The sequence below is a fragment of the Perognathus longimembris genome, chromosome 18, assembly GCF_023159225.1.
Source record: "Perognathus longimembris pacificus isolate PPM17 chromosome 18, ASM2315922v1, whole genome shotgun sequence".
NCBI classification, from domain to species: Eukaryota; Metazoa; Chordata; class Mammalia; order Rodentia; family Heteromyidae; genus Perognathus; species Perognathus longimembris.
The window spans coordinates 8,114,959-8,187,047 of record NC_063178.1 but is presented as its reverse complement, the minus strand read 5'-3'; positions in this window follow the sequence as shown (position 1 = coordinate 8,187,047).

Genomic DNA, 72,089 nt, shown 5'->3' with positions numbered 1-72,089 from the left:
AAGGTATGGTATAGACCTAGAATAAATCATCACTCAGCCCGACAGATTGCATCATCGTCAGTGCATGCCACACAGATGATACTCAGAAGCACTACATTGAGTAAGCAAAGCCAGCCAGAACAATAAAACATGGGTTCACAAAACTCCAGAAACCAACCTAGAGTTACAGCAAACAACGGCCTGGTTACCTGGCAACGGATGGAATGAGAGATGAGGGGCTGAGCTTGGCAGCCCTACCAATGGGTATCAGGAGACTTGGAAGAGGGGGGGGTGGATGTGTTCATAGCTTGATTGTGCCAATGAAATCATTTCCAGAACATCCAAGTGCACATTTAAACATGTGCAATGTATCACAGGACACCTGTGTCTTGACTCCTCTTTTTTTTTGAAGATGTGATACCTTGCCTTTTCTTAAACTTAAGAGACAAAGTCACTAGGTAGCTTCTGAATGGTTTCTAGCTACTAAATCAGGTCTGTCTCATTCTCTACGCTTCATGTCCACCCCCAAACCCAGATGAATACCAGAAGAACAAATGCCCTGTGCATTTGAGTTCCTGAGTGAGGTACAGTTTCCTACCACAGCTTCATGCTGACAAAGATGCAAAGACAGAGGAGACAAAGGCACTAGAAAAGGCCAAGCTACAGAGGCACGCCACAGAAATCAGCCTGCCCAAGGCATTTCCCTCGAATGCATTCATTGGGCCCTCTGAGTGAGTTTAATCTAGAATGATGACTTGTCAGAGAAGACAGTAGCGAGAGGAGGTCGAGATACCTGGGCCCACACACGGCCCCCAGGTTCCATCCTGGAGAGACGCTTCCCTTTCTGACCTCCCAGGAGAGCCCCCAGCTTCTCCAAGCTATCTCTTACCCACAGAGAGGCTCTCAACAAAACTCCACTCTGTGCTGGGCAGTCGGTTAGCTACAAGCTTTTCCATCCCTATACCAAATCTCAGAGTTTGCCAGCCCAGGTATCCTCACGTGGTCTGCGTGAACTCTCCCATCTGAAACCCAGAGTACTTCCCACTTGCTGTCGTTACAGAAGTAACCTCCACCCTGCCCAGCCTCCCTTCCAGGCCAATCCCATCAGGCCTCTGTGGCTCTTTTCTGAATCTCTTCTATCCTTTTCATCCAGATCTTATCCCAGGTAAAGGAGGCAGGCTGACCATCCAGAATATTCTACCTTTCATGGGACACAAGCTTCTGAAACCAGCCTGAATGGGGATGGAGGAGATCCATGGCCCAAGGACAAAGATTTCATGATATCTCTCCTAGACACAGAGGCAAATGGCATCGTTGAAGATTCTGCCACAAGAGATAGGATGGAATGTCTTGTTTGAAACTTTCTCTTCACCTGTCTTGTGTGAGCTTGAATCTCTCACTGAGGGAAAGCGAGCTATCCGAACAGCAAGGTTCTCGTCTTCTCAGGAAAGATCTGATCTTCAGGAAATAAATATGAAATGTTAGGAATTTTGTATGTGTCACAGTCAGAACCATTTTTTAGTCTCCCTGACCCCTGCATACTCCCACCTCCAGGACATGTCATATTGTCTAGGGACATTTTTGCTTGTTACCCCTAGGGATAGGAAACTACTCTTGGTATCAAGAGGATCAAGACCAGAGTTTCTGTGAAACATCTTCCCATGTAGAGAAACACCCTAGGAAAGAGTCCATCATGTAAGAGAGGGACACCCGGCTGCCCAGTAACAAGGTGTAGTGTTCCAGAGATCTCCCCAAGTTACCAGAAAGTGAATGACTTTCCATTTTCAATGTATAATTTTAGGCAAGTCATTTCATTTTTCTTCCTTGATTTCCCTTGTCTGCAAAATGGGACTCACTCTGTGTCACTCTTGCCTCTTTTCCCTCTTCTTCCCGAGAGCCACTAATGAATGTTTGCTGAGCACTTTGAAGACTCTAATTACTGTTATCCCCTGGATATCAGTTGAAGATTGTAAGGCACCTGAGAGTCTTGCAGACGGTGAGATACTGAGCAAAGGAGCCTGTGCTGTCGCCATAGCTGCTATTTATCATTCTCCGAGGGCAGTATCAAGCCCTTGGGCTCTCCTTACTCAGAGCAGAATTACCCAAATCAACTCTAGAATCTACGGAAGGAAACCAAAGGTTCTCACAATTAAACCCCAGCCTCTCCAAAGTCAAGGACACAGGACTTCAGCCAAGGGCTTCTGGTTGTCAACAGGCTAAGAATCAGAAAAAAAAAAAATCTTAGTATGTGGAAAATATACCAACAAATCTCTATTGATTCACTGCTTGGTGCATAATTCAGATAAAATATAGAGCAAAACTAGAATACCTCAATTTCAGCATCTCCAGGGAAAGGCGATATAAGAAGAAACTTTTCTAGTGGCTGTCATTTACTGGTCACGACCCTGTAAATTTAAGGCTAGGAGAGGTGATGATACATACCTGTAATTCCAGCAACTCTGAAGGCTGAAGAAGGAAGATGGTGGGTTCATGGCCAGCCTGGTATACATAGTAAGACTCTCTCATAAGAAATAAATAAAAATAATAATGTAAACTTAGATGTGACAATCTCCTGGGGAATGACAAGGCTGTTGTATTCACAAAGTTTTTACCAGCACTCAAGTAGACTTGTGAAAAGTGAGACAAGCACTACAACACCTTCTGTTCTTGTCAACAATCTCAGATTGTGGGCTGGGGATATAGCCTAGCGGCAAGAGTGCCTGCCTTGGATACACGAGGCCCTAGGTTCAATTCCCCAGCACCACATATACGGAAAACGGCCAGAAGCGGCGCTGTGGCTCAAGTGGCAGAGTGCTAGCCTTGAGCGGGAAGAAGCCAGGGACAGTGCCCAGGCCCTGAGTCCAAGGCCCAGGACTGGCAAAAAAAAAAAAAAAAAAACAATCTCAGATTGTGGGCATCTCTGTATACTAGCTTGTAGTGATCAACCTATCAAACTCCCTTGAGCACATACTACTGTGTGAGCTGCAGCGAGAATCCTGAAGTATAAAACCCAGTGTCTGTCCTTGTGGAGCCTCCAATTATAACAGTCTCACAATGCTGAGTAGGTGCATGTATTCCCTTAGTACAACTGATAAATTGAAATTTAGAGAAAAGGAGGTAGAAGGTTGGGCAGGTGTATTGTGGTGGTCAGGAAGCAGTGGGAAGAGTCCTGAGAAGGAAACTCTAAAAGATACCTGAAGATTGTTGACATTTTCCAAAGCAAAATTTTACCACAGGGGAAATGTTCTGAGTTCTGGCATGGGGTTTTTGTTGTTCTCTTGCTCATCTGCCTGGCTATTGACTGGAGAATGTGTCACTGCTCGTGGGGGAACTAGCCTAGTCCTGTGGTTCTCAAACCCAAGTGCAGCCCAAGGTTCTACATTGCTAACAGGTTTCCTGGGTGACGGCGGAGCTTTCTGGGATCTTCACTTTGAGAACCACTGAACTGAGAGTATGGTTTGGATCCCCCAGTTGGAAGAGTGGCCTTCAGTGTGGGGCTTGTGGCATGTCCATCCACCTAGCTAGGTTTAAATCCCAGCTAGCCTGGAAGCAGAGATAGGAAGACTCGTTCCCAAGACTTGTTTGGGAAAAAGCACGAGACCCTATCTTGAATAAACTAAAGGCTGCAGCACACACAAGACACAGAGTTCAGTCCCCTGTACCACCAAGACAGGAGAGGAAAAAAAGGAGCTAAGGTACATGTGTTAGTTCTCAAGAGAATTATTCTGCCAAGATATGTTTAGCTCATCTTGACCTGCCCTCTTGTCTCTCAGTATAGTCTCTTTCCCTCCTATATACTCCTGTCATTGTACACCTCTGTGGGGCCTTTACAAAAAGTGAACTTGCTGACCCATTATCCTTTAATCTGAGGAAATTTGAGATAAATCAGCCCAGTTTTATTATAAAGTATCCATCCTCTGGTATTTCAATATAGTCGTAAAGGGGGACAGGTACGGTAATGTAGCATGCACATACAGCCAAAGGATGTCACAGTCTAGGCAACTATTAACGTCATTTTTTTTCTCAAAGCTCACCATTAAGATCACAGGACATCTCCAAGACTTGACTCTATTAGACAAAACATATGTCACACTTCTGCAGGATGCAGGGGCTTTGCTATGATATCATATCCCCATGAAATGTCTGTGCCATTGTGGTGGGTGACAGCTAAATGAGGCAAAAAAAAAAAAAAAAGAGCACCTTTGAGTTGACAGGGGAAATAAGGAGATAAGTGTGGATCACACAGGAGGTTTTAAAGATGCATAGACCACACACACCAACACACCCAGAAGTGACCTAGCACAGGAAGGGGTGGAGGCCGGAAGAAAGGACCAAAGAGAAGAAAACAACCCAAGGCAGACAACAGGTAAAGAACACTGTGGTTAGGTCCAGACCATAGGAATTGAATCAATTCTGGAAAGTGGCTACCGCCCAGGTCCTTTCTGTTCTCATCTTGTGCATTTCTGACAGGCATTTTCTTCATTTGCAGAGCTGCTTAGCAAATAATAGCACCTTTTGTCCCATTTGACGCTAGGCAGAACACACACACACACACACACACACACACACACACACACACATACACACACAGTGTCCCTCTGGATCACTTCCTTGAACACCCAGGGTCCAGACCTACAGAGACGGCCAGAGCTAGTCCCTGCCAACAGAGTGACTTTGTATTTCTTTAGAAAAGAATGAGGCTGAAAAATAAGTTCACCCTCTGAAACTGCCAGGGAAATTCAAGACAGCAGATGCAATTATTAACTCCGTTGAAATGTATTATTAACAATAATGCATAGCCCCATTGTAGCATTTTCTGGCTTCAAAGCCATTCCAAACATCAACTAATTAATCCTTACCTCAGCATGGTGAAGTAATTAAGGGTCATTATGCCCACGCTGCAGAGAGGGAAACTGAGGGACCCAGAGGTTAGGTACTTGGCCCAAGGCCATAGAAAAGATGCGGTCTCAGAATCACAAGAGTGCTTGACTTACAATTACACCCTTAAAAAACAAAATCTCTCACTGAGGGGGGGAAAGAAGTGAAATCTACACAGCAGAAACCATGCCTCCCCAAAATAGAGATTTGGGATGGAGAACGTCTCTGGTCCCTCCTTTTCATTTTGCCATGGTACAAATGATCAGAATTATATTTTTTCTTTCCTGCTTTCCTTCCTCATTAATTTTTAAGCATGCTAACTGAGGGGAAATGCCAAAGCAGTTTAATGATGTATGAAATAAAATAATAATAATAATAATTGGAATAAAACCATCTTCCCACACAGAGAGAATACAAGCTTCATGGTTGGCGGGGCGGGGGGGGGGGGTCGGTTTTCTTTTTCCAATCTATTTATGAAGCCAAAACTTTTCCTTTGTTTTATTTTATTTTATTTTTAGGGAATAGGAAAACACAATGGAAACTGAGCATGCTCAGCCTGAAGAGCACAACTTCCTCTGGATTATTCTCCTTTTATGAATCCTACCCTCATTTCTATTTTCTCCTACTTTGCTCAGCCACTCTAGTCCCGTCAGAAAAGTTCATTTTTTCGGGGGAGGCGGGGTTCTTTGTGTTTTTAATTGGGCTGAGGTTTCAAGTCTTTTCTTCAACAGGAAAAGGGGAAGGACCGGCCCTTTCTGCTTCCCCCACCCCCCACCCCCTTAGCCAAAAGGCCCTGCGGTTGGGAGTTCCAGGGCTGAGACAAAGTGAAAGCACTGTGTGGCACAGCCTTGCGTCACCGAGTTTCCCAGGGTCCTTCCCAGCACCTGTCCTTGCAGCCATGATCAGATCTCATCAGGAGGAGCAGGGGGAAGAGCAAAGGCAATGGAGACACCCGCTCTTCCCCAATAGGCCACCTCAGAGCCTCTCACGGTCCTACAACCCAACCCAACCTCTTCTTGCTGTATAAAACTACACCTGCACCACGCCTGAAGCTGCTCACTAGGGGGGCCCTGTTCCCTGAGGGATCCTCAAAGTCACCGCCAAGAGCTTTCCAAGCCACCTTCACATACAGGTTAAAGATAGACGGGTTTTTGTGCCAGTACTGGGTGTTGAACTAAGGGCCTAGCACTTATTCTTTGGCTTTTTCGCTCATACTGGTTGTTCTACCACTTGAACCACAACTCCACTTCCAGCTGTGTGTGTGTGTGTGTGTATATACCAGTCCTGAGGCTTGAACTCAGGGCCTGAGCACTGTCCCTGCGCTTCTTTTGCTCATGGCTAGCACTCTACCACTTGAGCCACAGCTCCAGTTCTAGCTTGCTTTTTTCTTTCTTTCTTTTTTTTTTTTTTTTTTTGGTCATTTTTTGGGAGACAAGAGGCTCAAGGACTTTTCTACTGGGGCTGGCTTTGAATCACAGTCCTCAGATCTCAGCCTCCTGAGTGGCTAAGATGGCAAGCCTAAGCCATTGGTACCTAGCTAAGACATTAATAATTAACATTTTTGCACATTTCCATTTTGGCAATTAACAAGTGGCTTTGGATAAAAAACTATAATTGAAAAAAAGATACAGGAATGATTACCATACCAGACAGAGTAATGTTTACTTTGGGGACTGTGGAGAGCTTCAAGGATTATGGAAAAATTCTCTTTCTTCATCCAGTAGAGCAACAAAAGCATCTACTTATAACTGAGCCATCACTGAGTTACCCATTTTATGGCAGCAATCATATCTTTGGTATAATTTTATGTTTTAAAAGAAAAAAAAACTTAAAAATACATTGGACCTGATTCACCCTATGTGGAGTTACTAATGGTAGTGGGCCATGAAAATTAGTGGATTTGATTTTGCTTTCCTTTCAAGAAAATTATTTCTATTTTTCTCCCATCACATCTGACTATATTTTCTGTGGGTTTCCAAAGAAAAGTAACAGGTTTTGAGGTCCTCTGTGTGGTAAGTTGGTCTTTAAAGATGCTGGGTGGTGGATGCCAAATAAATTAAAATGTCCTCCAATTCTGACATTCTTCAAGTCTATGAAAATGATTGCCTGTGTGGGGCATCACTTTGCCTGGCTCCTTCTAGCCTGGTCCACTAATCCAGACGCTCCTCCTTGTCAAGTACTTCCTAGGAACTACATCCGCCCTTTCCACCGTAGTCTTCACCAAATACTGAAAAGATAGTGTGTGCCACTTATCCCACTTCTCCAGTGCCCTATGAGATACAAGCACTATTATCCCTTTATAGGGACCATTTAAGACCCATGAAATGATTTGTACACAATGGAACAGACCCCTAAGCTTGTCATCAGCTTCCTTCAGCCCATCTCCCTGTACTGATCATTTTGGATGCCCCTCAAATGATGTTAGGACCAAGGGCACATTACAGCTGGTAAGCAACAGAGCAGGGATTCGAACTCAGATTTGCCTTGACACCCCTTCTTATTCCAGTGGATAACGCAGTCTCTCTTCTCCTCTCCTGAGCTCCCAGACAGGAAAGTAGCCACAAACAAGGAAAGACATTACTTACCCATCTCCATGTGGGACTGGACCAATAAGGGTGTAGGGAGATCTAGGATTTTTGTCACTTATGATATGGACAACTCTTGAAAGTGACATTTTGTCTTCTATAAAAATGGACATAGTAGGGCTGGGGATATAGCCTAGTGGCAAGAGTGCCTGCCTCGGATACACGAGGCCCTAGGTTCGATTCCCCAGCACCACATATACAGAAAACGGCCAGAAGCGGCGCTGTGGCTCAAGTGGCAGAGTGCTAGCCTTGAGCAGGAAGAAGCCAGGGACAGTGCTCAGGCCCTGAGTCCAAGGCCCAGGACTGGCCAAAAAAAAAAAAAAAATGGACATAGTAGGCCAGGAGCTAGTGGCTCACACCTATAATCCTAGCTACTGAAGAGGCTGGGATCTGAGGACTGTGGTTTGAAGCCAGCCTGGACAGAAACATCCATGAGATTCTTATATCGATTTAATCACCAAAAAAAAACAAAAGCCAGAAGTATTAGCCTTGAGCAAAAATGAAGCTCAGGGACAGTGGCCAGGCCCTGAGTTCAAGCCCCAGGACCGGCACAAGAAGAAAGAATGAACAAAAGCAAGCAAGAAAGCAAGCAAACAAACAAGTGAGAGAGAGAGAGAGAGAGAAGAGAGAGGATGACAGGAAGACAGAAGGAAGGAAGGAAGGAAGGAAGGAAGGAAGGAAGGAAGGAAGGAAGGAAGGAAGGAAGGAAGGAAGGAAAGAGAGAAAGAAGAAAGTGGAACCAACATAGTCATGTTGGTTCATGACTCAAGGAGCTATTGACTGCTCATATCTCGAACTCCTGTCGTGTGCTGGTTGCTCTGAAGACCCGTGGGTGTCACGTTCCTCCTGGACCCTGTAGGAGTCCTTTTCTGAGCCCTGTACCTCCCCCACCACTCCATCTGTGCCACACACTCTTATGGAGCCACAAATTCAACTCCCCGTTCTTCTTGCTGTCCTCTCTTTGCTTGACTATGTCTCCAACCAGGCTAGGAGTTCCTTGAGGCTGGGACTAGGCTTGTTCATCTTCTCAGCCATGTCCTCAGCCAAGTAACTGACACAGCAGGTTGTCGATGACTTCATTAAATCTATGAGGCGAAGTAGGCCTAGAAAGGCCTTTTTGTACATAGTTAAAGTAATAAAGATCTGACACATCAAAGAGAGTGGGACACGTTAGGCAGAAAGGGCTTAAATACAAGGGATTTGGTGTTTATAAATCTGTAAAAGGTCTGGAAGGGTGGCCGTGGGCTGAGAATGGGACTAACAGACACATGAGCCACATTTATCTACCTGTCCTTCTAGAACCCCAGTCTTGCCCAGAAAATGTCATCCTCAATTCTAAGGGAGCTAAGGGAGACGTATGCTTCAGAACAAAACAACAAATGTGCTGTATTTACTAATTCTCCTCGGGTTTCTTTAGTTGTTTGTTGCGTTGATTCTTGTTTTTGGTTTTTCTCACAGTGTCCGCTAACACTCCACGTCTCTAGGGACGTGGGAGTTAAGGAGACCACCATTTCCCAAAGAGCTCCCACAAGGTCTCATATGGGAGGCAGTGCAAATGCTCCGCCTGACCCGCCCCATCTAGCCACTTGGCCCCCCACTTCCCGTGTGCCCCCATGCGTGCCAGTCACTCAAATTATCCCCCTGGACTTTGCTCACTTACAAACTCTTGCTGCCTCTAGTGCTCATGAGAAATGGATTCATCTCCCGAATTCTCTGAACCCCTGAGCCCAGCTCCGACTCTTCCTAACACCTCATCTCCCAGAAGAGGCACAGGACGTGAGGAGAGTGCATCGACACACCTGTGCCCTCACGAGACTTTGAGGACACCAGCGGTGACACTGGGTGACACTCATTCGTGTCACATCCTAATTGCTGTACTGCTAGTGCCTTGTGCGCAGCGAATGGATATCTACTTCACCTGCACAGAGATGAACGATTGCCTAGAATCTGCCTTTCAATGCGGGCGGTACCTAGGCCACGTGTCCTACCCCATCCACCTTCTTGGTTCTATGTCTCTATACAGTTCCCAAACTAGTTTAGCAAGGGTCATCCAGGAAGGTTTAAGTACACACCACTAACCACCCCCCAACCCTGCAGATATCTGAAACCCCCTTCCCCAGAATTCTGATACTTATCCGAGTTAGGGAGTCATTCCTTAGGTGTGAACAGAGAAATCTGAACCGACGTAAGAAATAGGACTTGAGGGACATGGAAAAGAAAGAACAGCCTTCACATAAACACTAGATTTGCCCCAGGGGGCCAGAGAGGAGGAGGAGGAGGAGGGAGGAGGGAGGGGAAAAAAATCTTGTCATGAGTGCTGGAATTTTAGCTTTTTAGTACAAACCACCTCAAGCAAAATAAATTGAGTTAAAGACAGTGCGAAAATCCAGAGCACCTGTCAACTAAATCGTTTCTTCCAAGAAAGCAGAAGACAAATTAAAAAAAAGAAAAAAGAAAAAAAGGAAAAAGAAAAAGCACTGAGTCTCCTTGACTAAAGCCTACAAGCACGAGTCTTTGGTCAATGCCCAAATATCTTCGATAACACATTTACACACCTATACAAACAAAAAGTCCCGTCAAAAACGCCAATAAATGATCCTGAGCCTGTCCTGAAACCATACAGCTGAAAAAACATAAAATTTCTCTCTGATTTTTTTTTAGAAACTCTTTTCAAAGAAAAAACCCAAAAGAGTCTCAAAATAGAACTTTCTGAAATTTTAACAGTAAAAAGTAAGATTGTGGTTTTATTTGGTGTCTTTTCTTTCCTTTTTGCAAAATTGATACATAGGAGAGAGGTAGATACACTATCTTCACCCTGGAGAAGAAACCGGGACTTTATGACTAAAGGTAGGGTTGACCATCAGCTAATTTTTCATTTCTTTTAATGTCTTGGTACTAGGGCTTGAATTCAGGGCCTTGTGTTTTTGCTTGGCTTCTTTCCCCCGCTCAAGACTGGTGCTCCACTACTTGAGCCACACCTCCACTTCTGGCTTTTTGGTAACTCATTGGAGTCTTTCAGATTTTTATACTTGGGCTGGCTTCAAACCACGTTCCCCAGATCTCAGACCCCTGACTAGGCTCGGATGACACACACGAGCCACCTGCGCCCAGCTGAACTTTTCTTATTAATTCCTGAGCATCTAGCGTGTCTCTAGGCAGAGCCTTTGCCATTTGCAGGTGCAGGCAAGGAGGGAATGGTGATGACTGACGAGCCAGGTAGGAGGAGAAAGCTCAGTGTCATCCTGACACCAGGAGGACACCAATGTCATCCTGACACGAAACAGAGCCAAAGATGGAGAGACAAGACAGCCGCCCAACAGACATCATCCATCACACGAGCCATCTTGGTGGGGGCTACCGTGAACACTCTGGTGGGGGCGAACACCCCGGCTGCCCACCCCACATCTGGCTGGAAGGGCTTGCTTGTTTGCTCAGCTTTTTCCCCTGGGCACAGCTCGAAGTTGCTCTGTTGTAATTCCAGTTTGAGTGAGCTGGGTACGTCTTTAACAGTTCTTGTGTTGTTATTAACTTCGTGACTAACCAAGAGGTGTCTGGCTTTTGAAACGGTGCCACGAAAATTTCTCTCTCATCTCGGGGTGACGTCAGCCCCGTAAATGAAAGATGCTGGGGGAAAAAAAAAGAAAAACAATAGAGATTTCTGTGGTAACATTTAATGAGGTAGATCTTTCTTGTCCCCCAAATCGGAAAATTAACTCTGTTTTCTGCAACAGGCAGTTAAAAGGACCTCTGGAGGAATTTGGGATGTGGATTAAAACTTGAGTGATTTGGATACAGTGATTTTGAAATTCCCTAGGGTGAAAAAGAAATCACAGTCTTTTTTATATTCTCTCCACTGCTGGGTGATTAAAATAACTCATATAGAATTTATGAAAAGAAACTTCTGGTTTCCCAAGGCTCTCGGCATAGATAGTCCAAATAAGCCTTATAATAACCCTCAGAGGTAGGAGATAGTAAATTTGACACCAGAAAATGAAAGACACGAGACCTGAAGATTCACAGCGAAAAGCCCAGCAAAAAGTTAACGGTTAGAAATCAAAAACTCCCTGGGTGCGGGGCTCAGTCCTATAATCCTAGCTACTCAGGAGGCTAAGATCTGAGGATTGAGAATCAAAGCCAGCCAGGGCAGAAATGTCTCCATGAGACTCTGATCTCCAATTAACCACTCAAAAGCAGGAAGTAGCTCTGTGGCCCAGTGGTAGAGTGCAAGTCTTGAGCACAAGAGGCTCAGGGACAGCACCCAGGCCCTGAGTTCAAGCCCATAACCAGAAAAATAAATAAATAAAATAAAACCCTCAAGACTCTTGTTGGGGGAGGACAGGATGTTCCTAGTTTGAACTCAGAGCTCAAGCATGCTAGACAGGTCTACCTGAGCTCTCTTTTGCTTTAGGTAAGGCCTGGCCCTTTTAAGTCTGGATCATCTTCAGACTATGATGTCTTCCCTGGTGTTCCTGTGTAGCTGGGATAACAGATACAAGCTACATGCTCAGCTTATTTGTCCAAATGGGGTCTTGACAAGTTTTTGCTCAGACTGTTCTCTGTTCTCCACTTACCTCTCACTTTCCACCTGCCAAGCAACTGGGGTTGCAGATTGGAGTCACCACGCCTGGTTCTGAGACACTTCTTGACAGATCCAAGTTAGCAACAATTTAGACATCCACACAACCTAGAGGGCTCCATGTCCCTGATCACTGACTTCATTAGGAACGTGGTTTGCAACCCATAGTTGAGACTCATGGAGGATGGTGAAATTTAGCACCCCTATTTACCTGCTGACAGCAAACCCATGATATTAATTAATGGTTCACAGGACTCTGGCCAAGGCCTGCATTTAAACAGACAATCCGTGTGCTTATACAGCACAATCTCTGCAATGAGTACAATTAACTTTTCACTTCTTTTATGGTCTCCTGCAGCCAGTGTGGTAGAGAGGCGTTTCCACCTGCACAACCTTCAACGGCTTCCCAGCTGCTCACATGCAGCAGAGAGAAAAGAAACAAGCTACACTACGCTATGTGTTGCAATGCTTGGCTCCAACTGGAAGAATCCAGAAGCTCAGCCAAAAACATAGGGCCTGTGTTTCTAAAATTTCAGTCTGTGGTGTGGGCCTTTTATTCGTCTTTTGACACAGCCATCATTTGGTCTGCGAGGGTTATTAGGCTCCTCCTGCTTTAATCATAATGTAGGGGAGATGGTTTTATGTAAAGCCTAGACCCACATAATCGAGGTTAATGGTGAGACCCTGAAGCAAAGTTTCTTCACTTGTTACATGTAGGAAATACCTTTGCCACCATTGAAGGACCTCAGGTCAGAATGGACTACTGTCCATGATGAATGTTCTCTATAATGTAGAAGACCTGCCCCTAACCACTTTCAACCAGACACTTTCTAACCTGGAGAAGAGATGCGCCCATATTATACTTCGGAAAGGACATATAAATATATATGTATGTGTGTATACATACATACATATGTATACATATATATATTCTTTCCTTTTTCAGTTGTTTCCTTCTTAGTTTTTATCACAAGAGCTAGGATTCCATCTTACAGTCAGATTCTAGATTACAGTTTGTGACCTGAGTTTTGGAACAATGCAAAGCTTTCAAGCATGAATTATCACATAGCCGCACATCAAATAACAAAAGCTGTGTAGCTGTAGAAGCCACCTAAGTTTGCATGTATAAAACTCTCCACTTGTCAGGGGCCAGTGGCTCACACCTGTAATCCTAGCTTCTCAAGAGGTTGAGGTCCAGAGGATGGAGGTTCAAATCCAGGTTGGGTAGAAAAGTCTACAAGATTCCATCTCCAATTAACCAGCAAAAAGCTGAGTTGGAAGAATGGTTCAAGTGGTAAAGTACCAGGTGAACAAGTAGCCCAGTAAGTATCAGGCCCTGGGTTCAAAAAAAAATCCTGTTTAAGTAAACACATCCCTGTCATTAAGAACTAATCACCTCATCCAGGTGCCCGTGGCTCATGTCTATAATCCTAACTACTCAGAAGGCTGAGATCTCTGAGGATCACAGTTTGAAACCAAGCAGAAAAAGTCCATGAGACTCTAAACACTGATTAGCCACCAAAAAAGTCATAAATAAAGCTGTGGCTCAAGTGGTAGAGTACCAGCCTTGAGGGGAAAAAAAAAAGGCTCAGAGACAGTGCCCAGGCCTAAGTCTAGCCCAAGGACCAGCGCCAAAAGAAAGAAATGATAGGGAAGGAAGGGAGGGAGGAGGGGAGGGAGAGAGGGAGGGAGGGAGGGAGGGAGGGAGGGAGGGAGGGAGGGAGGGAGGGAGGGAGGGAGATCCTAGAGTTACAAATAATACCTCCTCCTCAGGCAGAGATGATACTGCCCCGTGGATTTTGAAGAAATCTTGGAGCCACATCTGAAACATCCCTGAAAACTATTTCCGGATGCACCATTGTTACCACTAATGTGGCTGGAATTTCAGGATCATCTTTTGGAATAGCAGAAATCCCAAGGACTACAAAATATCCTGCAATTCTCTCTTTCCTGTCCTGCTTCCTCTAACGCATTGGGGGACCATGAGTATGGGTAGGAAAGAAAGGATGGTGACAATAATGCCTTCCAAAGTACAGATCTGTTTATTCCTCTGGCTTCCTAACCATCGGCTCAAAATCCTTTACACTAGTCAGCAACAAAGCCTGCCTTCCGGCTGACAGAGAACCTCAAGCAAGACTAGAGAAAGTGCTTGATGGTATGTTTCTCAGTCTAAGCCCGGGTTTTCTTGCTCTTCCTGTATTGTACCTGCAAAGGTACTGAAAAATAAATGCATGATATCTATCATAGGGCAGCCCAGCTTTACAAACACAAGGAATCAGATGGCAAGATGGGAAGTGATTAACCAGCAGAGACCAGAGACAAGGCACCTGCCTTGCCTTTCCTCAGCCATTGCTAAATAAGTTCCACTAATTTCTCAATCTGATAAATTGCTGATAAAAATCAAGGGAACATGAAGCTCAATGTTCTTGTCTCCCAAATGAGGCCTAAAATCAGTGTTTGTTTGCATATGCATTTCCAAAATGAGTAATTTAAGATTACATTGTTTATACCATCGGGTACAGCCTGCCTTCGGGCATGAAGAACACAAGCGTCTTAGTGTCACCTGCATCAACCAAGCCATCCGAGAGAAGCCATTTGCTTTGGGTGGAGAAGCTGGTAATCTCGGTGCCAGGCAGAATGTCCCACCTCCTTCCCCTTGCTGCCAATTGTATCCCTCTGGACATGGGATGGATTGGAGGGCAAGAAGTCCCCTTCCTGACTTGGTGACGTAATTATCCGTATTGCATCCTGATGCCCACTGTGGTCCTCTACTGCCAACCCGCACTACATCACATGGGAAAGTCTTGTTCTGTTCATATTCACATTTTAAGTTCACTTTTAAAAAGTGATCAGGTTGCTTTTCTGCTCAAGGCTAGCACTCTACCACATGAGTCATAGCTCTACTTCTGACTTTTTGGTGGCTAATTGCAAAGAAGAATCTCATAGACTTTCCTGCCTGAGCTGGCTTCCAACCTCGATCTTCAAATCTCAGCCTCCTGTATAGCCATAATTATAGGCCTGAAGCAACAGCACTGGAAAGATAAGATATAGATTTCAGTGTTCTAAACATGAGATTCGATGCATAGGTATTATAATTGGTACTTAAAGTAATGCATTATTAAAAGCTTGAGAAATGTAATGACTACTACTAATCTATATAGTTCAGTAATAATATTTTTAGAAGGCTTCGTGGTGGTGACTTGTAAGGTGCTGAAATTTAAATGGACATACTTGAATAAATCAAAGCAGCATGCTGGGCTTACTGAGGCAGACCTGCATCCCAAGTGCTCAGGGAGTGGACTAGAAGCATCAAGAGTTCAAGGCAAGCCTACACTACATAGAGAACTCCAGGATAGCCTAGGCTACATAGCAAGACTCAGTCTCCACAAAACAAGCCAACAAAAAAGAAAGAAGAGCCAGGCGATAGTGGCTCATGCCTGTCATCCTAGCTATTCAGAAGGCTGAGATCTGAGGATCATGGTTTGAAGCCAGCCCAGGCAAGAAAGTCCAGGAGACCCTTATCTCCAATAAACCACCAGAAAACTGGAAGTAGAGCTATGGATCAAAGTGGTAAAGTGCTAGCCTTGAGTAAAAAAAAAAAAAAAAAAAAAACTCAGGGACAGTGCCCAGGCCTTGAGTTCAAACTCATGACTGAAATGAAGAAAAAAAAAGTCAAGGAAGAAAATACTGACAGGGTATTTTTCCATGGCACACAGCATTCTGGGAGAGGGAAGATGGAGTTGGAGGCCATAAGTTTGCTTAGAGTTCCTTTGACATCCACCTATTTAGGTCTGCTACTGACTCACTACCATCTTGGCCTGCTATTCTGTGTTCAAAGGATACAGAATAATACACATTCATCTTCCTTCAAAGAATATGGCTACTTGATATACTGAAGTCCTTGTATTAAAACAGTAGGAAGTCAGGCACCAGTGGCTCGCACCAGTAAACTCAGCTACTCAGGAAGCTGAGATCAGAGAATTGTTGTTTGAAGACAGCCTGGACTAATGAAGCCAAGAGACTTTTTTTTTTTTTTTTTTTTTTGCCAGTCCTGGGCCTTGGACTCAGGGCCTAAGCACTGTCCTTGGCTTCTTTTTGCTCAAGGCTAGCACTCTACGACTTGAACCACAGCACCACTTCTAGCCGTTTTCTATGTATGTGGTGCTGGGGAATCGAACCCAGGGCTTCATGTATATGAGTCAAGCACTCTTGCCACTAGGCCATATTCCCAGCCCACCAAGAGACTCTTATCTCCAACTAACAAAGAAAAAGCCAGAAACCCAGGTCCCGATCAAGTGACAAAAGGACAAGGCCTGAGTTCAGTTCCTTTAGTGCTGGCATAAACATAAAAATAAACAAATAGTTTGAATGAAAAAAAAGATAGGCATTCATGAATACACTTATCTATTGACTACCCCTGAGTACAAGAACTGTGAAGCTATCAATGACTGAAGAAGAGAAGGCGTTTCGGCGGGTTCTACAGCCTGTGTAGTTCAACCTGTCTTCTGCCCTCATTCAGTAAGAACCCTCAGGCAATTTATTTAAGCTCTCCACGGCTCAGCGTGTGTACCTGTGAAATGGGTATAATCATACTCACTGCCCCACCCAGGGTTAATTAACAATATATAACCTTTTGAAAATATAAAGTGCCATGTATGTGCTAATTATTATAAATCCAAAAAAAACACCACAGTTCAATTTTAATTACCTATATATTTTTATTGAAAATATATAAAGCACATAATAAAATTAACCTCGGTGTCAAAAATTACTACTTACCTGTGCTGTCTTGTTCACCCCTCTGCCAGAACTATAGCAGTAATTTCCTAAGCTAAACCAATAATTTTCTTTCAGTGGTAGAAGTCTAACCAATGTGACCAGGCTTAACCTATGATTTACAATATTATAAAATGGCGTCTCTCATTCTTGCCTTGATTCCCCTTAGCCATTATAACTCAATTAATTTGACAGAAGAAATGGTTAGCAAAATGTCATGAGATAGACTTTCATGTTAATTTCATGTTGTAGGGTTTAAATGCTAAACTATGACCCTTCTTCCTCCTCCTCCTCCTCCTCCTCCTTCTCCTCCTCCTTCTCCTCCTCCTTCTCCTCCTCCTCCTCCTCCTCCTCTTCCTCCTTCCTCCTCCTCCTCCTCCTCCTTTTTTGCCACTCCTGGGGCTTAAACTCAGGGCCTGAGCATTGTCCCTGGCTTCTTTTTGCTCAAGACTAGCACTCTAGCACGTGAACCATAGCACTACTTCTGGCTTTTTATATAAATGTGGTGCTGAGGAATCAAACCTAGGGCTTCATGTACATGAGGAAAGCATTCTACCACTAGGCCATATTCCCAGCCCCAACTATGACCATTCTTTCTATTTTGATTTTTGAAGAATCATCTAAATGGTCCAAAATAATAAGACATTAGAAATGGGAAAAGAAAGAGTCATAGATGAAGTTAACCTGATTAAATTATGATATATGAACTATGAAATACCCCAGTTTAAAAAAAATAAACCTCTGTACAATTAATATTCAGTAAATAGACATAGGAGACTCAAGTATGTTGGATAAGAAGGCAGCAGCAGGAATGCCAGCACCATGGAGAGGGTGAATGAGAGAGAATACGGTTAAAGCACTTTGTAGCATGTATAAAACTCTAACAATGAAATCTGTTGAAGCGATTAGTAAGGGGAAAGAAGGGATAGAAAGAGAAGTAAAAGCATGAGTTTGATGAGCTACATTTTATGTCCATATGGAAATAATGCTGAAAGCTTTCAAAAAGGACTTTAAATCCTGTTTAAAGTGAGAAAATCTGAAGTGGAGGAATGAAAAAGACTATCTATCTAGAAAAGGTACCCATCTGCTCTAGGAAATGTACATATCTCCTCTAGGAAAGCTACTTGTCTCCTCTAGAAAAGGTATCTCCCCTCAATATCAACAACCAAACAAACCATAAGGAAGGTATATAATTTTCTACATCCCTCATTTTCTGGCACTATAACAGATTTTTTTTTTTTAACCACAAAAAAAGTGAATACCGCATCTTCTCCAACAAACTGGGTTCATCCTCACTTTATAACTAAGGGTCCATCAGAATTCAGAATTTTGAGTCCAAGTGCTGAACACAAAATGCAAAATGAATTATAGCAGCCATCACTCCTTGTAATATCATGCTGAAGTTAAAATCAACTGTGGTTCTTAAGCCCCTGGCAGAATGAAACATTGTAGTAAAACGAAGATGATTATGAATATGAAACTTCTGCCTGCAACTAGTTATCAGGTAGTTGGGCAACAGACCAGAAATGCCACAGAGCCACTCAGCACTGATCTGAAAGTCCTATGTAAGAAAGCTGTATGGGAGATGAAAGAATAAAAAAACAGAGTAACACAAAACACAGAACTCCAACACTGAGGGAAACACACTGTAACCCGAGTGAAAATAATACTAAACTCCTATGCACCACACCACAAAGCTGACTCGTCTAAAGTGACAAACCTGTGGAAAAGTGGAAAACAAAAGTATTTAAGATAATATATTAAGGAGGTTGATCTGGATACACTGTTCACATTGGTGGGAATGTCACCATCAAACTATGCCCCCACTACTAATATATTCAAGAAAATGTTTTAAACTCTAGAAATTAATACATAAAATGGTAAACGATTAGAAAAAGGCCCTGAACAGGTACATGCGATTGCTAAGGGAATTCAGAGAGGAAAAGAACCCTGCAATCCGGACTTGGCTAGAATGTGTCTCATGGGGACCAAGAAAGGACAAGGTTGAGCGGAACAGAGAAGCCAGGTGCTAGCATTTACAATTAAATGGCCCCCATGGGCTTACAGGACAAAATCCTGGTCTCAAACTTGGTGCAAGTGGAACCTACTGGGCAGCCTTTAGGTCCCAAAGGCGCAGGGGAGGGTGTCATTGAAGGGATTTATGGATTCCCAGTCTGTTCCCCTCTGCTCTGCCACATGCTCCTCAATATTCCCATCCTGCACCCCCACCAGAGGCTTAAAATCAATGAGTCCACGTACTCATGGACTGACCCCTCTCACAGTGGGCTCTAAGTAAGCCTTTTCTCTCTGTAGGTTGATCATTTTAGATATTTGTTACCATGAGTGAAATCCACACCTACTAACAGGTCGTGAAAGTATGTGAACAAGTCAGATACTAGGTTGGCTACAGAAAACTGCACCATGTTGCCCTTTCTAGCCACCATTGCTCTACACTCACTCAAGTGGATTTGAAGCTGCAGAGAAAAGAAAAGAACAACTCCACCTATTGTTAAGCCGCCTGCAGTTGGCCATTCTTGATGACATGACATCTTTCTGGATGAGTACATTCCTCCACTGATCATTCATTCATTCATTTGTTCCTGGGTTTTCAGCAGAAAGCCTACCATGTCCTCCCCCCAAAAAAGTGGTCCTACCCACAGACTGTCCTTCACACATCTCTTCTATTACCACCAACATTGTCTCTTCAGCACACCTGGCAAACATAATACACAGGACACAAGGAAAGTGCTTACTGCGAATGCATCGCTGCTATGGACCCCTGGACATACACTGCAGGTGTTTAGAGAAAAGAAGGAATGGTTAGCTGGGTGTTGGTATGCAGACGATTAAACAGGGGGCTCAAGTTCCCAAAGAAAGTAGCTCCTCTACCTCTCACCCAGGTAGGCTGAGAAAGAACAAAGATCCAATGGGCTTCCTCCAGAGTTGTTGTTTTTTAAGAGCTTGATTACGATGCATATGAAACATTTTAAAGTTTGAGTGCTGCCTATAAACCTGTTCCCTTTATGCTAATTGCTCTCAATAAAACTAGATCAAGAAGTAGGTCTCTCAGCCCAGTACGAGTTCAAGCATGCCCACTGGGCACAAGTTCAGAGTGTTTAGGGCCTATCTGATGGGCCCTTTGGAAATAGATAGATAGCCTGATGGATAAGTGATAAATAGACAGATACATCGCATTAATGGGCAAGTGATCTTACAGGAACTCAAAGTGATGGAAAACAGGATGCAGTAAACAGTTTGTCATCACCGACATTTCACAAGAGAGCACTCTTAAGGGAGGAGATGCCACCGCGGCAGCCCGTTTGACTCACCAGCTCCGCGGGCCACTCTGGCAGGGACCCACGCACACCTTCACACACCTTTGGCTTGGACTCAGAGCAGCTGTGTCCACCGCTGACACGGGAAATGAGGGACTCAAAGAAACTCGAGTGAATGCTGAGGGGCAAACTTCTTCCTCTTAAGCAGCAATCCCTAAATAAGGCAAATCTCAGGGCAGACTTGACCTAACTCTTTCCCAAAAGGAATTCCTAAGAATGGCCACCACCTGCTCTTGCTTTGTGCCATGTCACCACACACACACACACACACACACACACACACACACACACACACACACACACAGAGTTATCAGGTGTTCCATGACTAGTACTAATGAGACAATCCAGGAAATCCAAGAGCTAGAAAGGCCTGAATGGGACCTCAGAACCCCCTACCTGGATTTGACATTGTCAAAGAGCTGGCTAGAACATGGCTGCCCTTTCTCCCACTGTATTCCACACAGAGGGAGGGGCTGCCCAGTCCCACCCTTCCTCATCTCCATATCTAGCAAACCTGAAAAAGATTATGGACCTTGTCTAAATCCTCTCGGCTCCACTGGAAGCCAGTACCACCTTCTTATAACCGAATTCTCCTTCATAGAGAAATCTCTTAATGGGCCCATAGTAGGGTTTTCTAATAACCTGTCTATAATCTTTCCTAGTTTTCTATAAGAATAGCAATTGTGCCAATGACTGGTGGCTCACACCTATAATCCTAGCTACTCAGAAGGCTGGGATCTGAGGATCATGGTGGTACAAGGTCAACTCAGGTAGGAAAGTCTGTGAGACTCGTATCCAATTAATTACCCAAAAAGCCAAAAGGAATGGCGTAGCTCAGTGGTAGAGTGCTTGAATTAAGCAAAAAAGCTCTCAAAGACATCCCCCAGGCCCTGAGCTCATGCCCTAGGACAGGAAGGAAGGAAGGAAGAAAGGAAGGAAGGAAGGAAGGGAGGGAGGGAGGGAGGGAGGGAGGGAGGGAGGGAGGGAGGGAGGGAGGGAGGGAGGGAGGATGTACCTAGCAGATAGAAGGCTCTGTGTTACATCCTCAATGAGAAAGAAACTGGGGGGAGAGAGGGAGAGAGAGATTAAAAGTTCTCTATTAAACATCTGTGTGTGTGTGTGTGTGTGTGTGTGTGTTGTGTGTGTGTGTCTTTAGTTTGAAATGTTAACACCAAGCTAACATTCTTTCCTGCAGGCTAATTTATCACTAACAGTTTTGGAACAAATGTAACTTTCCCAATGGTTCTTATGCCAGGATTTGTGATTTCATACACAGAAGGAATTGGGCAATGGGCCTACAAAAACCTACAGAACCAATCACATGAATTGTAGGGTCATGAGAGAAAGGTAACTGATTCTATCGCTCCGAAATTCCATTAGAGTTTTTTAAACATTTAAAAGATGGCCTTTGCATGTCTTTGAAGATGAATTCTGCAAAGAATTGGAGCACTTGGGCACTGGCTCTCAGTCCACCAAAATACATACGGTGAACGTGGAAAAGCCAAGGTCAAAACTATTTTACCTTTATTTTCTCAGTGGATTGTTCTGGACAATCAGAACTTTGAAGGGAAGAACACAATGACCTAATTTTCATCAGAAGGATAGATTCAGGCTCTTCCTTTTTTTGGTTACTCTTTATTCCAAGCCAAATAAGCATTACAAGGAAATACGTATGTTATCCAAATAACAAGTTAAAAATCAACTGAATCTAAACTAACAGAACTAGGAATAATATTGTCACAGATATTCAAAACTGGTTCTGAATCCCCTGGGAAGTTCTAGCTGGTTCCTATCACACATCCCAGAAACCTCCGCTACTCAGTCAGGGATGGGAGAGAATTCACATTTATCTGGCCTCTTCTATGGGCTGGATAGCCCTCAAGCTATTTCCATTGCTTCTGTTGCCCATTCCTGTATCCTACAACTACAGCAGACTTTGGAAGAACTAACTAGTGTCAAGTACAATTGATCCCATACTAGAATGTTTTGTTTTTGTGTGTGTGTGCGCTGATATTGGGATTTGAACTCAGAGCCTCCGGGCTCTCTTGGTTTTTCACTTGGCTAGCATTGTACTACAAGAGCCACACTTTCAGTTCCAACACATTAGTTCTTATTGACCTGTGACTTAAATTACCTGTCAAAAGTCCTGTAAATGTCAAAAAAAAATTTTTACAAATGCAGAAAGTGGAATTCATGTGAAGAAGCATCTTCCTGAAGATCACAAAAAAAAAAATTAAGGGGGAAAGAAGAATTTGAATACAAAGGACTTTTTTCATACATCATGTCTTCTCTGCAATCTATTTTATATGTTTCCTCTGCTGAGGAAGTTTAAGCTAGATTTTGGGTTAATTTTTCCTAATATATATTCTAAAAGAAGAAATGTCACTTGAGTGGAAGTATTCATTGAGGATCATGGTTTCAAGACAATTGGCTTATTATTCATGAAAGGACTGTTTATTACTTAAATATATTCAAGAGTATCAATATTGCCAGGCACCAGTGGCTCACGCCTGTAATCCTAACTACTCGGGAAGCTGAGATCTTAGGATTGCGGTTTGAAGCCAGCGTGGGCAAGAAATTTGTGAGGCTCTACTCAAAAAAGTGGAAGTGTCACTGAAGCTCAAGTGGTAGAGTGCTAGCCTTGAGCAAAAGAAGCTCAAGGACAGTGTCCGGGGCCTGGGTTCAAGCCCTAGGACTGGCAAAGAAAGGAAGGAAGAAAGAAAGAAAGGAAGATAGGAAGAAAGGAAGAAAGAAAGAAAGAAAAGAAAGAAAGAAAGAAAGAAAGAAAGAAGAGAAAGAAAGAAAGAAAGAAAGAAAGAAAGAAAGAAAGAAAGAAGAGAAGAAAGGAAGGAAGGAAGGAAGGAAGGAAGGAAGGAAGGAAGGAAGGAAGGAAGGAAGGAAGGAAGGATCAAGATTGAAGTTTCCCAGAATGCACTGATTGGATAATATTTACCAAGTGCTTACTGTGATTCATTCATCAGTCAGCAAATAACATCATGTTTGAGAAGCATGTTTTGTCTGGAATAAAAACAGCAACCATTGGGAAGACCCACAGCAGTCAGTTCCACCAAACATCACACCATATTCCAAACTAATTCCTCTCTTTTGCTGTCTGAGCGCTTGAAAAGCCAGAGAACTCGTCTGTAGACAGCAATGGCTGTTTAAAGTTTCTTTTTATCATTTCAAGTTATTGGCCTCAAGTGGACAAAAAGTTTTCAATACCTCTTCCACATAGTAGCTCTTCAACTGTTTGTAGACAAAGTTTATCTTACATTCCCGTCACTTTTTTCTTCTCCGGGATAGATGACCCAAGTTCTTCAACTATTTCTTATATGGAAATCATCTCTAAGTCACCTCCTGATCTCATGATATAATGAAACACCTGTCAACATGGCAAAAACTACACAGAATATGGTATATGGATGCCAAAGGGTTCAAACCAGACATCTTGTGAGAAGAGTTTTGATTAGATATAGTCATCCAAGGGAAGAAAGTGAAAAATGTCTTCCATAGGAAAGAATATGCAATGCATAATTGTCAGTGCAAAACAGAATTGCTTAGGCAGAAGAGAGGACTTCTACTGGAAGTTCATGGAAACTAGGAATTTGTGACATGAAGGAGAGTTCTTGGGAAGAAAGAACACAGGTTTGCCATACTTACATATCAGGGCTTTACACATATTCTTGCATTTCGTAATATATGTGTACTCACCACTTGAGCATCAGTATGTACAGTGAAGATGTGAGAAAAGGGCAAAGTTAACACTAGAACAATCAGCAGTTTGCTTCTATCTATAAAGACTTGGACCTTCCTTCTACATCTCATAAAACAGAGAGAGTTGATATGGAACTGCCAAAATGACCATCGACAATAATCTGTTTCATTACTACAGTATTTTGGCTGATAGTTTAAAAATAGGGTATTTTAATCTTATTAAACTCACACATGAATAATGCTACCTTAAGTTTAAATTTTTTTATTAAGAATTCTGGTTAGGCATAGTGATACAGGACAGTAATCCTAGCACTAGGGAGGCTGAGATAGGAGGATTAGCAGTTCAAGACCAGCCTAAGTTACCTAGTGAGTTCCAGACTCACTGTGTGGCAAGATTTTGTCTTAAAAACAAAAACAAGCAACAAAAAAGTTTGGAAGATAAACATAAAGCAAAATTTGTGTCTCCTTTAAACAACAAATAGTTCCTCAAGTCAGATTCATGCACATGAAAGTATACATCTACATTCTAACGTGTACACACACACATTCCAAACATCATTTAGAGAATCTTCTGGCTTTACACTGGTGAATCTTTTTATTTGGTGATCTACCATGAATCTCATCCAGCTTCCCAATGCTTTCATGGGATGCATGTCAGCAGTCTATAGTCTTCACATGTTAGAAATTAGAAGTGGAGCTAGAGCTCAACCTGCCTCAATGGTTCTACAAATGAGAACAGTGGAATTAGAGAGACTGGTTGATTTATCTGTCAATCATTGTGAAACCAATATCTGAGACACAAAGCTGAGGCTCCCATCTAGGTTTTGTGGGACTCACCGACTCCCAGGACACACATTAACTTGACTAGACCCAATGCAGTAACCTCAAACAGCCCTCCAACTGCATGTGGAACCAGGCAAGCCTATTCAATTGCAGTGGTCTTTTCTTATACTGAATTCAGTTAGTACTTGACTAATCAAATCAGCAACTTCCAAATATGCAGGCAAGGCCTAGATTAGAGAGACTCGTTTCATATACCTGTTCCATTTTCTGTGAATCTCTTTTGACTAGGCCTGAACAGCAATGAGAACGATTGGTGTAAATACCATACATTGTCAGAAAAGCTGAACTTTATGTTTGGGCTTCCTGAGATAGTTCTTTTAGGATGGTTAACTCAATTCTAACTGATATATCTCAAATTAATATTTTCCTTCCTCAGAGGACTTTGCAGTAAGACTCAAGAACCTTATTTGCTCAGACTGAAATTACATTTATATCCTTGTTGGTTGGCTCTCTTTCCTCATGTAAAAGCCTCCTGAGTTGGAACAAGTTTACAGGTCCAAATAGAACTTCACTCCAGAGCACTTGTTTTGTTTTTTGTTGTGTTTTTTTTTTTCTCTCCCTCAGTTCATTTTTTTGTTATTGCTGCTGCTGTTGTTGTTCAATGCTGGTGTTGGGGCTTGAACTCTAGGCACTGTCCCTGAACTTTTTGTACATTTGAGCCACAGCTCAAAACACAGTTTGGGTGTTTTTATTTTGTTTGTTTGTTTGATAGTTAATTGGGGATAAGGGTCTCATAAACTTTCCTGCCTAGGCTGGCTTTGAACCACAATTCTCAAATCTCAATCACCTGAGTAGCCAAGATTACAGATGTGAGCCACCAGAACCCGGCTCCCTTTATTTATTCTTAATATAGTCCAAGCTGGCCTCCAATTCAGGATCTTCATGCTGCCACCTCCAGATTTCTGGAATTGCAAACATGTGCAAACACATGTGGCTTCTGGGAAGTTTTCTAATAGACCCAAACTCACATCGCTTCTGTTGTCCTTGGTCATTCAAGCATAAATGATAAGAACTAAAGGTGTCGGATAAATCTGTGTCCTTTATTCCTTTTTATTTTCTTTCTTCTCCCTCTTTCTAATGTTTTGTGTCTAAAGTAAGCAAACACACACACACACACACACACACACACACACACACACACACACACACACACCATGGCTGCTTAATAGGTTTTAACTTCACAAAACATTGCGCAACCAGATACCTGAGGGAACAATAATTAACTTGGATTATGTTTTCATTTCAGTAAATTCTAAATGAGAAGCCTAAATACTGATTTTTGTCTACAGCCAAATGGGAAAGCATATGTTGCTTAAGCATATTCCTTTGCTTACTATGAACATTTTCCTAACGATAATTGCAGTTTGCCTCTTTCTGAAGCAGCCTTCCTGGGGAAATGCTATGGATTGTGTCAAATAATGAAAAATGTTTACGCTTAATTCCGATACCTATTCCTAGCAGTCTCTGGTTTATCTTAACCACTACAAAAAAAAAATCCAGAGTACTCATTAAAACAGTGTGCGTGTGTGTGTGTGTGTGTATGTGTGTGTGTGCGCATGCGTGCTCACATTGTGCAACATCTTTGGAACAGTCACTTTTCAGGCACCACATGTTACAGTCAATGCAGAAGCCCTTGTGCTTTGAACCTAAGGTCGTTTTGAGATGAGGATGCAGGGGTGAATAATTGTGATTACAGCTGAATTATGTAGGACGAAGGCAAGTTGAAGAATGAGTTTTACCTGCGTGGCATCTCTACAGAGCACGAGTAAGCCTCAGAAATAACCAATGTCACTTTTCACTAGATTCACCTTGGACAGCCTTGGACAACACCATCTGCCTTTGTGGAATACTAGCTGCTGCCTTCAGTGCCCAAGGCAGCATTTACAGAGCGATCAGGGCCGGCTGCATCAACTATAGCTACCAAGCCTCACAGTCACCACACATAAAGCACCAGGGAAGCCTACTGGGCCAAAAAATAGGCACCAATTCACAGCAGTTATTTTACTACAATGAAAAACTTATGATGATAGCCCTGTGGAATGAAACTACAATCAAGCATGCTTAGAAGGTGTTTCTCCGGGCACACTCACACACACACACTTATAGTCTCAGCTATTTGGGAACCTGAAGTAGGAGCAACGCTTGAGCCCAGGAATTTGGGACCAGTTTGGGCAATGTGAAACCCTACCCTTTAATAAAAACAAAAAGATCTTTTTATCTCTAAGCTATGAATTAATTTGGATGGATTCTTTGGCATATCAAGAAATAATTACAAATTATGACTGCCTCCACTGAATAGGGGTGAGTGAGTGTGTGTGTGTGTGTGTGTGTGTGTGTGTCCATCCTTGAACTCAGGGCTAGATGCTGTCCCTGACCTTTTTTGCTCAAGGTTAGTTCTGTACCATATGAACCACAACCCCTCTTCTGTCTTTTTGGTTGTTAATTGGAGGTAAGAGTCTCACAGACTTTGCTCCATGGGCTGGCTTTGAACCACAATCCTCTCACATCTCAGCCTCCTGAGTAGCTAGGATTACAGGTATGAGCCACCAACACCTGGTCTTTAAATCATTTTTTTAAGTGCATTTTCAAAAACCATTCTATCCTTGGATCCACTGTTGCACAGTTTGAAGTACAATTGTCTTCCCATTCATTTATTTGATTTGCATGATGTATACAGTGGTTACTACACAAAGACTCTTCATATGGAGCCTATCTGAATTTTAACAGTTTTTCTTTTGGTTCTTATTCTGTGTTAAATTTTTTCCAGCTTGATAGAGGTGTGATTGACAAATTAATTTATCTATTTATTTATTTATATACATATATATGTATAATATATAGATATATAGATTCAAGGCATTTAGTGTGATGTTTTGATATAGAGATAAAGATGTTTAAACTAGTTAATATAGCTATAGATAGGTGCTTAAAGATATAGATAGATGTTTATAGCTATAGATAGACGTTTAAACTAATTAATATAGCTATCACCTCACATAATTACCCTTTTAAGAGAAAGTGCTATTTTAAGTAAAACTCCACTCTGGTCTCTATGAGAAGACAAGGAAATCCCAAGATGATTTTAACTACTTAGAAACATTATCTCAGGATGGTATGAAATTTTCTTGTTTATGGCCTGGTGAAAGGAAATACACCTCACTTTTATGTTAGCTTTAGTTTGCAAAGCCTCTCACTCTGGGGCAGGGAATAAAACAGATGCCCTTTAGTGGTGCAGCCATGGGCTTTCCTGATAGAGTTGGGTGGCTAGACTTTCAGGAAGTTCATAGGTTCAGAGAATTCAAGTGGGTCTTTGAAAAATGGGCCAAATGACTGATGTCCAGTGTAGAATGGAAACAATGACCGTAATAACAACAAATCACTCTTATCTGCTCATTAATGTAGGTTCCCCAAGGACGGCCCATAGGCCATATTGCCAATGCAAGTTGGGTTACAAGATCGGTTCTGACGTGAGCAGAACAAAAAGGCATTTCTCCCAATAACTCTCTGTTTTTATGCAGTTTTTAAATAAGAGTGCATACGCATGCGCACACACACACACACACACACACACACACACACACACACAGACGGAGCCCTTCCAATGAAATATAACTGCAAACCAGATTCTTCACCCTAGAGCACTCTCCATGCTGAGGCTACCTGAGATTTCAGTAATAAAATAATCCCATTCTCTCTCTCCCTCTCTCCCTCTCTCTCCTCTCTCTCTCTCTTTCTCTCTCTCTCTCTCTCTCTCTCTCTCTCTCTCTCTCCCTCTCCTTCCTTGAACAATTGTGTTCGAGAACAAACACTCTCTCTTTGGAGTTGTAAACCTATAGAATGGGAGTAACCCTAGCCAAATACAGAATGAGAAAAGTATTATACATTAGCTCAACCCAATGAAATTTACCAGTAGATCTCTGTGAATTATTTCACTCACTCAATAAACACCTGCCCAGCTAATGCCATTCAAGTACTTTTGAGAATCACCAGAGGTACAAAGGAGAAGCAGGTCCCCATAGGATGTCATTGTTTTCTTCATTCTAAGTGAAGGAGGTTTGAGGGGCTTGCCTCTGGTGACACTGCTGGAGCCAGCCAGAGCTGGAGTTTAGCTGGAAGTCTTTTTCGGTTAGGGCTGGGCCTGTGCCATGCCTGTGAGAGGCTGCTGGCCCTGCTCAGCAAGTGGAGAGAGGCGTCCCAGCCTCGCTGCTGGGGCCCAGGCTCCTCCGTCCTCAGCACTAGAGATCTGGTCGGGTGTGAATCAGAATTCACATCGCTGCAATGCCTTCTGGGAAAAACACACGTATGTCCTGAATGGATTGATTCTCAGGCCATGGCAATAGAAACCCAACCTGGTGTATAAAATACTTTGTTCCTTTCTAAGTATTTTGGGGGGGAGGGTGGGGGCAAACAAAAGGTAAGTGTTTCGGTCACTACCTGACTTTCAAACATCCCTTTCAAGTATGATTTCAAGTACATGCTCTTGCAAGAAGGATGGTTATAGTCATGAGCACATGGTCCATCATAATTTCACTTATTATTCTTGCTTTGGGTTGTTCTTTTTTAATTAGTAGGAGGCTCTGGCAGTGCCACCCAATGGAGAGGAATCCGTGACTAAGCACTGTTCCTACGAGGACAGTGATGGTGTGGGCACATGAAGAGAAAAGAAGCACCCCGGCTGTCAGGAGACAGCCACTGCCTACATGGAGGAGGTAGAGGGACCATTATTCACTATGGCAGCCGCTAGCCGCATGTGGCCAATCCAAGCAAGTGGTGGTTGCTGTCTGTGGAAAGCCTCCACTGAAGTTTGGATCAAAAAGAGAGAGAAGGAAAAGATCTCATTAATAATGTGTACACTTGTGATTAAAGCGGCATCTTTTCTCTGTTGTTTTAAACAACATGCATTATTATCTTTCATCCCATCCATCTTGTTTTGCTTTGTAATGTGGATACTTGAGAATTTAAATTACATCTGTGGGTAGCACTGTGATAGCCTATCTAACTCAGCTTATCCTCACCACATTTGTTAGGCTATATTTCTAACAAATTATATCTTAACTGGGAGATGCCAATGGACAGACGGCAGCTGGAATCCCTTTGGAAGCTTTCACTAAGAAGCCTGATCTTGGCTCTCCCTGGCTCTTTTTCTTCCTTCCAGCTTCTTAATTGCCCTAAGGAAAGCCATGACCAAAATGGTTTCCCTTATTCTGAATAAAATCAGATGGAATCCCCAAATCTAGACAAACTTAACTCTATAAAAAAAAAAATGTTTTTAGCTTTGCCTTTTCAGAGCCAGGACAGACACACAGCACTCTAAACTTAAACATGAAGAGACCAACTAGGATGGACCATTACAACTGAAAACAGGAACTTGTTTTTTGGCTCAACTCTTTTCTACACAAGTATGATTATTTAACTTTGGACCATGTGGGGGTTAAAAAAATAACAGAACAGTAATTCTCAAGGCATTTTAAGTGCTGTTGGGATAGTGGGGCAAAGGAGCTTCTCACACTTGCAGGTCATACGAAATAACATCGTTGCACTTTCATTAGTAATTACTCTAAAATAGCTTTGACTCTAATTAGTGACATTTGGAGCAATCATCATAGTAATTTGTACTTATCAAAGTTCCATCAAAGAATAAGATAGATCCAGAAATTGGATGGGGAATCAGTTGTGTATTTGATTACAGATCAAGGGAAAACTTGGCATGAAAAATTAAGGGCTTCTAAAGTTTTCCTCACATGACCAGAAATTTCAGGTCCACCAACCAGCGTGTGTGGCTACACTGTGCTACCAAGAGGGATGGAGGCTCTTGCCTCAGACCTGCTCCATGGCTTTCTGCTGCCCAATGATAGGTGTTATCTCTTGACTGTAGGATGGCTGCTGTCTATGCAGGTCTTCTTCCTGTTTCAGAAAAGGAAAAGCTTACCCAGAAGCCCTCAGCTCATTCCTCATTGGCCATATCTGTGTCACATGATCAACCCTGAGGCAAAGGGGCTTCATTGCTACTAAGGGAAAGAGGATACCCTTGGGGTGGGCAATGGCAGCTCCAGTCACAAAGTGTCTCTAATCACTTTACATGTAACAAAGCTCAAAGAACTGATAGTACTGACCTTCCAAAACTATGGAAAAGCTGAAGAAGAAGATAGAAAATAGAAAAGCAAACAAGCATCCAAGAAGTTATCAAACTTCTAAGGCAAATAAGATTGAGAACTCTCAACGGACTCCTTGAAATCGGATTCTTGTTGACTTTTATAATAGTGTTCAATCAACACAACTGAATTTCAATGGTAATAAGATGTTCAAAGGACTATCAGAATGATAGAGAGCACATAGCACTTGATTATAAAATGGAATCTGTGGGTATACCCACCAGGAAAACAATTTGTAATGGAAATAGCCTGGAGAGCCCTTACTTTTCCATGAACTGTCTCTTCTAAATGTCGTCTCTGAAAACTTTAACCATACCTTCTAAAGGAATAAATAGTTCCTTCGAGTCTGGTGATTAGAAAGGAGTTTTTCGAGTTGCTGAATCACTGATACCACAGATAGGGTGAGCCTACCAAGAGGAAATGACATCAGCTAGCCAGCTTTTCAGCCTTGAACCAGATAATATATATTCTTAGAAGACCAGGAATGTGATTACAAATATTTCTATCCTTCTGTGCACCTTACAAAGACTAGCTTTAGAACAGTGCTTTTTAATCCATTGTTTTTGACTCAGAAGTGAACTGAGAAATGAATTTTTATAGAATTGGAATAGAATAGAATGATAGAAAAGAATAATAGAATAGAAAGAATAGGACAAAATAAATACAATAGTAGAGGGAAATAGATAGTCTATTTTGGACAGCAAGTGTAAAATGGCTCCAAGAAACTTCTGTTTCAGGTGTTGGGGGGAAGGGAGAGAGAGACAGAGACAGAGACAGAGAACATGCATGTATGTAGCAGGTATAATATAAAGCCAATTTCTTCCTGTGGGTTGTGGTTGAGAAAGTTTAACCAATTGCTCATCTGTTAGCATAGATCACCAAAAGAAAATACAGCCTTGCAAAGCAGCATAGTAACTCAAAAGAGAACTGGAATCAAGGACAACATAAGGTGCTACAACCTCACGCCCTGGAGTGCCCACAGGGTTAGCAATGAAGGAGTGTTTGGAAAAAGGATGGCAAATTGCCTATTAGGCAACCTTCATTTGTGGTGAGTTGGAGAAGATATGATACTTTAAGACAAGAGACCAGAACCAAGTGGACACCTAAGTCAAAACAACCCTAATCTGCAAGGATTTCAGAAAAACAGAAACCTGCAACCTACAAGCCATGGCACCTAGGAGAAAGGCTCAGCAGTTAAACGAGACTGTGCTTGCATCTAATTAGTTGTGTTTACACACTAAATTAACAGTTAGTGCTCTGTGTTGTTTTCATTCTTCCCAAGTAATTACTTCTGTTGTTTTCCAGTCACAAGTTAAAGAACACTGTCAGTAACAGTATTTTAATGAAAATACCTGATACAGTAGACCCAATTTGTTATTCTAGAATTTTCCAGCAGAATGGATGCCCAGTACACAGGGCTCTATAACCACAACCATGGCTCTGATCACTGACAAATGACACCCCAATAGGAAGGATCCAGAACAAGAACTAAACTTGTTTGCGCACACGCACACACACACACACACACCACACACACACACACATTAGTATTCCAGGAAGGTTAATGATGTAGTGCCCTAATCATAGTCTGTAAAACTTTGTGGTTAGAATCCCACTTACTCTGGGGGCTAAAACAGGTGGATCATGAATTCAAGGCCAGCCTGAGCTTCATAGTGAGACTCAGCCCAAAATAAAGCATGGATTGGGATAGGAAGTTACGATTTGTGCAATGCACATTTAAAACAAAGCCCTTAGCTCTTACCCCCTACCCAATTCGAAGGCTGTATTTTGAAATAAAACAAATACTCCTTAAAAGTTGGGAGAGTATAAAATGAATGAGATAATCAGGCACGGGTAGTTTATGCCTATAATCCTAGCTTACTCAAAAAGTTAAGACCTAAAAATGTGGTTCAAAACCACTCTGGGCAGGAAAGTCTGCGAGACTCTTTCTCTCTCATGACCCTGTAAAAATTTGGGAGTAAGGCTTGTGACTCCAATGGTAGAGTGTCAGACTGGAGCAAAAAAGGAATAATACCCAGTCCCTGAGTTTAAGCCCTAGGACTGTCATCAAAAATAAATAAAGAAATAAATACCTAATGGGATAAATACTTAAATGAATTTGGGGAGGAAAAAAAACCCAGCCTAATGCTATAAGATCCTTGTCAAATTTGTGACAAGTCCAACTTGTCCTCTCATGTGGACACTTGTTTTCTCTGTGGTTAGTCACGAGGTTTCCATATACTGTCAGAGGGGCCCTGGGTGTCATATGACCACAAGAATAGACCCATAATGCCAGGAGTGTCTTCCTGAGTGCTAGAATCCAACCTTCTGATGGGGCCTGGGAGCTGTTGATCCACTGCTATCTTTTCTATTTGAGCTGAAAAAACCTAACTGCCATGGAAGGAAATGAAGTCAACTCTGAGGGACAAGAAAATCCTAAAGAAGAAAGAATAAGCCAATGCCTAGGCATGAGGTGGAATAAAGTTGTTCCTGAAACCAAACTGCTTAGTATGTAAGCCAACACCCTGCCATTTGGCTTCAAGCAGGTGGTATTGGGTTTCTGTCACTTACAATCAAATGGGTTCTGATGGATGTTCCACATCCAGTTCTCCTCTCCGAGCCTATGGTTTACTCTTGACAGAAGGATTCATACTGTCTGCCAAAATCCTCTTGGACACCATTCAGTTACCATGTATTTTTCCTCTAAAAAGCCTTCCTGGGCCTTCCAAGAAAAGGCAGGCACAGTCTCCTGTGTTTTTCCAGTGTGCTTTGCCCTGACTTTGCCACAGCACTTCTGTGTAGACCCTGAGTATTGTGACAGACTTCCTCATCTTTCCATTGCTAGCTCTGAAGCCAAGCCTGGTACTTGATAGCTAGTCAGTAGAAATCTACTGAGTAATGTGTGTCAAATGGAAGCGAAAGAAACTGCCAAGATGGAGTACTCAGAGAAAGATATGGCTATCTCTTGAATCACCACACATAATCTGTGCTGATGTAAAATGAAGATGAAATACAAACATCTTCGTGGTGAATGACAAAAGCTATAAACCCACAGGGCACTATTGGCTCACACCTGTAATCCCAGCTACCCAGAAGGCTGAGATCTGAGGATCACAGTTCAAAGCGAGCCCAGACAGGAAAAGCTGTGACTCTTATTTCCAGGGCACAGTGCCTAGACTCTAAGTTCAAACCCCAGGATTGGCACACTCAAGAAAATCTCATTTTATAGTCATAAATTAATTAATATATTCATTTGCCAACACATATATTAAGTTCCTAGAACTAAAATCTACAAACTCAGAATTCATGGTTACTGTTTATGTCAGCCACTCAAAATTGGATTGAATTCATAATGTGAGAGGGTAAAGAAAATTGGACCTTGAAAATGCAAAATATGCAGATCAGCATTTCTGAAGCATGAATGTCAACTTTATTTCTTTTCCTTTTTTTAAAAGACCTTGGCTTTAAACTCTAGACTTTATCTTTGCTGGGCAAGTACTCTATCACTTGAGCCATGTCTCCAACCCATTTTGCTTTAGTAGATTTTTCAAGTGAGGCCTTGCACGTTTGCCTTAGATGACTTGAAACCATAATTGTCCTACCTTCAACCTGCTGTATAGCTGGGAATATAGATGTACACCACCACACTAGCTTGTTTATTGAGATAGGATCTCAGTAATTTCTTTCAGGGGGAGAGGGCTTAGTCTCCAACCACAATTTCCCATCTCTCACTTCCTGCTTCCCTCCAGGTAGCAGGAATTACAGGAATATGCTACCACACCTGGCCTTGGACTAATGTATCTCTTTCAGGCATTTAGATTTTCCCTATTCTTTTAGCATTTCCAACACTATGAAAATGTGTGTGTAGATATTCCTTAGGGTTGTTTTTGTTTTGTTTTGTTTTGTTTGTATTATCAGAAGTCCAGAAGTAGGCAAAGTAAAGAAGATCATTTGATTCAGCAAATGCTGACCAAAAATCACTGTGTTTTCTAACCTGTGAGGCCCTAAAAGCCTAGCCTTTTTTCAATGTTGCTATATTTTTCAATGTTGTCAATAACAGAAGATTGACCACTATCTCCACAAAACACTCTATATAACTTGACAGTTACTGTGCTGGTTGTGCAATCAGATTCGCCTACTTATCAACCTACTAGCCACTACCACACTCCATGAATTGCTGCACAGATCCGATTGGTTTCATGAGGTATCAGTCTTCCAGGGAAGGAAAGCCCTTTAGTAACAGACTAACCAATATTTCTGGAGATTGCAGTGCAGTAATTAACATAGTGCTAAATACCGAGAGTCATAGTTTCAAAGAATCACAGGGAGCCCTAAGCTGGAGGACAAGTGGTCAGCAAAAATGAAATGAGGCTGAATGAATTCAAGTATCAGTCAAATAAAACCTGCCTGGATCTATTGAGGAAGATCACAGCCTTGTATTAAAGTCCATTTCCTCATGAGGGAAGGCAGTGCGGTTCTGTAGACCACTACATTGGGTTTTCTCAACAGAGTTCATACTTAGAATTCCACCATGAAGTAGCCCAGAGATTCTCAAAGTATAGACTGTTAAAAAAAAGAAGTAATAATACCCTTATGGAGCCCCTGAAATATTTTTAGGGGGTTCAGAATCCTCCCCTTTTTGGAAGGAGGGCCTAGTCCTGAGGCTTGAACTCAAGGCCCAGGCACTGTCCCTGAGCTTTTGTGCTCAAGGCTAGTACTCTACTACTTGAACCATGGCACTGTTTGTGGCTTTCTACGTGATAATTGGAGATAAGAGTCTCACATACTTCCCTGCCCAGGCCGGCTTTGTACCACGCTCCTCAGCCTCCTGAGTAGCTAGCATAACAGGCTTGAGTCCCCTGTTATCCAAGGCTCCCATGGATTGAACTCAGACACGACGATCCTGTTTGTTCCTTGTTTGTTTTCTTTTGGTTTTTGGTTCTGATGTTTTTGTTTTTGAAACAAGGTCTTATTTTGTCACCCAGACTGGTCTGGAACTCATGATCCTCCTGGTTCTCCATGCTGGGATTACAGGTGTGCAGCCCCAGGTCCATCACCTGTGTCATTTCCTCCTAATCCAGACAGCAAAGATATATAAATATTGATTTCTTATTTCAAGTACTACTAGCACACCTTGCACAGACCCACTCCTGGCAGTATGGCTTGTGACATTCTGGCCACTCGCATGTCGTGATTAAAGGTTCAAGTAACCAGTTTTCTTGCTTCAAGGTCGTTAGGAAGATGAGAAAATAGACACAAAAATAAACTGGACATACAAGGAATCACACACCGAGAACAAAATTTCATCACTAGGCCTTTCAATTCTATTATCAAATATCTATCTATAAGGGTTATTCCCACGCAGGTCAGTTAAGGAAATTTCACCTGATCCAACTCAAACAATTTGTGTTGCCAATTCATTACTGTGAAAGCAACACTAGTGCATGAACATAAGTACCTAATCAGAATGCTGGTGCCAGCCTATAAATATACCCTACATGTCTCTAAGTGGATAAAGAGATGGTTGGTACATTAATAAATGAATTACTAGTAATTAGCTAATTCTAACAAGTGGGTTATAACTGCCATTTTATGTTACGTTATTAGAAAATTAAGTTCTATTCTTGCCTCTTTGGGAGCTTCTTTTATTAAGGAAAATAGCCCAGAGCCAGGCATGATAGTGCACGCCTGTAGTCCCAGGTGCTTAGGAGGCTAAGGGGGAGCATACTTGAAGCTGGCCAACATCGCGACACCTCCTTCTCAAAATAGAAATACACAAGCAAAGTCTGAAACAGTCGATGGATAATTTCTGAAGGCTTCGCAGTACTCTAAAATAATTGCCCCACTTGAATCATTTCCGACAGTTGCAGTTGGACTGAGGACTTGAGAAAAAGGCAGAGGTTTGTGTCTCTTGGTTTTTGCAAAATAATATTACTACTAAATTACATCGCCTCTGTGTATAAGATGATCAAGTGCAACTCACTGAGAGCTGTTGTATATATACCACGAGGCAAGTAAGCAAGGGAATCCATTTGTATATAGTGAAGTACTTCAGCCACGTGGCAGTGGCTCACACTAGCTATTCGGGATGCTGAGATCTAAGGAGCAAGATGCAAAGGCAGCCTGGGCAGCAAAGTTTATGAGACTCTTATCTCCAATTAATCACCAAAACACCGAAAGGAGAGCTGTGGCTCAGGTGGTAGAGCACTAGCCTTGAGCACAAAGCTCAGAGACAGTACCCAAGCCCTGAGTTCAAGCCTCGGGAGGGGCACACACACACACACACACACACACACACACACACACAGTATACATGCATATGTAAAATACCACAGTAAAAACTTTGAACAATTAGCACACGGTCAAGTAAATGAATAACAGAAATATAAAATAACCCCTTTTGAGGTGAGGATGTTGGGTGGGGGTGTACACAGATAGTGATGGAATGAACATGGTCAGGATACTTTCTGTACATGTGTGAAAATGGAACAATAAAGCTTGGAGAGATTGTTTTGCCAAGAGGAGGCAGGAGGAAGGAGATGAAGGTGTGAAAGTGGTCAAGGTATACAGTATATATATTATGAACAAAATGAAACCTCCTTGCACAACTAATTGATATGAGTAAAAGTATGGAAAAAACTATTCATTATTGAATGAAACTGTTTAATAAATGTAACCCAGTTGATGATAGATACTTTGAACATACTGTTTATAAGAAAATAAAATACTGGTTATAATAAAATATATGAATAATTATTGATTCACTACCTAAATTTTTTTGGTCCATTTTGGGGCTTGAACTCAGGGCCTGAACACTATCCCTGATATGTTTTGCTCAAGTCTAGCACTCTGCCACTTTGAGACATAGCTCTACTTCCAGTTTTCTGATGCTTAATTAGAGACAAGAATCTCATGGACTTTCCTGCCTGGGCTGGCTTCAAACCACGATCCTCAGATCTCAGCCTCCTGAGTATCTAAGATGACAGACGTGAGCCACCAGTGCCTGGCTCCCTACGTAAATTTTATGCCATAATTATTAAGATGAAAAAGTGTAGCCGGAGGGTTAGCCTTGTTGAGATCGTCTGCACAAGGGGGACTTCACTATTTCCAATACTTTTCCATAGTATGAGTGAAATTCGTTTGAATTCTCTTCCTCCTCTTCTGTCCCTCTTCCTGCCTCTCGGGGGGGTGACCATCGAAAAGCACCCAGCGTGCCCGTGGCTGTTTAAAAGCTGCAAGCTTTGCCATGTGTTCACCTCACTGGACATTTTCTCTGTGCCACCTTTACAGTGAGACTATAAACCGGTTGGCTTTGATGAGACCAAAGCTTGGCCAAACACTGGCCTGGAAGCAGAAATCATAATGGCCCTTGCAATCCTTGGGAATTCATGTAACCTGACAAGGATCTCATCTTACCAATGTCAAATCCCAGGCTTCAGGCAAGAGAATTTTCAATCCTGAAGCACTCACCAGGAGAAGCAGGATAACACCGAGCTAGAGCAACCCAAGGTAGCTCAAAATTCACCACTGAGTGAGATTCCTATCGACTTCTCAACATGCCAGCATCTGTCTCATTTTCACAGGCAAGAATTGGCAGAAGTCTTAACTATCTCTGTGGAGGCAAATGAAACATGGAATTCCATCTGGGCAGGAGGCAGGGGGCAGGGGATTCTTAAAGGTCGTGTCCAAAGCCAATAGACTGACCTGCCATCCTCTCACACATTACCTTAGCACGCAGGCACGCCAAGCCAAGAGTGGTAGTCACAATTCACTTTTCTGAAACTTACCAGTTTTATAGAGTTTAGAAAGAATATCACTTGGGGCCTTGAAATAGGAATTACAATGTACCAAAGTGGTTTAGTGCCCTAGTTATTTAAAGGGGGAATTCAATTCTTTGCTCAGTGTAAAAACAGCTATGAAAGTCTCGTTGTTTAATGCCATCAGCAACTAAGTCTTGAAATTTAAAACGATTTAGTCATAATACAATAACTAATCTTCCGGTTGAAATGGATATTAAATATCATGTAGTCATGCCGAGCCAAAGCCTCACATCTGTTTTTCCTAGCTACTCAAGGAGAGTAAGACTTGAGATTGCAGGTAGAAGTCAACTCAAGCAGGCTTGTGAGGCTCTTGAAAGAAAGAAAGAAAGAAAGAAAGAAAGAAAGAAAGAAAGAAAGAAAGAAAGAAGTAAGTAAGAAAGTAAAGCTATGGCTCAAGTGAAGAAGCTCAGGAACAGCACTGAGGCCCTGAGTTCAAGTCCAAGGACTGGTAGAAAACAAATGGAGCACACACTGGTTTCACAAAGACAATCCTCTACCCTACTCCATACTTGTAATAAATGCCATTTTGCCATGATAAAAAAAAAAAAAAACATTTCCAAATGGACCAGTAGAAATATATCACAAGTGAGTTTCCCAGAGTATTCAGGAAAAAATAAATAAATAAAAGCACCCAGACCCCAAATCTCCTGTTTTCCAATTTGCACAGAGTCATTCACCAAGACCAGTGCCCTGCCACCACTCATGCTGGGGCTGTGTTCGGAACCTGCTCATCCTCGGTGAACCGACCTCTGCCAATCTTCAACTTACACCTGGGCCCTTCCTCAGAAAAACTGTCATATCTTCCCATCAGTTGACTAAACAAGAAACCAGCTGAAATCAGTTCTCTTAATCAGCTAAGCAACTTGGAACATTTAGACCATCACTTGCTGCATACTTAATTATTATTACAAATACGACGAGGGTATGATTATCATTATGTGAAGCAATAGGAGCAGGCTACCTGCAGAACAGTGTTGCTATCGTTAAGAGTTCACATCACAATAATTTACTCAGAGTACAAGCTTCAGTGCTTTGTAAGTTACAAATGATGATGATGGCGGTGGTGGTGGTGGTGGTAATGTGTATCTCCATTTGACAAAACACATGAAAAGGAGAGAAATTTGAACACCAAAGATTTTTCCAATAATGTGGTACCAAATGAATGAATTCACTACACCTTTTTAATTAGTGATTGGGGCAACATGTAAACATCTGTTAGTTTTTTTAAGGAAGAGGTGACGCATGTGAAGGGTGAAAATTCATTGCGTTTGATGGTTTGTTTACTTCTTTTGTGCCACTTCTAGGATGTGAACTCAGCACCTGTCACTCTGAACTCAGCTTTTTCCCTCACCGCTGGTGCTCTACCACATGATCCATGCCCCTCCATCTGGCTTTTTGCTAGTTAATTAGAGAGCAGAGTGTCTCAGATTTGTCTTCCAGGGCTGACTTTGAACTGTGGTCCTCACATCTCAGCCTCCTAAGTAGCTAAGCCACCTAAGTAGCATGAGCCACCAGCCCTCAGCATAAATGAATCTGTAAATATGTCTTTGTTTAACTGGGTCTTAGAAAGATAAGGTGGAGTCTTTGGTTGGTTGCATCGTTTAAACTCTAAGGAGGGATGGTTCCCAGTGCAGGTACACAGGCCGTGTGTAGGAACAAGGGCTTGCTAGCTCTCCGGCACTTCCAGTGTTCGTCTCCATCGCCCGCTATTCTCAGGCCCTTGTGGGATTGCTGCCGCTTAGCCACATAATACCCTACACCACCTGGCCAGGGCTGTATCTAAGCGTTCTTCCTCTTAATTTAGCGTCTGCCTGCATTCTCCTCTGTCCTTACCTACACTGCCTCTGTGTCTCCTTCCTTCCTTATCTTACATTCTGTCCTTCCTGGTATAATTTGCAGGTCAAGGGAACTGGAAATTGTCCTGTCTACATAACACATTCCCTCCCTGCTACCCCTCAGGTATGATGTGAGCAAAACGAAGAAGCTGAGCCAGTGAAGGGTGTTGAAGAAAAATCGAGATCAAAGAGCTAAAGGCATTCCCAGCAGGCCAAGAAAGAGAAACTGAAGAGCATTCTGTGTGAATTCGCTCAAAAAGAGAGGTTCTAGGAAAGAAGCTTACTTTCACTTGTTTCCACTTTTTGTTTAAATTAGCTTTCATGATTTATATAGATGGGGATGGCCTTCTTAACTTCTACATATATTTACAGTGGATTCGATCAGTCTCACCCCTCTGTCTCTCCCTTCCTTCCCCCAGAAAAGTATCGATTTCCAACAGGATTGGTAATGAATCTAAAATTCAGAATTACGGCAAGGTCTGAATAAATATATAAATCAGAAAGATTCTACAGTAGGCAGACAGAGAATATGTATGTATAAATGTATAAAATATATTTATATTATTATTTTAGTGCTGATATTTGGTAAAATTATAACTATAAGGTCGCCTCTCCCCCAAATAGGTTCAAAGTATATTAAAAAAAAATCTGAAATCTTGATTCTACATTTACAAGCTCCAGACATACTTATTTTTATTGTGCTACATGAGAGGATGAAGCCAGTTTTCATTTCATTAAAATGTTCTTCGCGAGTCCCTGGGCTGGTGGCGTTCCTCCGTGGGTGGAGACATAGTTGATGCATGTTCTAATGAAGCACACTTGAGGACAGGCTTGTCAAATCAAATCATATCAACTAATAGGTGGATCTGTTCTCTGATGAATTCACATGAGAACACTCTTGCTCAACCACGTACCCTGCATCTTCCTTGCACCAGATTTGGCTTTGATCGGATCAGATCTAAATAACAGTTGTATCTCCTCAACATTGAGTTGGAATTACTAAAAGACTATTGAGGGGTTGAAGGCATGGCTCAAGTGGTAGAGTTCCTGCCAAGGAATGTCAAACATCGGGTAGCCAGTTCCAGTACCAGTCTCACATAGGATAAAGACTGTTTGGGTTAAGTCTTCTGATTCAGATTTATCCTTTTATCTTGATCATCTCTGCTATCACTTGGCTGTTCAAGGATAAGAAAAAGAAAAAGGGCTTTGCATTTCAATTCTGTTTTAATTTCATTCTCAGGAAGTATGGATCTTCTTTATTTTAATTAATTTATTTATTTAGTGTCAAAGTGAAGTACAGAAGAACTACAGTTTCATACATAAGGCGGTGAGTACATTTCTTAATCAAACTTATTACCTCTTCCCTCGTTTTTCTCCCTTCTTCCCTCCTCCCCAACTCCCTCCCCTCCCCCCAGTTGTACAGTTGGTTTACATCATATAGTTTTGTAAGCATTGCTGTTGTATTGGTTTGCCTTTTACCCTTTGCCTCTCCATTTTGATGTTCCCCTCTCCTTCCCTAGTTCCAATAAACGTATATACAATGCCCAGGGTACGGAAATCAGTTACAGTGACATCAGGGGTAAAGCCATGAGGAAGAAAGACAAAAGAAAAAGGCAGAATTTCACATGGCATGTTAAAAATAACAACAATGATAAACCACTTACTTCCACAACTTGGAGTTCATTTTTCTTAGCATAATAAAGATAGCCAAATGTTAAAAAAACAAAAACAAAAACAAAAAGCCCTACAGCCTTAGGTAAAGAGCCCCAGGGACAAAGGACGCAAGCTGGCTTCTGGAGCACACCCCTCGCCTACTCTCATTTAGATGGGTTTCCCCCTCTGGGGTCCAGGTGTGTCTGGAATCTCTCCTTGTGTCTGTTCCTGAAAATGGGTATTTATGACTCAATTGCAAAGGACAGACTCGGTGTTTCATGACATAGTCAGAGCCACAGAATGTTAGAAATGGAAAGAATTCCAGATCGTGTCTAAAGGCATTCTCTCATTTCCAGTGGAGGAACAAAAGAAAAAGAAAAACCCATACAAATGTTACCACTGACTCCAGTTCATCCAAAAAATTAGGGGAACCAACTTTCATGGCTCTCTATGAAGAAAGTAAAATTGAAATTAATAAATAGATAATCAAACACAGTCATTCTATTTCAGGGCTGTGTTTTATAATCACTTGTACAAAAATAAGAAAATTGCAATTTAAAACAAAGTAGCAGTTCCCCCTGCATTCAGCAGTTCTTCCTTTATTTAGTCTCATTGAAACCTATGTTTTTGTTTTTTCCTATGAAAATTCTTAATAAAACAAATCCTTGTATAACCATGGAGCATGAACACTTTATCAAACCATGTGTGATCTAAGGTTTCCCTTCCACCTGTCATTTTTGTAGTAGATATCATCAGACACTCTGACATTTTATCTATAAACACTGAGTATATCTCCAAAAGATAAATAATTATTTTAAAAGCAACACCACAACAGCATTATTACTATCTATCAATCTAACATCTATCTAGTATCAAAATTTCACAGTAACTCCTTAACATAAATAGGTTTCTTAGGTTTACAAAAATAGTTCTTGTCCTTAAGATTGTGGCATGTAACTACAATTTGGTCCATTCTGTTTCACCAATTTGTTCTTTTAACAAATTCCTATAAACATCCCAAATGTTTGCTTCACACAGAGAGATGGGCAGAGACCCAGATTTTTATTTTTTCAGAGATAGTAAAGAATATAAAGAAAACAAATTATGGATCCAGAGTTGTATTGATGGTATAGTCCAGTCCAACTCATTACTGAATATGCAAACATAAGTTGTTTCATTTCTCAGAACCTCAGTTTGCTTATCTGTAAAGGGGGCATGTTGATACCTACTTAGAGTTCCTAAGAGAGCTGGGATTAGATAGACGGTCATTGCTCAGTATCTGCAGAGAGACTGATTCTGGTGTCTCCTCCTCCTCCATCCAGGGTACCAAAATCTGCAAATATTCAAGTTCCCTACTTACAATAGCATGGTACATATTAGATACATAGACAGATAGGTAGGTAGATAGATAGATAGATAGACATACATATGTATATATCCACATACATTATATTATTGTATGTCATTATTATGTGTATGTATGTTATATATGCATATATTATTGTACATGTAATATGATTGCCCATTATAAACTCTATACATGTTTTCTTATACTCTAAATGATCTCTGCATTACTTATAGCACCTAGTAGAATGTAAGTGTTGTATAAATAGTTGTTACACTATTTGTTTTGGGAATCACAAGGAAGAAAAATATGCATGGGTGCTACACACAGATGCAATGTTTGATATTCTATGCATATTTTGTTGAATCCACAGATATAGATCCTGGACTAAAGGTTGAAACGCCGATACTGAGCCCTCGCATAGAATGTCTGGACACTCAGTTGCTGAGTGACTGAGACTATGGTGCTGATTTGCTGGCTCGGCCCTCTGTGGAACAATGTGATGATCGTATTTTTTCCCTTTTAAGGTATATTCTGTCTGTGAGTCCAGACTGACCTTGACGGTAGACCGCTCCAGCCTGACCACCTGAAGAGATGGGATTACAGATAGGAACCACCACTATGCCTATGCTGATTATCTTAATGACACCATTATCTTAATTGGGCTGCTAGGATCCCCGCTCTCTGCCTTCTCGGGAAGTTTTTCTACTTCTCTCTCCTTTAGACTTTCCTTCCTCCTTTCTGTCAGTCCCTCCCCTCAGCTCATCCAAGATAGTGTCCCTTCCTCCTCTCTACACATCAAAGAGATTTGGATACTTGACAGAAACTTCCTAAACTACTTACACCCTCCAAACACCACAGTTCTGCTCCTTCCTTTCCAACCTAATGCTTTCCTTCTCATTCCCTCCCATTCCTTTCCGGCTCCCTCGCCGCTCCTCCACAAAGTACCAGTATGGAATCCATCTCAGAAAAGGTTGTGGAGGATGATGTTTAATACCCACCTTTCAAATCCTTCCACAGCCCTGACTATTACCAATTACCCTGGTGCTTAAGATCCCGAATGGTTCTGACCTCCCCTTGGCCTTTACCTGATGAATATGTCTCATCTCCCGAAATTCCATCTCTGACCTGCATCTCTGAGTACTGGACCCATGCCTCAAACCTCACAGCACACAGCCACACATTACCACGAGCTCTCCAGAACCTCAGGCCCTCCCCCAAGACTCAGTCCCAGTCCTTGTCTCAGGAAACAGCAAAAACTATTTCTCCAGGGGCTTACGTCAAACCTAACAATTATCTTGGTTCCTTCCCTCTTCCTCTGACACCCAAGCCTTCACCAAACCCCATCAGCCAACTTCCTAAACATTTTCCTGCAGTGTCCACATCCCTTGATGGGCAATTTTGTTTCCACAATGTTCTGTTGATCAAAGCCATCATGCTGTCTTCATCAGAAGACCTACAAATTTGGGGTTCTTTTAATGTTTTGTTTTGCTTTGGTTTGGTTGTTGTTGTTGCAGTGTCAAGGATTAAACTCCATGATCTTGCCTAAGCAAGCTAGAATGGTGTCCTACCATGGAGCTACACTCCCAGCCCACCTGCTTTTATACATTGCCATTCCATTGGCAGTTTGGCTGGAAGACAAGGTCAAGGGTGGTTTAGAACACATGAATCTGACCCAGTCAGTGGTTGCATGGTCGACATTGGGAGCCTGAGACCTACAAACAAAAAGCGATATGCAGAGAATCCCAATGCCAGTTCTTTGCAGTCAGGTCACATCCAGCACAGCTGTGCAAAAATGGTCATCGTGCAAGCCAGAGAGCTGCAAGCAGGGCAGCTTGCCACCAGGGTGTAATGTGTGAGCTCTGTGTTACAGAGACGAGTAAGTAGGTTGAGAAGCCGGGTGTGGGTGTAGCACGTTGTGAAATCAAAGTCAGATATGAACAATTCACCAGATGATATATGAACCTCATTTCACTGGCTGCCATGTTCCAGATTACAAAACCTCAAACTCACCTATCTCCAGTATCAAGCCTTCATCTCAATAACTACAATAAATATTATGACAAACAACTTAACAACTTAACAAGCTCCTGAGTCCTTTCTTTGTACTATCAATGTCTCTCCTGGAGCTAAAAAAAAAATAGAGGAATTGAAACCCCTAGTGTGATAAGGTATTGTTGCTGGCTAGTTCAGATGGCCAGAAGACAGATTGCAGCCAAATGCCAACCTCTGGGCACGCCTCTCTTTCCATAACTAACTCTGCCCTGTCCTTGGACAATGGATAGATTTTATAGCCTTGGACTGCCTGTCCTACCTGCTTTGTCCTTCAAGGTCAACTCAAGCCTGCCATTACGCATACTACCTTCCCTCTGCTTTCTTCCTCTTTCTCTGCTTTCTCTTAGGGTTTAGCTAGCCAGGTATTTAATCTCCATTTATCTCCCGACACTTTGCATTATCATTAAGTCTATCATTACACATGATCTATGTGCCCATAAGATGATAGATCTCTCTGCTATCAAAGGTGGGGTCATACTTGTCCTCATCTCAACAGATTCTCTAACTGCCTTAAAAGTAATAAATGCAAGCTGGGAGCTGCTTCGCAGTATATACACCTGTTTTTCAATGGCACTTACTCCGTTTGATGGGGAAGAATACTGAGGCAGACAAGAAAGTGCAGAAATACATGTCTTTCTCTGCATAGGTACAAACTTGTAGGAAAAATACGTTACTAAATAAATGCTTTTGTGTAAGTCAATAGTCATAGGAAATAAGTCTGAAGTTGGGAAACATTGGTAACATGGAGCACCTCATTATTGAGATTAAACAAGTTGGAAGTCACATATCTAAGAGCCATGTTCAATGAATATTTGCAATGTGGTTTAACTGCTGAAATGAATCCCTTTGGAGACAACCTTTTCTTTTAACCATAACTCAACAACTCTTTTCCTTGCAAAGTGATAGACAAGTCTCTGTTTCTGTTCATGACACCTCATTGGGCCTAGCACTTACGTCCTCCCTTAGGAAAGAACCCCACCCAAGTTATTGTGAAAAATCTGTGAGATTGGTTGTGACAGGGAAATAGAAAAGTGTCAGTTATTTTTGAGGCAATTTTCTACATGAGAACAACAGTAAGTACTGTTGTGAGTGGTAAAGACTTAACTTACCCCAAGAGCTGCTGATCTTTTTTTATTTTATTTATTTTTTGTCCGTGGCAGAGCTTGAACTCAGGCCTGGGCACTGTCCCTGAACTTTTTTGCACAAGGCTAGTACTCTATTACTTTTAGCCACAAAGTCGCTTCCGGTTTTCTGGTGGTTAATTGGAGATAAGAGTCTCATGGACTTTCCTGCTGGGGCTGACTTCGAACTGCGATCCTCAGATCTCAGCCTCCAGAGCAGCTGGGATCCTGGGATCACAGGCGTGAGCCACCAGTGCTTAGAGGCTACTGATTTTTCTCTGCAAACGTTAGCAATGTCTCTGTATACTTTGTCCTGTCCTGCTTCCTTTCACTTCACCTTGGCTGAAGTTCCTAAGGGGCACAACATTGTCTGCAGCTTCTGACTCCCACGCCCCCAGCAGAACTACATCAAGGAAGGTCTCATTTACCAAGGAATGATAAAGCCTAAGACGTCTTCCTCTCTTCTTTGTTGTTCTGAATTCTCTGGCTTGTCCCTGAGTCCCATGACAGAGCAGGTCTACAGAAATGGGTCTCACATAAGTCATGTGACACTGGGTGCTTTAACTGCTGCACAGGAGACAAACTAGGATGTCTTGTTCTCATGCATTTGCTCAGTGGATATTGATCAAATGCCCACTGCAAGCAAGGGATGTGTGGCTTTGACACTGGCTTTGTAATTGAATTACTACGCAATCCCTCTTTGCCTCTGAGGTGGCGATTGACAATAAAACTAAGTGCAGGAGGGGACACACAACTGTAATTCCAGCCCTCAAAATGCTGAGGAAGAAGAGTGGAGGCTTTGAAGCCAGCCTGGGATGAGACTTTGTCTCAAGGTGAGGATGATAATGACACGATGATGACCACAACGACGACAACTGATCCCACAGGTCATTCTACCTATATTAAGATGAATAGGTATCATCCCCATCTTCGAGGAGTAAAAATAAAATTATGATGCCATCTGGATCCCCCTTACCATTAATTAAAAAGCTCAAATAAGCAACCAATGGCTGTTATGATAGCTTTAGACTTGGGGGGGGGGGCTGACACACAAAGCATAGAACCCCTGGCAGAAAACCCCTTGGCATTGCACACGCATGTGGTCACACAGCTAGAAAGAACTTTGGCTCATGGCCATTTTTGCAAGGACACAACACAGGTTCTGGAGTCGAAGAGGCTCTGAAACTTTCTAGTGGCATGATTTGATGCAACTGGCACCCCTCTGCCACCTGGTACCCCAAGCATTGAATGGGCCCAATAGTGACTACAACACAATTAAATAAAACAGTATGGAATTAAGTTGGAATGGAGTAAGCTCTTCGTAAGGACTGTTATTGCTTAGAAAACTTTTCATCATTTTATGTATTCTTTATTATTTAGGCAGTGCCTGACACAGGCTAGACAAGTACTCCATCACTGAGCCTTCATAATTTAGTTACCTGAGATCATTTAATAGCTGAATAGTGAAAGAAGGGTAAGATATAGTTGTCACAGACAGGAAGATATAGTTCAATGATAGGGCACTTGCCTAGTATTTGCAAGGCTTGAGAGGCCCTGGGTTCAATCACAAAAAAAAAAAAAAAACCACCTCTTTGTATTAGTTTCCTACAGCTGATATAACAAGAAAGACAGAAAATGCCACATGGAGTTTCCATCCCTTTTGCTTCTGAAAATTCCAACACATCCAGGACAAGAAGGAAACGAGAATGGCGTTAAAAACTGGCACTTAAGTCTCCTGAAAATCTGTATTCAATGAGAAGCAGCCCCCCCCCCATGAGAGAGGAGCCCTAATTACATTCCATCCGACACCACAGCCCGAAGGGTTGAGGGTCCGAGGCGAAGTGGCTGAATAATGATGGAGCCAGAGTTCACTTGCATCTCCCCCAACTGCACTGGGCTACATGTCAGCCATTCGCTTATTCATACCGGGCACTACCACTGTGCCGAGACCTGGGTTCTTTCTGGCCAAGGGTGTCTAGTGAATGACAGCCAGCAATGCTGGCTCTCTGAAAACTCTCCTGGTCTACACGTTCTGGCATCACATCAATCGTTCCTCCTCTCTCTTTGGGGGGTGGGTGGGAAGTGGGGTGGAATGCACTCTGCGACTAAAGCCTCACTACCACACTTCTTGTCTCTGTTTTGTTCTTGGATAGGATTTCTCTTAACTTTGCCTGGTTTAGGCTTGAACTCTTGATCCCCACCCCCATCTCAACCTCTTTATCTCATTCTTTGTCCTTTATCACACTGGGCAGAAGAGATGCAGACACTGGGTGAGTGATGACAAATTAGTAGCAGCAATCTGTGCAGAGCCACCTTTGATTTCCTGCCCTGAGTCTTCTGTGCTTCAAGGAGGGACTTTCCTTAGTGGTACAGGCTAACCTACATTTTCCAAACCATATGGTTCTTTACAGCTGAAAACCTGCCCTCAACAGTCAACACAACTCAGAGCAAGCAGCATATATATACATACACGCATATATATACGTATATGTATATATGAATATATAGTGTGTGTGAAAATGTGAAATCTTTTTAGTAAGTTTCAATAGTCTCCTTACCTACCAATGAACAGCATGCATAATTATGTCACCTGAGAAATGTTTGAGGCTACCCAACAAGAACACCACATCCTAATGAGTAATGGGGATTACATAACAGGGAGGTAACTTCACCCACGGCCTGCATGAAAATGCTACGAGTGAGTTCTGGCCCCCATTGCCACGTAACAGGGGAGAGAGAAGCAGACTTCAACACTGTACTCCCGAATGCCACAAAACCCCAAGCTGTTGCGCATGCGTAGTGATTTTGCATTTTCTAATTGTTGGCTCTTCATTTGAAAGATGCATTTTATTTTCCTTCACATTTCAGTGTTTTATGGGAATCCTTCAGAAAGACCCGATCAATTGGGATTCTGTGTGTGTGTGTGTGTGTGTGTGTGTGTGTGTGTGCACGCAGCTAAGCTGGACTCCAGATTCTCATCCATAAGCTTGTTCTCTATCTTCTGAACTACAGCTTATCCTTGAAACAAAATGTATCTTTTTTGGTTTTTTGGTATCAGTCCTGGGACTTGAATTCAGAACCTAGGCGCTGTCCACAAGCTTTATTGCTCAAGGCTAAGGCTCTTAGCTTTTAAGCCACAGACCCATTTCCAGTGCTTTGGTGGCTAACTGGAGATAACAGTGTTACGGACTTTCCTGCCCGTCTGGCTCTGAACCACTCAATCCTCGGATCTCAATCTTCTGAGTAGCTAGGATTACAGGGGGGAGCCTCAGTGCCTGGCTGGAAAGTCCTTTATTGTGTCTAATTTAAATTTCCCTTGTTAGCCTGACATGGAGACATTTCTTCTGGAGATTCTGTAAACCTGAGGAGCATTCCTTCTTTGCATGAGTGTCCTCCAAACCATCCTATTCAGATACCCAATGCGCTCTTCATACCAGAAGAGTTCAGCATTTACTACTACTACTACACACATTCTTTCAGACTGAGTTCTAGAAACGTCTCTTAGAGATATCCATGAGGCGATACTTCCAATCTTTGTGTTTTCCAAATCTTGAGAAATCTACAAAGTTACCTGCAGAAGCTCTGCCTGGGACCTTTGCTCGTTCATCGTAAACCGCCAATCAGATCTGCTTTACAGAGCATTCTGCTATGGGGGAGCCGTGGGAATACAGGCTCCATGACAGTCCCTCACAGAATCACCTTCCCAGTCAGGTGATGGGGCCTGGTCCTTGGAACTTCTCTGTGGTTCCGCCATACATTTGCACAGGGGAGGTGTGCAGGGAGACGTTGGCACACATCAGAGCTAAATTTATGTGCAGGGATCCCTTCATTTTGCAGCAAGGAAGAAACTGTGCCCCCCCCCCAAAGAAAGAAGTTGGCCTCCTGTGGTAGACAGGCACCTGCCGAGTCAACGCCCGACCTGAGCCTTTCCTGGCTGTTTGGCACCCCACCCCCACCCTGCCATCCCCATCTCTGGAGTAGCCTTCCCCAGGGTTATGCAAAAGACCTACCTGATCCCCGACCGAAGCAATCGGACTCCATGGCAGAAGCCCTCACAAAAGACCTTAGCCAAAGAAGCCAACTTGTTGTCCATGTTGACTTACTCTGTTCTACATGCAAAGGTGAAAAGATTTCCACTCCACGTGGGTAGAAAAACAGTAGACACACAAGGAAACAAATGCCGAGAGAGAGAGAGAGAGAGAGAGAGAGAGAGAGAGAGAGAGAGGATTTGAGGCAAAACCTGAGCTAAGCAAAATATGGCTACTATTCTCAGTAAAAGTGCCCTAAGAGCTACAATTCTCTCTATAGGTAGCAAGCGATTTTATTAGTATGGAAATTCGGCTTCCTTTTCACTTTGGATTTTAATGTTAGAGCTGTTATTTGGGAAGTTCTTCTATTTGCCAAATCCCACGAAGGTCTTTGGAATGGATTCTGCCAGTCCTGGGGTTTGGATTTGGGGCCTTGTGCTTTCCAAGGCAAGAGCTCTACCCCTAGAGCCATGCCTCCACTGTATTTTTTAAGTTTATTTCTAACTGATAAAAATATTTTTTAAAAGTACATAGTTATAGGGAACTCTGTGATGGCTACATATATCTATCTTCTCAAACCCTTATCATTTCCTTATGGTGAAAACCTTCAAACTCCCTCTCTACATTTTTTTTTTTTGACATAGAGTTAGTGTTTCTCCAGTCACCTGGTTATGCATGCATTCTATATCAAAACGTTCTACTACTCCTAAAGCTATCTTACTATTCATTAATCAACTGCTTTCCCTGCTCACCTAGGAGAATTTATACTTTGATTGCAAAAAAAAAAAAAAAAAAGCAATTTTTTTTTTAACCTTTCACTATTGATTTCCAAACTCTCTGAACTTTCCCTTGAAGTTATCTCCTACAACCTGTCTACACGCTCCAGCCCTCTTACCCCTGCCTAGAGGAAGGTCACATTTCCCCAGATCTTCTGCCCTCCTGGGTCATCCCGGTGCCTTGGCCCCCAGGAAATAAAAGAGGCCTGCTGTCCTGAGATGCAGCTCCACTCACCAAGACACCATGCCAGGTGGCTGGGTACAGGATGACAGGAAAACAATCCCACCTTTCATGGCCTAGCTTCTGTCATGCATGCTCCTTTCCCTGAAAACAGAGCAGAGGAAAAAAAAACAACTGGAGAGATTCAAGGTGACAAGGAATCACAAAGTCCAACTTCTGCTAGCCTGGAGAGAAAGGGTTCAAGCGACTAAAAAAAAAAAAAAGATAAGTATATTAACCATGCACAAAATTCATCTTATCTATGTAGGGCAATTCCCCTTTAATATTTACCTTTCTGCTAAACATAGCCTAACTTTAAAAAAAAATTTAAAGAAAGAAATGAATTGTCATTTCTATTCAATTAACTGCTTCCCCCTCTGACTTTAAATCAAGGACAGTGTCTGCTCCCTTTAATTGCTTTCCAAAAAGAGCCTACCTGGAGAAGCAGCTACCATGAGAGCAAGAGCCATCTGGTGTTTTGTAAGGTAAGAGTTTGATGTAATTTAAGGATATTCTCCTAACAGAATATGCAATATGGCTGACCCCCACCTTGCTGTTGTCCTAACACATGATTATTACACACTGGTGGGTTAATGCTTTAGCTAAAATAAGTAAGAAAAGAGTCTCTTGTAGGAGAAAAATTATATTTAATTGTTATTATAAAAGTGATGTACAGAAGGGTCACAGTTACCTAAGTCAGGTAAAGAGGAAATTTATTTTTTATCATTTTCTCTCTCTCTCTCTCTCTCTCTCTCTCTCTCTCTCTCTCTCTCTCTCTGGACAATGTCATCCCTTCCCTTATTCTCTCTCATTTGGAAGAAAACTCTAAAGACCTTTTCATTGTACTTGCTGTAATAATATATGAAAAGCAACATTCTTCTTTCAGAAAGGTATTGATTTTATTACCCAGATCCGACTGCATGAGTAACTGCACCAACAATGACACAAACAAAGCATACGTGACTGAAGCATGGCGGCAGGTGCCTGTAATCCCAGCTGCTCAGGAGGTGGAAATAGAAGGATTATGGCCTAAAACAGGCCTTGGCAAAAGCATGTGACCCTATGAGAAAAACCAACTAAAAGACTGCTGCATGGCTCAAATGGTAGAGTGCTTATCAAGCAAGCAGGAGGCCCTGGTTTCAATGACCCAAAGTACTAAACAGCAAGATCGAGTCAAAACTGTGAACTGATAAAAAGTTGTAAAAATAACCATCACCTGATTCTAAGCTTGATTTCAACTATGAACGCTAGCTATACAACTCATTTTACCTCTCTACATCTGTTTCCCTATCTGAAAAAAGAAAGAGCCTCACTAAACTACCACCTAGAAATCTCCCCAAAAACCCATCGTCAGATGACATCACAGTGTTTAGCACCCACCAGTCACAATCTGAAGTGAAAAACACTTCCATCAAGAGGAAGAGTCGACATGAAGGCTGCATTAAGTCAGATTGTAAACTTCAAGGCACTGCAAAGAGGCAGCTTAACTTAGGGTCTGCCGTCTGAGATGGAGTTATTCTTCTGAATTAGCAGCATTAGCTAGATAGTCCAGGAAAAAAAAAAAAACTAGCCAAAAGGAGAAATAGAGTGTGGAATCATATACTCAGTGTGTTCATTTGCACGGTAGAACCAGATTTCTGGCATTCAATATACTCTGTGAAGAGGTAAATATTTTCACTGGTGTTTAATACATAGGGCATGCAAACAACCTATAGTCACCTATAGATTTCTCAGTCTACATTAAGTAAGTACTTAAGATTAGAGAGAATGAGAACCAAAGCATGCATATACTTGTTTCATAGAATCATCCTTTCAGCCAAAGAGACTAAGTTCTCCAGTTAACCACATACTAATGGATGGTCTTTAAATCTCTCATGAGGCCATGGGCACTTATTCATCACAAAATAAAATGGTAGCGATGCATCTTTAGACTACAACCCGAAATGATCCAACACTTGTGTACCAAATTTTATGAGATGATACTCTTCAGACCTCAATTAAGTTTGCATTCTAAAACTTAGAAACCAAGTTTCTTCATGGATGTGTATGTATATATGTGTGTATGTAGGCATGTATGGATTTGTTTAGACAGTCTGATTATGCAGTTCAATATGGCCTTGAGTTTGTGATCACCTTGCCTCAGTTTCCTAAATGCTGCGATCACAGATGTGTGCCACCATGCCCAGATTGCTCATTTTGTTTAATGAGCATATGTATATGTGTGTGTGCACGCATGTGTGTGCTTGTGTGTGTAAGGTATTTAAGAAGACCTTACTGTATGAATTCTTAGTCTTTTCAGGTCTCAGATTCTGTATATTCTCCTTTCTTCATGTTTGCATATGATCTGATTGAATTTTATTCAAAAGCCAGGGAAACCATACCAGAACTCAATCTCTACATCTTTTTATACTTAGATCTCCTTAGTATTTATAAAACTTACTAAATGAAAAAGTAAAAACAACCCAGGTGTAGGTGGCTCACGCCGGTAATCCTAGCTACTCAGGAGGCTGAGATCTGAGGATCACAGTTCCAAGCCAGCTTGGGCAGAAAAATCCCCATGATACGCTTATCTCCAAGTAACCATTCAAAAACCGGAAGTGATACCACGGATCAAGTGGTAGAGCACCAGTCTTGAGCACAAAGAGGCTCAGGGATAGTGTCCAGGCCCTGAGTTCAAGCCCCACATCTGACAAAAAAGAAAAACATATGGCAGATGAAAGTCCTTGCAAAATGAATCAGTCACCACCTACCACAAAAAGTAAATATTCAACCTACTCTGAGTACAAAAGCACTCATTGGCTATTTGAAGTAAAACAATATACATACCTAATCTGGTCATAACTAAGTGCCTCTGTGATCCACCACGCAGAAAAGCAAGAATAAGAAGGGAAAAGAAATGTGCATAAGAAAAGATCCCGTGAATTTATGTCATGGCATCTTCTTACACATTCAGTCTGGCTGCATGTTTTCAGATTTCTCATTTTCAACCTTTGCAGTAACATTTGTTCTCTATGTTCCATATCCTATCACCTGGATAATTAGTTACTTTGGAGTGAAGACATTTCCCTCCCTGAACTAATGAACAGACACAGAGAAGAAGGCCCAGTCCTGACTAAGGTCTTTCTTTAGAAGGTAAAAGGCTTGAGCTTGGCCAGAATACAAGACATTGCTTTGGAAGGAAAAGGCTTTGAAGGCCCATTTCCCTCGACGATTCATTTAACCAGGGGCATAGGGAAGGCTAGGAGCTGGCTGGCGGTGTCGCTTCAGGGCAGAGCGTTTGCCCAGCAAGTGCCAGGCCTTCTGGTGGATGTGTAGAACCACAAAATGAAAGGAAGAAAAACACAAAAAGTGTTAGGGATCTTCTTTTTTTTTAATTTCTTTATTGTCAAAGTGAAGTACAGAGGTGTTACCGTTTCATATGTAAGGCAGTGAGTACACTTCTTTACAACAGATAATGGCCATGTACTATAGTATCACAGCAGGGAGAAGATAAAGTCCCCCTGGAGAAGACCTGCGTGGAACATAGTTAGCTTTCTCCTTAGGCTCTCTCTCAAATATAGTAGACCAGAGTAGAAGAGTAACTTTGAGCAAAGTGCTAAAGGGGAGATGCTCTGCCCTTGCCTTTGTGGACAGAAACAGGGATACACAGATCTACTCTAAACCACCCATCAAAAGCCACAAGGACCTGCCACTAAAACATTTAACACCAGAGATAGTGTCTAGCATGAAACAGAAAATTACAAGACATGAGACATAGAAAAGATGATCAATAACCAGAAGAGGGAAATAAATAGGCACTGAAGTAAAGAGATAGTCCATGTGTTAGAAAACAGTGGACAAAGCCAGGTGCTGGTGGCTCACACCAATAAACCTAGCACCTCAGGAGGCTGAAGTTTGAGGATGGTGGTTCAAAGCCACCCTGGGCAAGAAAGGCCCTGAGACCTTTATCTCTAATAAACTATCCAGAAAAAGCCAAAAGTATCACTGTGGCTCAAGTGGTAGAGCACTAGCCTTAAGCCAAAGAAAGTCAGGGACAGTGCCCAGGCTGAAATCAAGCCTCAGAACTGGCAAAAAAAAAAAAAAAAATACACACACACACACACACACACACACACACAACAAAGTCTTTAAATATCTGCTATTGACATGTGAAAAAAACTAAGAAGAGAAATAAACAATATAAATATGAAGCATTTCAATATGGAGTTAAAATCTAGGGGGGGAAATAACCAAAGGACATTATAGAATTAAAAATAAGACTCTAAGCTAGGTACTGCTGGTTCACACTTGTAACCATAGCTACTCAGGAGGCAAAGATCTGAAGATCACCATTTGAAGCCAGTTCTGGCAGGAAAGTCTGTGAGATTCTTAACTCCACTAAACTAGCAAAAAAGCCAGAAGTGGAGCTATGGCTCAAGTGGTAGAGTGCTAGCCTTGAGCAAAAAGAAACTCAGGGATAGCACCCAGGCCCTGAGTTCAAGCCCCAAGACCAGCACCAAGGAAATAGACTCTAGAAGTAAAAATAAATTGACTAGGTTTAACATCAGACAGGTAAATCAAAATATAAGATTGGCAAACCTCAAAACAATCAAACTTTAAAAGACTTAAAGTATACGGAAGGAGAAGAATAAAAACAAATCATATTAATTGCAGTCTGGTGATCTAACAAAAGTATAAGAAGCAGAAGAAAACATGAAGAAGCAGTATTTAAAGAAGTCATGACTGTGAGTTTTCTAAAACCGATGAAAGATGTCAATCCATAGACTCAGACAGCTCAACAGATTCTATGCAGCATAAATGCAAAGAAAGCCACACCTAAACCGTGGCTCACACCTGTAATCCTCGCTTTCTAATCAGGGAAAGAAAAACAAAGTGGTATAGATTTAATCTGCCCAAGAAATTTTCTAAGTGAGGAAAATTAGCCAAAGGAAGTTGGCAGAAGAAGTTAGAAATCTGATTTGTGTGTCACTCTCAGATGCATCAGGAGAGAAGACAGAGGAAGACAAAAAGTAGGTCGAACTTTTTCCCTGGTGACAATGTTTCCCAACTAAGCTGGCTAAGGCTGGTCCCTTCGCTAAGTGGACAAGCCCAGGTGAAGAAATGACTCTCCAAGGCTAGGGCAGGTGACTGACTACAAACCAAAGGGCAAATCTTAGTGTGAGGTGGGCCACGGGTTTGCCTGTCACCTCAGAGCTGGGAATCCATTTCCACAATAAGAATTCCAGAGTGAGCTTGGTGCTGGTGGCTCACGCCTATAATCCTTGCGACTCAGGAGCCGGAAATCTGAGGGTTTGGGTTCAAAGCCAGTCCAGGCAGAGAAAAGTCTATGTGATTCTTAGCTCCAATTAACCACCAAAAAGCCAGGAATAGAACTGTACTTCAAGTGGTAAATACCAACCTTGAGTTAAAAAGCTAAAAGACAGTGCCCAGGCCCTGAGTTCAAGCCCCAGTACTAGCACTAAAGTAATGAATTAGTTAACTTGATTGAAAGGTTTACTTTACATCATTGTTTGAGAGAGACAGAGACAGAGAGACAGTGAGTGAGAGAGGGAGAGAGAGAGAGAGAGAGAGAGAGAGTGTGTGTGTGTGTCTGTGTGTGTGTGTGTAACAGGAGCAAAAGCCATACACTAAGTGTAGACCCTCCCATTCGCACTGCCTCCAGGAGAATTTCTCCCGCCTTCTGCAGCCAGCTAACTTTGCCCTATGCAAGAGCCCCCAAATAATGAATGTATTTTTTAGCTTTACTTTATTAACTTAAATTGTATTGTAAAGGTGATGTACAGAGGGGTTACAGTTACATAAGTCAGGTAATGAGGACATTTCTTTTTGAACAGTGTTACCCCCTCCCTCATTTCCTCCCTACTATGAATTTATTTAAATTCATAAGAATGATCAAGATAACCCTGGTCCCAGTGGCTTTAGCCTCGAATCCTAACTACTCAGGAGGCTGAGAACTAAGATTCACAGTTCAAAACCAGCCAGAGCTGGAAAGTCCATGAGACCCTTATCTCTTGATTAGCCAGCAAAAAGTCCAGACATGGAGCTGTGTTTCAAGTAGTAGAGCATTACCCTTGAGCAAAAAAAGCTCAGGATGGCAACTGGGCTCTGAATTCATGCCTTAGTACTGACACACACACACACACACACACACACACACACACACACACACACACACGATAAATACCTATTCACATTATGAGGGCCAGGTTTTCAAGGGCAAATGGACAAGTCAGCAGGAAACAGCATTTTCCAGGAGACCCATCTGCCCTCCTCCCAGGAATCCTAAACATCTCCAACCCATGAGTCAGTCTCTGTCCACTCCTCCCTCCCTCCTCCTGCCTCAACTGAGAATTCACTTCTTGTCTCTGCCTTTGTCTAGCCTTGAGTGTAACCTAATACTACAAATGCTCAGAAGAAACAGCTTGGCTTTGTAGCTGCCAGCTAACTTAGACACAATCCCACCAGGATGCATCCATCGCTCATCCATTTTTCATGGTGCTTCAAATGCATATGACAAAGTAATTTGCTGTTGATTTGAGGTTTTGTTACATTTCCCCCTCCCAAGAAGGGAGAATGTCCTCTATTCTTCCTGGATTCTAAACATCGCTTCAGCTCATGTGTGCGATTCAAGGAAGCTGCCTACTTTGCCTACTCTGTGGTTTTGCTGTTTATCCTTCCACAGACTTTATGATTATTGCTTTTAATCCTATCCTTGGGGCCATTGCTTTACATTTCCTTGCAAAATTCTCTAAATCACTCAAATTTCCCTGCTGCTTCTGATCTGTGTAAAGTCTGGACACTGTCCTCAGAGCCAATTCCTATATTCTGCACCCACATGTGTGCACACACACACACACACACACACACACACACACACACACACACAGGTTCCAACAAAATACCTATAGATTTATTCAAGACTCAGAAAATAGGATTCCCAAAGTTTTTACTGCCCAGGCTGGCTTCAAACTTTGATTTATCCTCCCTGTCTCCTTAGTGTCTATGATTAGAGGCCTGAGCCACAAGCCCCTAGCTGATGCATTACCTTTGAAGGAAGAAAATCGCTTCCTCTTTTCTTTTTCAAATCATCCATAAGTAGTTGTACAAAGGCTTTCCATACATCAGTTTGTAAGTACGAACCATCTTGATTCGTGTCATCCCTTTCGCCTCTTGTTTTTCTAGTGACTGAGACATAGTCAAAAATTTCTCTATAACTACACTTTATATTATACACTTCTGTTTTATGTATTTATTTTCCCCAGTAGGCATAACACATGACTGGCTTTGATCCAAGCCCAATGAATGAACATATGAAATTCAGTTTATATTCATACCCCTGCCTCTGGATGTGATCATGCATTGAATACATGACCTTCAAATGACTCCTGGTCCTCTTGGAATGACTTTTGGCCTTTTATAGTTATGAGCAGGTAGGAGGTTGGTTGGCTGGATCCTAAACTACAAAGATCAAAAAGCATAAAACGTTATGGAAAATTGATGCATTTGTGTGAGAGGTTAAGACCAGAAACAAATTGGCTTCATGATTTAGAAATAAAGTTGATGGGAACTTTGGATTTGTGCAAGGTAAGGAGGCCCAGGGTGTAACACGGACCACAGTGTGGCTAACTTGCTGTCCTCAGGAGTCAGAAAATGAAGCAAATCATAACCGTTGCTCCAAACTGGTCCTTATTGCTAAGTGTGTGGATATTCCTCAATATTCAGAGTGCAAACAAACTGAGTTACTGACTGGGCCAGCGCCTGGTTCCACTGTCACCCAGGGACTGAATTCTCATGGATGTTCAGCAGCTGCATCGGGAGGTTGGGGTTGTCACAAGCAACTACCATACCTGTGCAATTTGCATGTTGCACAAGCAGCTGACCCCCCACCCCCCCAAGGGCAAGTGTGGACTGAGATGTAGCCTTTGTTTCATTTGCTAAACCCAGATCCCTGGCACTGGGTTCTGTCCACACAAAGGTGTAATTCACTCCCTAAACCATGTGCCCATAAGCCCAAGGATGAGGGAGGTAGCTTTTTGCTCTAAACTGCCGGTCCAGAGACGAGCTTTCCTCTCATGCGCGTGGACTTGCTCTACAGGCTAGGGAAGCCCCGGGTACTGAGACTGGGGCTCAACCTCAGCGCCTGAGCTCTGGCTTTTATTATTTTTGCTCAAGGCTGGCACTCTACCGGTTGACCTGTATCTTCATCTTCAGCTGTTTGGAGATGAGAGTCTCGGACTTTGCTCTGCAGGCTGATTTTGAATGGGATCCTCAGATCTCGGTCTTCTTAGTAGCTAGAATTACAGGCATGAGCCATGGGTGCCTTGCTAGCAAAACTTCTCACATTCTTCATGTCCTTGTCTTTGGGCTACTGAGCTTGACAGATTCCTTTGGATTTGGGGGAACTGTAGCTCAACTGTACCCTGCCAATTCTTGTGTCCCACATCATGAAGACCAGAAACAATGCATGTTAGAAACACAATTTAGCCAACTATTCCATGTGCCTTCAAATATGAGGCACACTTGTAACCCCAGCCCTGGTGGAGGCAGGAGACTCGCTTTGAGTTGGCATCTAGTTTGAGCTACGTAGCGAGTTCTAGACTAGTCCCGGCTTCATAGTAGGACCCAGTCTCAAAATGAATTAACACACACTACATAAATAAATTTTTATGCTCTTAGATGTTTTGACTCTGTATTTTCTCTTCCAGAAACCTAAAAAGTACCTAAAGTATCTCCTTAAAGTACCAACCTGAAATACAAACTGAGACTTAGGTGCAAAGAGACCTATCCAGGTACAAGTCATAATAATAATGACCATCTCTCTGTGTTCTGGCTTAGGACATGGGGAATTAGGTTTGATCTAATTGAACAACTTCAAACTCAGTGATCAAAATTCAAAAACAGCCTTTCTAGACTCTGCCACTTCAACTTTTGCCAGTCAAAATCATTTATTGCATGCTATTGTCTGGTTATGGAGGTAAAAGGCTCAGGGCTGAACAATGACAACCAACTTCATCGAGGCCCTTCTTCCCCTTCCCCTGTAGCAGCCGTGTCAACACCTCAATAGGGAAAGCACTGGAAAGGGGGAAAACTGAAGGAGTTACTCAGAATGAGCATGTGTTGATTGAATAGTTGCAAACGTCCTGTGCATAGCATGGGGGACTCTATTTTCATGCAGTAGTTGCTGTCAGATCTATATGAAAGGTGGGATATTGCCAGTATGAGTCCAGCATCACAGATAGCATTCCATAACCATTAGCAAAGAAGTGTAGTAGGGAAAGGAACTGACCATCACGGAGTCAGACCTGAGCGCAGAACTGAGAGCTGAGAGTCGCGAAGCCCAAGTGTATGGTACCCACGCTTACACTATTTGAGGAACAGTAAAGGGACTATAGTGAGCAGAGCTTAAAACCCACAGGGTGGTAAAGGACCTTTGGGGCTGGTAGGAAGCCATTAGATGAAGTTCAGATTTAAAACAGATCAGTTTTACTACACTATTGAGAATAAAATATATGGACTCGAGGGACCTGTTTGGAGCCTGTTGGCAATAATCTACGTGAGAAGTGACGGCTGTAAGAGGCCAAGAGCAGGAGTGAAAAGTGATATAATTGTAGATACTTTCTGAAGGTGGAGCAAACAGGATTTGCTGACAGATTGGAATGGGTACGAGAGTAAGAGACAGGCAAAGATAACTCCGTATTTGACCTAAACCACTAAAAGGTAGAATTAGTATCAGTCCAGATACAGAAGATTGCAAAGGTGTAGGAATATGACGCTAATAGGAGTTTATGATGTCCATCAGGTACTCTGGGCAGAGACCAAGCTGGTGAGTGAGACTTTGAGCTTAGAGTGCATGAGAGAGCTGGGCTGGGGTATGCATGACTGGAAACGCAAGAAGCAAAAAATAATAACGATGCTGCTGATGATAAAGTTGGCCTGAACTGAGGTGGAGAAAGCTGTGGCGAGAGTAGCTTTGGAGAGGTGATGGCTTGGAGTTCAGCCTGTAGGCATGCCAACTTTGAGAAACCCAGTGGAAAATCCTGCATGGGCAAGCAGAAAGAGGAGCTTGGATTTCAAGAGAGAGCTTGCAGCTGGAGTTGTGAATGCAGGAGCTATCAGTGCAGAGGCCATGCTTACATCCAGGAGACACGGTGACCGTCACTAAAGGCACAAACCCAGACAGGGAGCAAAGCGAGAGCCTTCGGACATGGCATCGTGAACAAGGCAGGGAGAGAGGAAAGGTGCAGTTGGAGAGTCTGGGAATGGGCACCTTGTTGGTAGGGTTGGAATAGGTGTGTGAGGGCATACCAAGCAAAGGTGTGGGCGCAGGCAAGAAAAACAGCACTCCAAGGGGTGAGCAATTTTGCCAAAAAGCTGTTGACAGCTTAACAGTGTTGGAAATATCTCTGTAACAGTTGCAGAAGAACTGGAGCCAACGACTCAAGCTAACCCTCAAGTGCAAAATCCTACTCTGTTTTGTTTGGTTTGGTTGGGTTTTTTTTGTTGTTGTTGTTGTTGCTGTTGTTGTTTTTTACCTTGAACTCCTCCTTTCTTGATAATCCATTGGGGTCGACTGCTCTGGGAAGGTTTGGTTGACTGTTGAAATGTATTCAGTAACCATCTTGATGCCTAGATCAACACAGAATAATGAAAGATTGCTCAGCACCAATGATGTCTAGCTATTGAGAAGACAGACAAGAAAGAGAATTCCAAAGTACATGTTGAAAAAATAAATTTTCCTACTTACTCGTTGGTTTGGTAGCCAGGAGATGCTGACCATACTCTCTTTAAGGAAGCTCTTAGCACTGCATTGCAGTACAGTTATTCTTCCAAGTGGCATTAATATCAATAATTGAGGAAGAGTTTTTCTTTTTTTTTCTTGTAAAAATGCCCAGGGCATTGAACCATCTCCTTTCTTTCTGCTCTAGGAGTTTCCCCCTCTGTCCCAGCAAGTATTTTCCCAAGCCAGCTGAAGGAACAAGACTATGCTACCTTGACAACAAATATTCCATTACCTTTAGGTGACCTTTCTCTGAGACTTGGAAATGGAGTATTTCAACCGTAGGTCAAGCACAGGATGACTTCACGAGGGCTCTCTGAAAGACCGAGATGATGGATGGCATTTGAACCCTGCTTCCCTAATCCTGTAGGCAGAATTTGAGGCTCTCGGCAGGGTAATCCTGAGTGATTCACGGTGGCCGCTGTAGCTCACTCTCACATCATACAAATACAAATTGACAGCTCGCACACATTGGCCTCGGGATGGTATTTACTCAAAATCCTCCCAAGCACACTCCCAATGGCTGCCTTGAGGACAGCTCCCTACTAAAGGCTAGCAAACAGAGTCACATCAACCCCTCCCACCCACCCACTAGGTTTACAGACACACAAGTGTCTCTGGAATACTCTCTTGGGGTCACTTGGCACTTCTCTCCCACTGGGTCAGGCAGTTGGTTTACTGTTGGTCTTCAAGGATGAGGATCATCCTTCGACAGCAACAAAACAAATTATGCAAACAAAAAAGAATAAACAGGTCTTGAGACAACTGATTTTGCTGGTGCAGACAGCCCTGAACTTTAGAAGGTATGAAAAGTAAACTAATTCAAGATGATGAAACAGAGAAGGAGAGAAGAAAAGGGAGATGAGTTGTTCATAACAAGATAAACCATTGAAGAAGTTCCAGAGTCACGCTAAACATATGCTGGCAAATCTGTAAAGAAGAAAATTCATATGGAGATGCTCAATAAAACATTTTGTATTTGCCAAAAAGACAAAGGGAGGTGATATTGCAAATGCATTAGGCAAATATCAACTGCTCTCAATCTCTGGGTTTCCATCTTTGGCACCCCCGCTGTTTCAAAGAAAATGTCAAAACTAGACAACACTTTGCACTTCAAAACATATGAAGGTCACCCACTGGGCAGCCTTCTGGCAGCTAAGCTTATTCTTGGGAGGCAAAAGAATGAATCAGGCTCTAGAAATTAATGTAAATAAAAGCAGAAGCAGCTCAGAACTGCATGGACACCATTCCCCCCTCCCCCCCGGCTCCCTTGATGGATAAATATGGAGTGAAATGATGTTTTTAATAACACGGAGAGTCTTCCTTTCCACAGTGTGTCAGCTTATTACGTGTTGTCTTGAAAGATGTTTCCTACTCCATGGCTGTCTGTGACATGGGTGCTGGCCTCTATTGTCCCCAACATGAAACAGCATCCTTTGGAGATCAGGGAGAAAAGAAAATACATATAAGTAGACCAACAGCCTGCAACCTGGCCTGGGGAAATCATCAGATCTATCCTGCATCCTGATTGGTCAGATTTGTCAATGGTTTGGTTGGCCTGAAGGTGCAAATGTCCAGTCCTCAGAGAATAGGTTATAACAACTATCAACTATGCACCTATCAAACATAATCATGTCTCCCCTAGAAAGTCATCAAATGTGAGATTTTTCAAAGTAACCTCAGGAAGCCTGAAAGGGCCAGACATGGGAGAACCAACTACACGATGTGGAAGGAATGAAACTGGTAGGCCCAGAAGTAAACTCAAAGGAAAACGAAGTACAAAGGTTTGATTGTCCTAGAGAGAGACCAGAGCATGGAAGAGGGAAGCCAAGTAGCCTCTGTCCCTTCACGCACCATTAGTGAGGTAATTAACAAGAGAGCACATGACATCAGCGGGAGTTTGGGCTTCCCTGTGCCATCTCCTGGCTTTATTCTAATTTCATGTATATTTTCTCCCCCGTCCAAAGTTTTTCTGATGTGGAAAGTAACAGGAGAATTGAATTAGACAGAGCAGTCTTTTGTTTAGAAAGTTCTAGAGGCATTAGAAAGAAAAAAATAATCATCAGAACAAGGATCTTTTCAACAATGAAAACAGAACCAGCAAAAGGCATGTCAATGTTTTTCTGACTATGATCATGATTTTATTCGATGGTCTTGTGGTACAGATGACAAATAAGGCAAACTCATACTACTGAACGGTTCGAACTTTTGAATTTGTTTTGACAATATACCAACTCTTGTCACTCTCCAAATATCCATGACAAAGTTCCATCATTTCATTTTCATTCTTGATTCCTAGCCCTTGGCGGTATTGAAAGTTCAACCAGGTATAGCATGAAGACTGGAAAGACCAAGATATTGGTAGTTAAGTAGAAATCCTACAATGAAAAAGTATGGATAAGTAAGATACATTAAAACACAGGAGAGAATGCCACCATGTCAGCTCAAATAGTGTTTTGCTTTCCTATATATCTGGAAATGTGGGTCACCCAGCCTAGAAGTTAACCTGAATTCTGGCAGAATTGCAAAGGAAAAAAAAAATTGGATTTTAGCCCAAAGTCAATGTATACATCACCCTCCTCCCTGCAGCTGCTGCCCTTCAGGGCTAGGAGATGGCTAATCCCCACCTGCGAGACAGACCTGGCAGGACCCAGGTAGTTGAGGTCATCTCTGCAGCGTCATGCCTCACTAAACGCAGCAGGAAGGGGGAAGGATTAACTGCTGAGACCCAGGAGGGAGGTCTGCATCTGCTAGGGTTCATTGTTGCACACATTCTAACTGCCCTCAGAAATTGTATTCAATGCTATATTAGTAAAGCTCAGAGAAGCGTGTAGGAGCCTAAAAAAAAATCAACCTTGAAGCCTATTTCACCAAGAACATTTTTCTAAGTGCACCCCACAAATGGCTTGTGGACAAGACAGTGGACAAAGGTCTAGACCCAATACCTCCTCCACTGCTGAGGATTCTGGGATTCGAGATGCCATCTCCAGCCTCCAAGGCACTTGTCAGTCCATCTCTGCCATGAGGCTGTGTACAGTTGCAGAAATCTCACCAGAAAAGGCTCACCGGAAATCAGGGTATCTTCTGATTTCTACCTTGGAAGACAAAGCTCATAGAATAAGTAATCACAAAATAATTTTAATGTATGCATGTGTGTATATCTGTGTGTGTGCATAAACAAGCTGTTGAGCCACAAAAGTGAAATATAAATAGAACCACGAATAAAAATCACACGGTTATCACAATAGATGCAGAAGTCATTTGACAAAATTCAGCATAACTTCAAAACACTACTAAGTAAGTCAGAGATAGGAGAACCATACCTTAACATAATAAAGACTACATATGACAAACCCATAACCACCAATACACTAGAGGGAAAACGGAAAGCAATTCCTCGAAGATCAGGAAGAAGAGTGCCAGAAATAGTGGCCCAAGGAATTAGGCAAGAAAAAGAAATGAAAGGTATAGGGAGGGGTACTATTTGAGTAGAGGAAGAGAGCCAGTGGGGGAGGGGCCGCAGAGGGAGAGGGAGCAAAGTGATAAGGAGTGAATATGATCAAAGTATATTCATATACATGAATAAATATTTTACATTGAAGCCCCTTATTTGGGGGTGAGTGGGGCTTTTTGTTGTTATTACTGTAGAAAGAGAGAGGATGGAAGGGAAAGAAGGGAAGGGAAGGAAGAAACGGGAAGGGACGGGAAGAACAAATATATGAGAAAGGCTCAACATTTTTAGCCTTTAGGGAAATGTGAATCAGAACTACACTGAGATTCCATTTCACCCTAGTCAGTCTGGCTGTCCTCAAGAGAACAAAAACAGTGGCTAGAGAGACTGCAAGGGTAAAGAACCCCTTATACACTGTTAGTAGATTAATGCAATGTTGGCCGATTAATGTAAATGACTGCAGTCAATGTGGAAGTCAGCATGGAGGCGTTTCAAAACTTTAAAATACAACTACCATGATATCCTGTTCTACCACTCATACCCACATGAGATGCCAAATAGACATTTGTGTGTCCACCTCTACTGCAGCACTCCTCATCAGAGACAAATCAACAGACAGATGAAGGAAATGGGGAGATATGGAGTCTTCGCCCTAAAAAAGAATGAAATCCTACTGCTTTCACAAAAATTAGCAGAACATCATGTTAAGCCAAATAACTTAGACACAGAAAGACAAGTGTCACAACTTTCCTCTCATATGTAGAAAATAGGAAGAAGAAAAAAAAGTGACCTGAAAGTAGAAATGGTTCATTCAGGGACTGAGAAGGAGTTAGGGGAGGGGAGTAATTAAAAAAAAAAAAAAGGAGTGGAAGAGAAGGTAAAAGTGAAAAATGGAATGTGATTGACGCATCATCCATGCCTATGAAGAAATGTCATGGTGAAAGCCATTAATTTGTACAATTAGTAGTTATTGGATTTTAAAAGTCATTTTTCAATAGGAAAACAAAGAAAGATTAGTTTAAAAGTGGGCAAAGTATTATGAAGGCACCTCAACAGGATAATATTACACACTTCCTAGAAAAAATGAAATTTCCACCATGCCGGAGGCTGCGGGCCTCCAGCACTGCTGAGATGCAAAGCAGACCCACACATTAGAAGATAGTTTGATGGCTTCTTACAATCTGGAGGAACGGTGCCCCTGACTATTATTGAGTCAGAAGGATGAAAACATGTCTGGCCCGTAACCTGCACGTGAAAGTTTACAACAGCCTTATTCATGATCCTCACAAATTAGAACAACCAAGATATTCTTCAGGAGGGGAGTGGATGAGCTATAATGCATCCGACAGTGAAATATTACTAAGCATTAAAAATCAATGAGCTATCAAGCCACCGGAGGCATGGAGGAAACTTACATGCATATTACTTAGTGAAAGAAGTCAGTCGGGAAAAGGGCTACATAATCTATTTTCCCAAATATCAGACATTCTGGAAAAGGCAACATGATAGAGTAAAAAGATCACTGGTTTCTGAGGACTAGAGGCAAAAGAGGGATGAAAAGGCAGAACCCAGGGATTTAGGGCAATGAAGCATTGTGCATGCTACTGGAACAGTGGACGCATGCCATTATACATCTGTCAAAGCCCAGAGAACACACACCATCAAGAACAGCCCCTAGTGGGAACTGCGGGGAAAGGGGAATTTTCATTCATGCTTCCGTATTTATTCAATAGCTATTACAAACATTCATACAATCCCATAAAACAAGGTAGCTTGCTATTTTTAATTCATGCCCTTCAGATGTTGTCATGTAAAAGGTCCAGTACTTCTTATTAGGCAAAAAGGAAGGAGGAAGAAGGAAGGGAGGGAGGGAGGGAGGAAAAGGAAAGAAAGAGCCAGAGAAAGAAAGACAGAGAAAAGAAAAAACTGAAGCTATTAATTGCGTTTAGGATGCTATTAAACCAGCAATATTGCTACTATTGGCACCAGTAAACCTTACCTACCCACCCTTCTAGAGAGTTTCCTCTACCTCTGCTTCACTATACCATCAGCCCAAAACCTACTCCAACACAACCACAGTAACTGCAGTACAGGAAATCTCTGTCGATACAGTAAAAAGTAGGGTTTGATAAGAACAGTCAAAGATATACAAATACTGAATTATTCAGAGTCACAGAAACCTTCATCCACTGGAACTGGCAGGTGCCACCTAGGCTGGAATTGAAAGGTGGGTAGGAATTGAAGCATGGAAATAGAGGCAAGGAGTGCACTAAAGTGACAGCGGCCTGAAAGAAGCCATAGAAAGGACTAACTGCAATCATCACTAAGAAAGCTGAGTTATCTAGTTGGGACTAGAACAAAGTATATATGTCATATTTCTATTTTAAAAAAATAAAATGTTCCACATTCTTTATTTGTAATTCAAATGATAACCGGAGCGTGCTAGATTTTATCTGGCATATTCTACCCCCTCCCATTTCCCCACCACCAGGAAGTCTATTTATGCTGGGACCAGAGTTGCTATCTCCCCCCTCCCAGAGATGCTCACTAAAGGCCAATAGCAAGAACAAAAGAAATAAAAACAAGTGAGCTGAAAGCCAGACCCACACAGCAAGAATGTTAACAGCACATTTGCTGACAGAGACCTAGGGAGATTTCCAACAAAAACAAGGAAATTTAATCTCTCATTTGCGAAAGCTTCCCTCGTGCTAATTTGTTAAAACAGCTCATGTAGAGACACAGAACCCAGTGCTTTTTATTTACTGAACTTCTTTTTTATATAGTATGCAAATCAAAGCCTTCCCTGCTGAAAAGTGCAGGGGAGATAAGAGAAACAGTGAAGCTGGACTGTATCCCACCAGTTCCAACCAGTTTCATGACTTGCCAGGGTCAGTCAAGCTTAGCTTCCTTTCCCAACCCCACAGATGAATTGGTCAACCAACAGCATGAGGCACTGCAGTCAGAAGTTGGGTGTTGTACTGTGTGTGGCTGACTTTCACATGAGACCGACATCCATGAGCTCAGCTGAGTTCTTCAATGGGCCTTCTGGCTCTGGGCAGCAGGTAGGAGGACCACAAATCCCGGGAGCAAAGCCACCCTGACAGGCTTCTCTTCTGCCAAAAGAGGCCATGGAGGTTTCTTCTTTCCTCCACAACATCAGAAATCATGCTGTGTCAGAAATCTGGAAAACAGACAAAGAGAGAGGCCGGAAGGAAAGGAGGGAAGGAGTGATGGAAGGAGACCAAGAAGGAGGGGAGGGAGGGAGGGAGGGAGGGAGGGAGGGAGGGAGGGAGGGAGGGAGGGAGGGAGGGAGGGAGGGAAGGAAGGAAGGAAGGAAGGAAGGAAGGAAGGAAGGAAGGAAGGAAGGAAGGAAGGAAGGAAGGCAGGCAGGAAGGAAGGAAGGAAGGAAGGAAGGAAGGAAGGAAGGAAGGAAGGAAGGAAGGAAGGAAGGAAGGAAGGAAGGAAGGAAGGAAGGAAGGGCAATCAGGAAAACCAAAGGCAAGACACCTGTACTTAGGAACACAACTTGATCTGCTATTAAGAGATCTATTATCCCCATCATAATGGTCTTGCTCAAACACTACGGTTCAAAGCTTAAGTCTACTGCAGAAGGGAAGAGTGAACAAATACAGTCATGGTATTCAGTATAGTCTATATGGATAATGTCATTTGTAACTGGTAGGCAGGAGGGAGAAAGAGAAAGAAAGGATAACATTGTTCAAAAATGGTTTTATTACATGACTCTTGAAATAGTGACCCCTCTGTACAACACCTCAATAATAACAACAAAATTTTACCTTAAAAAAAAGTCTCAAGAAATTGAAGAATATCTTGCCCACTCTTCACAACTTTCAAAACTCAGTGTCTGACTTAATCCCAAGTCTTACAGAATAAGCAAGCAAGATATTTTATAACTGAAAATAAAAAACAGGCATTCATTAACTCTGGGGAAATGAAAACATTTCATAAAATAGATGGCCAGGTGCTGTGGTTCATGCCTGTGATCCTAGCTACTCAGGAGGCTGAGATCTGAGATCACGGTTCAAAGCCAGCCTGGGCAGGAAAGTCCATGAGATTCTTATCTCCAATTAACCACTCAAAAACCAGAAGTGGAGCTGTGGCTCAGAATGGTAGAGCGCTAGCCTTGAGTGAAAGAGCTTAGGGACAGGGCCCAAGCCCTGAGTTCAAGCCCCACTACTGCCACCCTGCCCCCCCCCCGAAAAAAGAAAAAAGAAAAACTACAATACAACAGAGGTACTGGTTGTGATTCATACTTATATAATCAAGATAATGTTTAAAAACTAAACATAAAGGCAGAAGAGGGACTAGTGGAGGCTTCGGGGGAAGAAGGGGTATAAGACAGTGGATGGCAAGTGAAGTGATGAGGGAAGTTTATAGTATACAAAAATGAAAACAGCATACTGAAAGCCACTGTTCTGCATAGTTATAGTGTCAGAATGTGGGCAAGAATGCATGTGGGAAGAGTTCAGCCAAGGTAGATGAAAACCAGGTTTGGTGAAAGCAAAGGGTTTCCTCTCTGAGAATGGAAAGAAAGCTGAAAATGCTTAATAGTGAAATTAAAGAAATGGCACTGAAATAGGTTAGCTAGAGATAGTAGAGGATGATATGAAAAGAAACTGATTTTTAAAAAACCCTTTTCTCTAGGGATAAGAAAAGCTTAGGCGGGACCGCCATTTTCATTGCAAGCTTCGTCATCTGGCTCTTTGAATTGCGCACACATACATCTTTGATGAATATACGATCTAACATATTAAAACTCAGATGTTATTTTTTATCTACATCATTTAGAGATCCAGGACAGGATATGTAGGGTGGGGCAAGGGTCTAAGAAACGTTGGTGGTCACAGGGAAAATACCGCCAACTATTTGGTGGCAGTTCTTAGGAACCGTGGCTGGAATTCCTTGAATCCACAATTGAATGAAAGCTAGCTTTAGATCATCTGTCTTTAAAGTCAATATGGCCCCTTTCCAAACATGTTTGACTGCCCATGTGCAGTACATTAGGAACAATAATAAAGCTAATCAACGGGGCCTCCCACAAAATATTTTTGCTACACAGACCAGACCACAACATTTTTCCTACACCTCCTAAAGTCAGCAATGGTGCATCAAGGGCAGGAAGCTGATGATGCGAAGAGATCTAGAATAAGGGTTGGGGTGGGGTGAATTTTTATTAAAGTTTCTAATAAGGAAGGGCCACAGGGCAGAAGAGAGACTGCCTGCCTTGGGAACTCAGACCGAATTTCCGCTTGACTGTTAATTCTGAAGGCGTAGCATTTGAAAACAGCTCCCATTTATTGAGCGCTGACTGTGGCCATTTATTGCTTTGTGTGTATAAAGTCCCTTAATTCCATCGCAACCTCATGGAGGAGGGACCGGGTTTCTCTTCATTTTGGAGCCCCAAAGAAGTGGTGGAGAGATAAGGGGCTCTATAAGGTAGCCCAACTAAAAGGTGATGGAGCCAGGAGAGGGCACAGATGGCTCTATGGCCCACAGGCTTCCCCATCCACAGACATCCTTAGGGGCGAGATTTCCTGGAGACTTACGACTCTCAACATCACAAGGATGGGATGAGAGGAGGCACCTGACTCCAGGACACATCTGTCCTCACTGATGGTTCGCTGAGCCTGGCTTTGGCGGTCTCCCTCTTGCAGGCCGACGATGTCCACTGGTAGGGGAGCTAAAGCAACCGTCCACAGCAAGCATGGCGGCAGAATGTGACAGCAAGGAGGCGTGTGATGTTCCGCAGGCCTCGTCTCAAGGCCAGCCCTACCCCAGCCCTGCAGAGACGGGTGGAGCACACACACCACCGCCCATGTGAGTTCCCCCTAGCCAGGCCTTCAACCCAAGCGGAAATGCCATGTGCTGAGGGCCACAGGCAGCCCACAGCGCCGGCAGCGCGTCCCACGTGTGCCTGCCGTGAAGTCTTCCAGCAATCCTCAGAAGGGGGCACATTTGCTGCCGTGGCCACAGGAAGACGCTGCGGTCCCCGGGAACAAGTGAGTCAGCCGTGCCCGGCTCTGACTCAGTGGCAGAGCCGGAGCACAAGCCCTGGCTGCTCATCCCAGATTCTCTGCCGGTTACACATGCAGGGTCACCAGAACATTTCATGGTGATTATTTAGTGGCATAAACTTAATGGTGAGGAGA